Source organism: Alligator mississippiensis, chromosome 1 (genome assembly GCF_030867095.1).
Source record: "Alligator mississippiensis isolate rAllMis1 chromosome 1, rAllMis1, whole genome shotgun sequence".
In the NCBI taxonomy this organism is placed as follows: domain Eukaryota; kingdom Metazoa; phylum Chordata; order Crocodylia; family Alligatoridae; genus Alligator; species Alligator mississippiensis.
The window spans coordinates 17,913,434-17,985,522 of NC_081824.1; positions in this window are offsets into that span (position 1 = coordinate 17,913,434).

The following is a 72,089-nucleotide window of genomic DNA, read 5'->3' on the forward strand; positions in this document are numbered from 1 at the left end:
CTAGAAAGAGACCCTATTCTTAAAGAGATCTTCCCAGAATCACCTATCCTAGCCTGCAAACAAGCACCGAACCTCGCTAACCTCATCATCAAAAGCAAACTTCCTCAGGCCCAGAACACACCAAATGGATCCAGAACATGCCATGACAAGAAATGCAAAACCTGCCCACACATCTCCACCACCCACACAATTACCACACCCCACAGCAGAGCCATCAGCATCCCTGCATCTTACAGCTGCACTTCCAGAAATGAATGGAAAATACATAGGAGAGACCAAACAACAACTGCGCACCAGAATGAATGCGCACCGGAAATCTATTAAAGACAAGAACACCCAATTACTGGTGGGGGCACATTTCTCACAAGAAAACCACTCTGTATCCAATCTCTCAGTTCTAATCCTCAAAGGGAACTTACAAAATACTTCCCAGAGAAAAGCCTATGAACTTCACTTCATCAACCTCCTGGATACAAAAAAATATGGACTAAATATAGACATTGGATTTATAACACATTATAACCTGCCTGACATCTGACTCCCCAGGTGCCTCTCCACTATTTAACTGCTATATTTATCCCCCTTTTCTCTTCCCCCCTACCCAGCCTGTCTCTCTCCAATCACTCTTCAATTAACATCTTCAATGACTGCTTGTTTTGCATGCAGACCAGCCCAGCCTCTGGCTTCTTTACTATTCATTCCATCCAGGAAGAGCACACACCAACTGCAGAAACTTCCTTGGCCTGACAAAGGGTTTTTAAATCCGAAAGCTTGCTATAATTTTTTTTTCCAACTATTTAAATTGGTGTAATAAAAGATATCATATTCAAAGAACCTTGTCTGCCCTGTAAAATATGATATATTTATATAAAATGGACCGAATACTAAATGCTCACTTTATTGTTGAAGATGATTGATAATTATATTTTGTATAAAACCTCATCTGATGTATAATAAATTTGGGCCACAGAGGTTTGGCAAAAGCAGTATGCCCAGCTGTTGCTATCAATTAAGCTGAGCAGAGTAGGTAGTTCAGGGCAATGCTTTTGAAATGAACTAAATCTTTCTTTATTTGTGAAGGTTGCCTTTGTTTCTTACTGCAGTCAGGGGTACTTTTGGTAAAAAGTGCTAGTCAGTCCTAGTAAGGGAATCATAATAAAAATTTTGAAACATTTAAAACTAACTCATCAAAGCACAATAAAGACTTGACTGATTAGGGAATAGGACCAGATTTTGTGGGTCAGATATTTTTTGATGAAAGATATCATTTAAACATTTTTGCATGCATATCTACAAGTTTCAGTGATTCAAAGCAATGTTTACAATTTTTGTTACTTCTATTAGCAAAAAATCCTTTTTCTTCTTTTCTCCCATTTCCCAACTCCTTTTTCCACTGCAAGAAGGTGAAAAATGAGACAACATTCTTTTCTCATGACTGTTTCTACATTTTGACCTTTTTTCATTCAGAAAAAAATGGTGGAAACATATATTTATTTATTTATTCTCATAGAAATAAAATTCATTTTTCCATAAAAGATTTGTAAAAAAGTCACTTTGTTGCAAACAAGTTTAAAATGAAATGAACCAAATTATTTTCCCTCTTTGTCTCTTTCTCTTGCATCCACTCCTCTTCTTTACTAGCTCTAAAAGGCTTCTCGCAGCACCATTTGTACCCCTGTCTTCTGATTCTGGGGCTGATCAGTCTGGGTAAGGAACAGGACACTTGGAACTTCTGTGGTGCGTATACACAGTATCCTGGTACTCCCCTAGGGTTGTGCCCCTTTTAGCCCTGCTACCACCCCAAACCAAACAAAGTTTACTTGCTCTATGATGCTTCCTAATGGACTATGGGGAAACTTGGTTGTCCACCTAAGTGTAGGAAGAGACTTCTGGGAAGACGCTGGAGGACTTTGAACACTTGAGTGATTTAGCTTACACTCTCACTGTAAGGTGGTGGGTCACCAGCTGCTACTAAAACAAACCCAGATTCTTGCCCAAATCTCCAGCTAAACTAGGTATTTTAGGGTGAAGTTGCCACTTAAATTGGTTGAGACACCTTTGCCCAAGCACAGAAAAAAGGCATTGGTCTACACTCACGTAACAATCTAATGTCCAGAGATGCAAGGTATTTTCTTTTTTTCTGTAAACCTAAAAGAAGGCTACATCATGGGACTTTCCAAATTAGTCAGATAAAGTGTGATATACAAATGTAGATTATGCAGATTATCTGTGGGACAAGAATCCCTTCACTTCTAACAAGACGTGCTGAAGACTAATTGTTTGTGAAGCCTAATGTTGTCATGTGGTGGTCTCAGTCCTCTCCTACCACTGCCAAGGTGTACTAGTAAATGCTGTGGATGGAATACCCAGCAGGAACCTGAAGACCAACCAGGAAACATAAATTGGTAGGACTTGGAGTTACACAATGTGTTAGGGCTGATATGCTGGTGCCCTTGAAATCAATGCCAAAAACCACATTGGTGTCAACAAGCTCACCCAGACATCTGTTTAAACACTCTAACTATGCTTTATGTGAGCCTTCCTTCTTTCTTTCTCAAATTTTTAAATCTGTGTTTAATGGCTTTGTTTTAGTCCTTTATTGAATTCATTGAAATTTTCTAGTTAACATCTAATGTAACATCAGACATGTTGTACCAGTTGTTTTTTCTTCCCCTGTAGATTCTAGATCATGCAAAAATGGGTCTATGGTGGAAACTCAATGGTACCCTCAATGATGGAGCATCTGTCTCTGCTTCATGTTAGAATGGCGCAACATGATGCAAGATGACAACTGTAAGACATATGTATAGACATTTTATTTTGTTGCCTCAGGCCCGGCTCTGAAAATCTACAGTGTGTGCTGTCAGGCCTGGTGATTTAACAGTTCTGACATCTCTGCTCCAAAGGAAATGTATCATGTTAGCAGTGTTCGGCCAGGCCAGAGATTTGATTGGCTGAACACACCTTAGTGCTTTAGAATGCTTTTCATTTAAGTAAAAATGTGTATAATATGAGAAAGCACTGTGTGTGTGTGTGTGTGTGTGTGCGCGCGCGTGCATGCACGCACATGCATGAGAAAGAAAAAGAGAAAGAGAGAAAGTGTTGCTGTGGCAATTTATTGGATTAAGTAAAATGTATTGATTATATAGGTAGTGTGTGTGTATGGGCATGTGTGTGTGTGTGTGTATATATATATATATATATATATATATATATATATATAGCCTTTTATATATATTCCCTTTAAATTGAGAATCCTGAAATCAGGGATCTGTTTGGGATTAAGCTTGGAAACGAACAGATGGGGCTGTTGATATGACTGCCAGAGGCTTGAGCAGAAGGCAATGAAAAAATAATTCTATTTTTTCCCCTAAATTGAGAATGCTTAAACTGGAGATCAGTGGTGGATTTTGGGCAGATGGGGTGGCTTGGAGGAAATGGCTGACAGACTCGCTCACAAGATAATAACAGTACAATAAAGATTTTTTTTTGGGTGCACTGAGAATTCTTGAACTTCAATACATTCTGCTCTGTGCATGTTTACACAGAGAGCAGGACAGGAAAGGGGGCTCCATTGCAATATGTGAAGATTAGTTTGGTTATAATTATTAATATTAACATAGCAGATATGCTCTATGGGTACCACTCTTATCACGTCTTAGCCAAAGTGTTTGCATTGACCCACAGTACAATGGATTGCAAACCGACTATTTTGGAAGCAATGAATAGGAAAAAAAATACCTATTTTTGAAATAAGCATTATTTAATTTTTTTTAAAGACTACTCAAAGTCTGAAGATTGCACTAGATTCTTATTAAATATATTTTCATTGGGGCAGTGGGCTGGAGAGGGTTTTTTAGGGCAGGGGGGTGGCATTTCTTGTATTTATAAAAAGATTTTAAACTTGAAAACCTGAAAGAAGGGTTATGTCTCAAATAACCAGATTTCTTTTTTTCAGGGGGTCTGTTATATAGTGCAAAATGACATATGCCTGGCCAGTTAGCAACAACTGTGCTGGACCTACACTATTTCACCTGGTATAATTAGCCACACATGCTACTTGAATGTCACAACATTATCAGATATTCGCAGAGGGCTGTAGGTCAAAAAATTAAAGTGCAACCAAAAATTGAGAGGTTTTTTGTTTTATTTTTCACTTGTTCACTCGGAAATCACCAGGAATTACATTTGAAAGATCCAACTAGCATATAAATAGAGAGCTCAGATTCATTTTACAGCATTAAAAAGACAACTTGGCCTCTTTCACCCAATGGACAGTTTTCAAATAAATAATATACACAATTTAAAATATGTGCTCAGAAACAGGATGAGAAGCCTACTCAAAAGGGCCAGAGAGACAGTTAAATGTTGAAGCTCATCTTGAAGAGTTTGCAAAGCACCTTTCAAGATGATAAGGGTTTGCTAAATACTAAATTAAGAGAAAGTACATAGGGATTTAGTATTATCTCTTGCAGTACAAGAACAAGGGGTCACAAAATGATACTAGTAGGCAGTAAATTAAAAACTAACAAAAGGCAATTCTTTTTCATGGGGGGTTACTCATGCAATTAATGTGCCTGATTTTTTTGTGGAGAAAATTGAGGTACATTAAACTGTGCCTGGGTACACGTCTACATATGTGCTTAGGTCAGGAGCAAACTGAGCCCTACAGGAGCAGCTTACTCCAGGGCTGCTCCTGCCCTACTCTACCCCCCTGCAGCAGCTAGGGGGAGTTCTAGGCTCCCCTGGGTGCCAGCCCCAGGCTGGCAGGGGGCACAGGGTCTTAGCCCTGAGCTCCAGGTGGAGCTGCACACTAATTGTAGTGCACACGTAGATGGTAACACTTAGCTGCACATTAGATGAGTCTATTAGTCTAGTACGCATAGACATACCCACACAGCATGTATTTCACATGTGGAACTCATTGCCACTAGGTGTTGTGGAAGCTGACTTTTTGGGCAAATTCAAAAAAAGATTGGACAATTTTTTGGAAGAAAAGAGCATCAGTAGCTATTGAGCATAGGAGTTAGGGATACAGCCTCTGAATCAGAACTTCCTAGACCTTACATGCTGGAGGCTGCAAGTGAGAGAAGAACAGTGGGAAAAAACCGCTGGTCATACCCAGTTCACTCTCTCTTGCAGCATCCAAACTCTGCCACTGTGTGACACAGGATACTGGGTAAGGTGGGTGTGGGTCTGACCAGCAATGTTCTTATGGTCTTACTGTCCAACGGAGAGAGATCCAGGAGATCATGGAGAGGAAAGGAGGGATGTTCTCCCTGTACTGAAGAATAAGGAATATTCATGAAATGGCATCCTTGTTATACTGTTCTTCTGGTCTTAGCTAACAGCAGGACCCCTTTAAGAGTCATACAGTATACTAAACTGGAGTATAGATAGATGTAAGAATGATATCACTACCAAAGGATAAGGATATTAGCTGTTATGATGCAACCATTAAATCTGTGTAAGTCTGTGAAGACACAAGGTGGCAAAACTGCTGCAATTTTAACTCTGTTTCATTCAGGGTCAAGGAAGGGTGATTCATATAAGGTGCATTGCTATGAGACCATGCAGACAAAATGGCTGCACTTTAACAATGCATGTGAGATCCCAGGTGGCACCTCCCCTTCCCCTTTGAAAGCAGTTAAAAGGTACACATGTCAGTGGCCTTGGACTCCTCTTGTGGCTCCCAACAGCAGCTCTAAGGCATTCACTGTTGTAATTTTCTACATTTTATTGTGTAAATCTAGAGAAGTTGCAATAGGGGAAGTGCCACGCAGAGGTCACGTCTACATGAGATGCTACAGCAATGTAGCAATTGGACTGCGCAGTACTAGTGGGTGCTGAGAAGGCATTTAATGTTTCTTAAAGCAAGTACTAAATGACCGCGCAGTACCAAGTGCACAGTCAGGGGCACCTGTAGTTGTGCCCAGAGTGGATTAAACATGCATTTCCGCAGTTTCCTGCTGTTTTATTTCTTGTGACACAAAAAAGGGCTATTGCAGGGGGAGGGGGGGGAGGGGAGGATATCCTTATTTTAATCACTTTTGGTTTCTTTGTCAATTTAAGAATGATATAGCCATAAAGATACCATTGAGTGGTTCACTGAGGAATTATTTATTGTGTTCCCAGTACTGCACAAATGGTGTTTACCACTGAGAAGTTTGTAGGACTTGTTAACGCCACAAAATTGTTGGAGTTCAATGACAAAACTTTGTTAGTTGATGTGACAGTTTAATGAAGATAAAGAAGACTTTCAAAGCTAGCAGTAGAAAAACATCCTATTTGAGGGAAATAATGAATGGATACCTTGCTTGGCTAGCAAGCAAAGCAAAGATGGATCACTTTCACTGTTTCAGCATGTCAGGATGGCATTTTGGCCAAACTCTATTTGAAGGATACTCTCAAAGGAGCGGGGAAAAAAAACAAAACAACTCAGACAGAAAAAAAGTTTTATTCTACTGTATTGACTCCTAGCAACAGAATGTGTGTTGTTCCCATTCTGGGTGAACTTTTCAAAGTTCAGGCATAAAGAAAGGCAATATTATCCACATACGGGCACCTCAAATATGGGGGGGGGGGCATGGTGTTCTGAGGTTCTCATCAACAATGAATCTGAAAATGTATAGATTTTCCTTACTATTAGAAATTAATAGATTAAGGTGTAACCAAAAATTAAGGTGCAACTGGGGTGCCACATCACCCTGGTTGAAAATCACTGGTCTAGGAGAAACTACAGTAAGATGGGTTCAGAACTGGTTGGAAACCCTTACTCAAAAAGTATGGCTCAATACTTAGTGTCTCACTGGAAGGGTGCTTCAAGTGGCTTAATTAATGACTTAGATGATGGAATAGAGAGTATCTTAATTACATTGGCTGATGATACCAGACTGGGAGGGGTTGCAAGCACTTTGGAGGACAGAACTAGAATTCAAAATGATCTTGACAAATTGGAGACACGTTCTGAAATAAATTGGATGAGCTTCAATAAGAGTACATGTAATGTATTACCTTTAGTTAGGAATAATCAGCTTCTCAAATAAAAGATTAAGAAGAACTGGCTAGATGGCAGTTCTGCAGAGGGTGTCCAAGGGTTATGGTATATCACAAACTAAGCATAAATCAGCAATGTTATACCATCAAAAGAGAAAGCAACCTCATACTGGGTTGTAAAGCTAGGAGTGTGACACATGAGACAAATGAAGTAATCTTTCCCTTGTATTCAGCACTGACGTAGCCTCTGTTGGCCTACTATGTCTAGTTTTGGTTATTAAGAAAGATGTAGACTAACTAGAAAGTCTAGAAGAGACCAACAAAAGTGATCAGGTGTCTAGAAAACATGAGTTGAAACAAAAGATGGGAAGAATTAGGTTTGTTCTATTTGAGAGAAGGAAAGACTTAGGGGAAGATATGAAAACAGTTATGTGGAAGGTTACTGCAAATGAAATGGGGTCATATTTCATAATGGATAAGGCAACAAAAAAAACAAAACACAACAGGCTTAACTGCAAACCAGGTGAGTTAGGTTAGACATTAGGGGGAAAACCTCCAAACATTCCAGCCATAAGAATAGACAAGCAATGTAACGTATTACCAATGCTGATTGGGAAATCTTCACCTTTGGAGGTTTACAAGAGCAAGTTAGACAAGTATCTGTCAGGAATGATTTAGGTATAGTTAATCCTGCCTGAGGGATGGACCTCTTGAGTTGACCTCTTGAGGTTACTTCCAACCTGATTTTCTCTGATTCTATGGTATCTACTGTTACTGCAGTGAGACTTGCATTTTCCTTAATACATGTCAAATATATGGTTGCACATATTTTTACGTGTCATCCCATACATATGTGATCCAGAGCCCATTTTGCAGTTGCTCGTTTCAAGTCCTTATCCTTTTTTATGGAGTTGCAGCCGCTCTCTAAAGACGAAAACCTTTTATAGGCACAGGATTCATCCAGAAATTACTCATGGCTTTGTCCGCAACAAAAATGGCCAAATCTTTCTTTACAGCATCAGTCCCTCTGACATGGATCTGAACCTGGGATCTGGCTGATTCTTATGTGCAATGAAAATTCAGTGTGTTTGCACCACCTCTGACAGTGTGTAGGGAAAGCCATCATAAAAATAGCTTCCATCTATGCCAAGGAAATATAACATTGCTATTGGTTGGCATGTGCATGCGGTTTACCCAGTGTCACTCAGACTCTCTGTTCTTATTGATGCATGTCCAGTACTTCTCCAATAGAAGCTACATTACATTTTCTTGTTTTTTTCACACACAAGGAGTAGGACCAAGTATGTGGGCATGCTTTCATGGCTGTGCTTTTTTGTATAGTTGGCAGTGGTACAGTCATGTCCATGCTGCCCACACAGGCAGGCTGCTTCCTGGGTCTGTCCCTTAGTCCTTGAGCTCAAGCACTTGGCACACCATATCCCTTCAGTAGCAGCACCACGTGTCTTATCTGGCAGTTCATGAAATAGTTTTTTAAAGGACATCCTGTCCCTGTCAGTAGAGTAGGACACTGGAAAAATGGATAGCATTTCCTGCCAATCATGGCAGTGATGGACACAGGTCTGATCTGATCACGCTCTTGATATATGGAGGAGGGTCCCACAAATATACATTTTTTTTTTCTGGTTATATTTAATTATTATTATTTAACATAGTGCCCATGTAGCATAATGTGAGGTAATCCTAGTTCCTATAAAAAAAAGCTTGAGTAAAAAAGTCATTTATAGCTGAGTTTTCCTCCCTTTGTTCACTAATCAGAACATGGAGTTCCTATGCAGTGAGCAATGGCTGTTGCAATGACCTCGGAGGCACTGCTTTTTCCAGCACAGGCTATTAGATTTGTATATAGATACAATGTAGAAACCCATGCCCTTAGCTTTTCCAGGGTGGTTCTTCAGCCTCCCCATGCAAAATATTCACACAGAGAATAGATTGATGTCAGGACAACAGACTGGGGAGAGGAGAGGCAAAGCAGTGGCAGATAGGGCAGGAAGCAGAAAGAGCAGTAGATCAGGTCGGGGAAGAGGATTGGAGTGGCACTTGGGGAGGGTGAGAGGCTATTTTGTGGCACCCATGATGAAAAGGTTGGCCTCCATTGCTTCAGGAATAAAATTCAGAAGGATCTTGATTGATTGGGAAGCTGGAATACAGGCACCAGAATGAAGTTCAATGCAGACAAATGTAATATACTGTACTCAGAGAAGAATAACTACCAGTTACTACTGGTAAATGCAACAGTACAGGATGGGTAGCCGCACTGCTGAGAAGGATTTGCAGATTTTGATGGATCATAGATGTAACATGAGTCAGGAATATGGATCAGTCACAAAAAAAAGCAAATGCAATGTTGAGCTGTATCAACAGGAGTATTCAGTGTTTGGCATGTGTAGGGGTTGGACCACTCAGCAGTGGTCAGACCTCATCTAGACTATTATTTGCAGTTGTGGGCTCCACATATAAAGGTGTGGAAAACTTGAAGAGGGTCCAAAGGCAAGTGATACAAATGATTAAAGGATGGAAGGGAAAACCGTATGAGGAAAGGTAAAGAGACATTTAGCTTGGAGAAAAGGTGATTAAAATGGGACACAATAACAATTTCCAAATATCTTAAAGAACCATAAGGAACAGAGAGTATAACTGGTCTCCTTTTCTATAGAGAACAGGATGTGAAACAATGGTTTCTAATTGCAGAAAAGAAACTTTAGATTAGATCTCAGGGGACAAAAAGCAAACCAACAGCCCCCCCCCCCCCACCGCTTTCCTTATTGTTAGGACAGCAAAGCAGTGGAATGGAGAGACTAGGAAAGATGGGGAATCTTCTTTACTGGAGTTTTATTTTTTTCAAGAAGAGGCTGGATATGCTTTGATCAGTCATAATATAGGAATAGCATTCCTACAGTCATACAAAGGATTGGACCAGATCTTGAGGCCCCTTCTGACCCTATGATTCTACATAGCTTCTGTAGAGACATTAGGACATATCAGTACTCTCCCTCTACATAAATCAATTGTATCAGTACTTAATGTGGGTTGGATAACAGAGCAATTAAAATGTTTTGCTATGGCTCTAAAAGTGTCAATTTATGTCCTATTCTGGATTTGTGCTAAAGACTACCCCTTAGTTGACCAGAATTTAAATAGGTATTTGATTTTTCTGGCTGGGTAGTCAACAGCAAGCAGATATCATTCCCTTATGTTCTTTTAGATATACAAAATGGTGGTCCATAACCGTGTTACTCCTACAGGTCGTTAGGCTTTGGCAAACATTTGGCCTGACTTTAATTAATGTTTATTTATCAGACTTATGAAACAATAATAATTCTATATAATACTTAAGAACTGTGTGCATCCAAAGCTGCTCATAAAACAATACAATAAGATGCTCCATATGTCACCTCATTTTTTACTGTGGAATACTTTAATGGAAAACCTGTGCAACATATTGTTACTGTACTTCTGCTGTATTCTTATTATGCAAGTCTCAGAGAAATAAATAATTCAAGAGTCCCATTCATCATGAATGGACTTTGTGTAGGAAAAATAATACATAGTAAAAAGATGAATAGTGATAGATACTGCAAAAGCAGCTCACAAAACTAAGCTTTAATCACAAAGAAAACACTAGTAATCTCATTACTCTTCCTTTACAGTGTTGTTCTACACAATGTTGTAATTTCCAGACCAAAATGTAGTTGAGGCAGAGTGCAAGGGACACCATCAACATAAAGATCAGTTTTATATGAAATATATGATCTGCTATTAAAACAAAGCAACCCAGCCTGTAATGAATGTCATTTATATTATGATTTTATTGTGATGCAGAACTACAATTGAAAAAAAAAAAAAACGTTTTTATCATGTTTATGTATTCTGTTGCTTGCACATACTTGAGTTAGCACTGGAAAACTGAGCACATGCTTGCAAGGGATCATTTTAAAATGGGCCATAAGGCCTGATTATTGAAGTCACTTTCAATGGTTGTTCATCTTTAGTGGAGTTAATCATGATTTAAACTGGTACTAACCAAGAACAGGATCAGGTGTACAGTTTTCAATTTTCCTGTTATGTCCCATAAAGGCTAGGCACTCATATTTATAATTTTGATGAGTGGGATGAATATTAGCTTTAAGTGAATTGATTGTGATCTTTTCCTTCCTGCCATATTCCATGGAGAATAATTTTACTTTTCTCAGTATTTATTATTACTGCTGTTCAGATGATTTATATAAGTTGTTGGAGTGTTTGTGTCCCTAGGCATGGATCGGGGCCCTATTGTTCAAAGCCCAAAGTTATAAACATGCTAAGTTTATGAGAAAACAACAAAAAAGATGGACCTTACCCTCCTGGTCCAAGTGTTGGAGAGACAAACTAAAGGCTGTAGTCTTCTTGACCTGCTGCTCACAAACAGGGAAGAATTGGTGGGGAATGTAATTAGTGGATGGCGAATTGGGCAGCAGTGACCACAAGACTATTGAATTCAGGTTCCTGGCAAAAAGAAGAAAGGAGAGCAGCAGAGTATGGACCCTAGACTTCAGAAAAGCAGCTTTTGACTCCATCAGGGACCTGATGGACAGGATCCCCTGGTTGGCCAGTCTGATGGGGGAAAGGAGTCCAGGAGAGCTGGCTGTATTTTAAATAAACCTTACTGAAGGCTCAGGAACAAACAATCCCAATGTGCAGGAAAAATAGTAAATATGACAGGTGACCAGGTTGGCTTAGCAGAGAAGTCTTCAGTGAGCTTAGACAGAAGCTTATAAGAAGTGGAAACTTGAACAAACACCTAGGGAGAAGTATATGTATATTGCTTGGGCATGCAGGGATGAAATCAGGAAGGCCAAAGCCCAGTTGGAATTGCAGCTAGCAAGGGACATAAAGGGTAACAAAAACAGTTTATACAAGTATATTAAAGCAAAAAGAAGGTCAGGGAATGGGGGAGGCAACCTAGTGAGAGATGATGAGGAAAAGGCTGAAGTACTCAATGCTTTTTTACCTCGATCTTCACGGGCAAGCTCAGCTTCCAGACTTCTGCACCACACATCACAGTTTCAGCAGGAGAACAGACATTAGTGGTGAAAGGCCATGTTAGGGACTATTTAGAAAAGCTGCATGTGTGCAAGTCCATAAGGCTAGATGCAATGCATCCAAGGCTGCTGAGGGAGTTAGCTGATACGATTGCAGAGCCATTGGCCATCATCTTTGAAAACTCATGGCTTTCAGGAGAAGTCCTGGATGATTGGAAAAGGGCAAATATAGTGCCCACTTTTAAGAAAGGGAAGAAGGAAGATCCAGGGAACTACAAACCAGTCAGCCTTACCTCAGCCCCTGGAAAAATCATGGAACAGGTCTTCAAAAAATACATTTCTAAGCACTTGGAGGAGAAGAAGGTGACTAGAAACAGTCAGCATGTATTCAACAAGGCCAAGTCATGCCTGACCCACCTGATTGCCTTCTACAATGAGATGGATGAATGAAATGTAAGATGGATAGAAAGCTGGCTGGATTGTCAGGCTCAGAGGGTAGTAGCCAATGGCTTGATATTTAGTTGGTATCAAGTGGAGTGCTCCAGGGGTCAGTCCTGGGGCTGATTTTGTTGAATATCTTCATTAACTATCTGGAAGATGGGATGGATTGCACCCTCAGCAAGTTAATGAATGACACAAAGCTGGGGGGAGTAGTAGATATGCTGCAGGGTACAAGTAGGATGCAGAGTGACCTAGACAAATTGGAGGATTGGGCCAAAAGAAACCTCATGATGCTCAACAAGGACAAGTGTAATAAGAACAAGTGACAGAATAATCCCATGCACCAGTACAGGCTTGGGATCAATTGGCTAAACAGCAGCTCTTCAGAAAAGGAGCTGGGGGTTACAGTGGATAATAAGCTGAATATGAGTTAACAGTGTGCTAAGAAGGCTAACTGCATCAGTAGGAGCATTGCTCCTCTCTCCTTTACTAGTGAGGCCACATCTGCAGTAATGTGTTCAGTTTTGGGCCCCCCACTACAAAAAGGATATGGGTAAGTTGGAGAGAGTCCAGTGGAGGGCAACAAAAATGTTAAAGGGCCTGGGACACGTGACTTTTGAGGAGAGGCTAAGGGAACTGGGCTTGTTTAGTCTGCAGAAGAGAAGTCTGAAGGGGGAATTTGATAGCAGCCTTTAACTACCTGAATGCTGGTTCCAAAGAAGATGGAGCTGGACTGTACTCAATGGATGAAGATGACAGAGAACAAAGAGTGATGGTCTCAGGTTGCAGAAAGGGAGGTTTAGGTTAGATATTAGGAAAAACTTTCTCATGAGGAGGGTGGTGAAGCACTGGATCAGGTTACCCAGAGAGTTGGCAGAATCTCCATCCTTGGAGTTTTTTAAGGCCCAGCTTGACATAGCCTTGGTGGTATGATCTAGTTGGGGATGGTCCTGCTTTGAGCAGGGGGTTGGACTAGATGACCTCCTGAGGTCCCTTCCTACCCTCATTTTCTATGATTCTATGATGCTACAAAAGCTTACAGTGATTGTGGGCTAGATTGGTGCTGACCAACCTGCACTGTGGCATTAGTTCCACAAGTGTCATGGGCAGCCTCTATGTATGACACATGGCAGATTGTAGGGGAGCAGAGGGCACAGTAACAGGTAGGGCTAGCTGCAAAAAACAGTGTCTCAGATAAGGCAGGGACCACAGACAAGGAAGCAGGAAGCAGAGCATCAGATCAGCCAGAGAACACAGGTCTGGGAGAAGAAAATAGAGCAGTAGAAAGGCAGGGGAAGGGGATCAGAGAGCCAGGGCTGATTTGTGGTACACTGGCCGAGAAGGATGGCCCCCACAAAACTAGGTTATGCTGCCTTACTCCTGTGGACCAGTGCCTTATTCCATGAACTGCCCAATTGATTTCTTTGCAGGGAAAGAAGTATTGAAACTTCCTGAACCTTTCTCCTTTATCCTCCTACTTCGTCACAAAGACTCAGAACTATCAGTGGGACAATCTGTAGAATAAGGATGCTCCTGTACCTGAACAAGAATCACAGGCTCTATTTCTTTGGGGTCACAGAGTACAATCTGTATGTTTACTTATCAGATAATTGTTTTCTTGGTCCAACTTTTTCTGGAAAATATTATACACTGGTTTGTCTCTGTGTGATGTCACTTAGCATTTATTTAGCACTTAACAAATGTTAACTAATTACAGCAGGATATAATGGATTGCTCCAGAGAGGAGACATAACTGACACCAAGAGTCCTCACACCTGCTGGTTTTGGAGTCTGACCAGGAGAATCCCACTAGGTCCATGAAAAGACAAGCAAGGATAAAGTGGATAAAATGATAGTCCTGATAGAAAGAAACTTCACGCTGTCACACTTCAAGGACAAGTACATTAGTATAGGGAGGGGTAGTTCCCTAATTAATAATTTTGCATGAAAATCTCAACATTTGTCAGAATCTTTTAGAAACTCTGCTATTTCGATTTCAAACCTGAAGAAAAAATTAGGGGATACAGCAGATCCACATAGATCTCAGCTAAATAAAAAAAGTGTAAACCTCAGAAACATAATGCCAGATTTTACACTGGTACAAATTGACATTCTGACACCCATCAAGTCAGTAGCAGTTGTGAGGCTACACTTTTAGCATTTGTCTTCTCAAAAGATACGGATGTAACTGTATGATGAGATCAGCTGGGTTGATGGGAGCTAGTTGACCTGTTCAGGTTTCCCTGGCAGAAAGCCACATTTCATTTTCACTGAAATCTTCTATGGGGGAATATTTACTGATCAGCTTTACTATTCCCACCAGTGGAAGTGATCACACGTTTAAGGTAAAGCACACGTTTAATTAATTTCTATTATCCAGACATCTGAACTGAAAAGGGTCGATATGAAAGGAACGTTTCTGAAAATATAAGTATCGCTAATTCTATGAATTTTGGACACTTTAACTGTAACTGAGGTTGCATCAAATGCTGGAAACGACTTTTTTAAACAACACTGATAGGCAACATTAAGGAAATATGTTGGAAATAAATTTCACTGCCTAATAATTCTTCTGATCCAAACTATAATAATCTGAGCAGGTCTAATGAGACGATTGCTGATTTATACCCCCATCTCCTAAGTGTGTTAAAGTTGGATTGCCAAATAAACACTCAAATTAAATTGATTCATCCAGCTCTTCATGGACAGGTCTTATTAGATAATGAAGATGTAACTCATGCTATGTCTCGTGGCTCTGCATTACGCATATGAACATGTTGGTCATTGAGCAGCGATTAAGAATTAAAATGATCTCTAAACAGTGTTAATATACAAATGAAAAAATTGGCTCACAGAGAGTCTGCTTTGCCAGATTATACCCTTCACAGTGAAATGAATGAATACGTATGTTATTTCTTCCAAAATTATCCCTATTCGCTTTATCCTTGTTCCATGCTATTAATTTTCATTAAAAATCTGTGAGGGCAAAAGCAAGATCAAGGCCACACCAATAATACTCTGTCATTATCATCAAGTCCAAATATAGCCCCATTTGAACATGACTGTTGGCCAATAGAAATGATCAATATTTTTGGTCAGGTATGTTTTACTTGGAGAGAGAACTAATTTGAAATATAAACCTTGATAATGGAATACAGCTGGTCACAACCACCAAGACTATAAACACATTTATGGTAGAATAGATTTGTCAACGTCCACAGCGAATGACAGAAAAAAATTTGGATCCATACCCTCCATGCCAATCTGCACAGCATTTTTTTCAGTTAGGCTAGACAGTAGAGAACAACTGGGAATCATTAACTTGTTTTCTACTAACAAGCACCATACATTATTCTGCAGTTATGGTCATTTTCTAAATCTTCCCCTTTGGACCTAAACAGTACACAAAAACCTGGCATATTTTGGTGATCTCTTACCAAGAGAAGAGGAGATGTGTTATAAAGCCAAAAAAAGTACCAAGGAGACATTTATATTTTGCAGAGTGTGCCAGTTCCTCAATTGGAATATTATCAATATAGCAGCTTGGCAGTCAAAGAGCTATATTGATTTGTACCAAATGAACCTCCAGTTCAACCTCTCATTGGAAAGCAAAACAAAACTTCTGCAGATTGGCAGTGTGTTAGCAAATCAAAATGGCAAGCCAGCCTGGACTCCCTGAAAGTTGAATCAGCACAATTAGCAGGTTGGGCTAAGTCTAGGACAGTGGTCCTCAAACTTTTTAGACTCAAAGCACCCTTAGAAAGTGTCAGCTCTTAGTTTTCACTCATTTTTTGACTACAGAAAAATAATAAGGAAATTCTTATGTTCAAAGAATTCAGAAAGACCATAACAAGTCAGAATGTTTTTAATGCTATGGATAACTATTTGAACTCTCTGGGCAGTCCAGACGAGTTTGCATGTGTGGTTTGCAGTGCCACAAGCCCACCTGTGGCACCACACATGCATGTGTTCACAGTGTTGCAGTTTTACCCACAGCAGGCCCAGGAAACCCCCCCAGGACCCCAGGTCAGGCTACTAGGCCTAGTCTAGGTGCTGGCCCCAGCCTCCCCTACCCCACCCAGGGCAACTTGCTGTGTGCAAGAACGCATGTGTAAAGGCATTCCCTGGGGACAAGGAGCAGAGGCACAAATACGTGCCACTGCTATTTGGCCCCTGGGAAACGCATGTTCCTGCTTGTGGGGACATGCCTTGGGGTTTATCTTGTGAATCATGTTTGCACACCTAACAATGCTAATGTTGCTTGGCACCCTTGAAAGGACCTCAAAGAACCTCAGGGTGCCTGGGCACCCTGGTTGAGCATCACTGCTCTAGGAGGTAACGCTGTCATGGTGATAAGTGCCCCTTCACAAAGTGCATGGTATTGTATTAAAAATCTCTAAATTATTTTTATATTTTGCCTTTGCATTGGGAGAATCCCCTAAATCATGTGACTTACTTAGAAGCTCCTGCTGCCAAATGCACATGTAGCTATTTAAGCCTCGGTGCTGAGAATTGTGCAGGGCCAGCCCACAATTTTTTGGGGCCCCCTGCAAGGCATAGCTTTTGGGCCCCCTTATGCTAAGAAGGCATTGGCAGCGGGAAGATGGGGAGCATATAGGCAGATTAAGGTGTCCTTGGGTCCTGGGCAAGCACAAAATTGGAGGCCCCCTCCCACCTTGGGAGCTGGCATTGCGGAGGGAGGGGTCCCTTCTCCACCTAGTGCTGGCAGGGGACCCTACCGGACAGGGGGCACATGCCTGACATTTCTCCCTGCTTCCCACCCCGACTACGGCCAAATGTACACATACACATGACAGACAAGGTTCTTTGGGTAAACCTGATATCTTTTATTAGACCAACTAAATTGTTGGAAACATTTTTCTAGGAAGCTTTTGGGTTTAAAAACCGTTGATCATGCTGAGGAAGCATCTGCAGTTGGTGTGCGCTCTTCCTGGATGGAAAGAATAGTAAAGAAGCCAGGGGCTGGGCTGCATGCAAGTCAGTCAGTGAAAATGTAAATTGAGGAGTTGGTGGGTAAGAGAATCAGTGTGTGAAAGTCAGCGGATTTCATGGAATCAATCCTTGTTACAGAAAGAGCAAGTTTTGTCCAAGACGCTACAGACTTTCTACGAAAAATTAAAAACATAGACCATCTTCCCAGCAACACCCTCCCAGCCACCATGGATGCTACCAGGTTATATACCAACATCCCACACCAGAACAGCATCCAAACCTTCCTTACATACCTACAAGAGCAGGATGACAACTCTGAGTACAGACCCAAAGATATTACTGAAATTATATGCTTCATCCTCACACACAGCAATTTAACTTTTAATAACCCACTCTTCTACCAGACCATGGGCACAGCTACGGGCACCAAAATAGCCCCACAGTATGCCAACCTTTTTATAAGCCCCCTGTAAGAAGAATTCCTCAAAGACAGCACCATCAAACCCTTGCTATACTTAAGATATATCAATGACATTTTCGTCATTTGGACTGAAAACCTGCAATCTCTGATTGAGTTCCATCAGAAATTTAGCAATCATCACCCCTCCATCCGAGTATCTCTTGAGTACTCCAGCACCAACATCTCTTTTTTAGACACAATGATCAGCATCCAGAATGGTAAAATACAGACCACGTTATACAAGAAACCCGCAGACCAACATACATATCTACACAGAACCAGCAGTCACCCGAAACACACCGAGAAACCTGTGATAAACAGCCAAGCTCTCAGATCCTGCTGATTTTGCACTGAGAAGAACACCCAGGATTGCTACTTCACAAATCTTAAAAAAGGTTTTTATGCAACAAGGACACTCCTCCAGAAAGATAAATGCACATTTGAAAGAGCCACCTGGATAACACATGAAGAATTGCTGCAGTGCAAAAGAAAACACCCCGCAAATCGCACACAGCTCGTTATGAGATTTCAGCTCTCCCTCAAACCTATATGGAAAATCCTCAAACAGTTACACCCCATACTAGAAGGAGACCCAATTTTTAAAGAGATCTTCCCAGATCCACCCATCCTAGTCTTCAAGCAAGCACTGAACCTCGCTAACCTCATCACCAGACGCAAACCTCCCATGGCCCAAAACACACTGAAATGATCCAGGCTATGCCATGAAAAGAAATGCAAAACCTGCCAACATATATCCCCCACCCCCACAATTACTACACCACACAACAAAACCATCAGCATTGCTAGATCTTACACCTGTGCTTCCAGAAACGTCATCCAATGCACCAAATGCCCTGATGGAAAATACGTAGGAGAGACCAAACAACAACTGAGCACCAAAATGAATGCACACCAGAAATCTATTAAAGACAAGAACACCCAATTACCCGTGAAGGCACATTTCACACAAGGAAACCACTCGCTCCCCAATCTCTCAGTATTAATCCTCAAAGGGAATTCACAAAACTCTTTTCACAGACAAGCCTTTGAGCTTCACTTCATCAACCTCCTGGATACAAAAAATCATGGACTAAACATAGAAGAAATACAAAAATGTAGAACTTCGGGTTCCAAAATAATATTTTTTATTAGACCAACTGGAAAATCACAAGAAGACTGTCCTTTTTTGTAAGCTTTCAGCCTCAAAGGCCCTTCATCAGGCTCTGAGAAAAGTATAGAAGGTAAAAAGTCCCCATAGGTAGGAAATAAACTTCATTTTTGCACAGAGGGAGCTGGGGATGGAAAGCTGTCCCTCTGGGTCCAGCTTTTTCTTGTGATTTCCCAGCTGGTCTAAAAAAAGGTATCATTTTGGAACCAAGAGTTCTACATTTTTGTATTTCTTCTTGTCTCAGACTAATATGGCTACCGAGTACACCCCTGAGACATAGAAGATGCTGAATTTTAGCAGATTTTGGATTTTAAACTTCATTTCAGAACCTCCCCGCCTGCCATCTGACACAGGAATGTTACCTAATCTACATACTGAAGAGCAACTCAGCACAACTCTCAAAGACACAGCTACTAAGTACATCCCTGGATTGAACATAGACATTGGATTTATGACGCACTTGAAACTGTCTGACATGTGACTCCCCAGGTACCGCTCCACTTTTTCCTGCTACATTCATATGCCTTCCCTCCACCCCCCTAGCCTGTCTCTCACCCACTGGCTCTTTAATTGACATCTTTACCGACTGCCTGTCTTGCATGCAGCCCAGCCTCTGGCTTCTTTACTATTTGTTCCATCTAGGAAGAGCACACACCAAGTGCAGATGCTTCCCCAGCCTGACCAAGGGCTTTTAACCCCAAAAGTTTGCTAAGAAAAATGTTTCTAATTATTTTGTTTGTTTAATAAAAGATATCGCATACACAGCCTCACCCCCAGACTGCCCTCCACCCTCTCCCCCACCCCACCCCACATCTGCCTGTGGCTCAATCTTACCCCCTGTTACACTCACATGTTGGGAGCTGCTGCCCGGCCATCCCAAGCAGCCCTGCAGATCTAGAGGGCTGGGTGGGTTGGGCCTGGTGGGGAGCAGGTAAGGCAGGCCTCTCCCAGCCTGTCTCAGCCCCGTCCCCTGCAGGCATGGCGCCACCCGGCCGCAGGTGCGGCAAGGCTCTTCAAGCAAGACCCCAGCCCTGTCCCACTTCCCCCAGCCCCATTGGTGAAGGAGGGGCCCTGCTTTCAGCTGCTAGGAAAGCAAATGTGAAAGCCACAGTTTTAAACTTGGTGCTGAAAATGGGGAGCATGGCGGCTGCACAGGGCCCCTTGATTGTGGGGCCCCTTTAGCTGCAGGTTTCGCAGGCATAGATGGGCCGGCCCTGGAGTTGGGATTTCTTGGTGCTAATCTCAAATATAAAATGTATCTGGATCATAATCTCGAAGAGGTTAAAGATTTCAGTGAGGGAAAATAGTATTTTGTCATTCTGTCATTTGAAATTGTTTTATTTTACACGGCAAAGTAAAAAATATAAAGGGACCATCACCTAGGTGATAAACTGCCAGCTTCCAGACAAACATTTTAACTGATTTACACCTGTTTTTCCTCCAGGAAAGCTACATTTATTTGATGTATCTCTTCTCTAACTGATAAATGACAGCAGTGGGCAGATTTCTTTAGCTGGATGTGAACTGACCATGAATTGTAGGAGTCCAAACCTACAATAATCCAGTGTGAATTACCATGTGACAAAACCACCAGCAGAAATATAAATTTGCCCAATCCTGTTCATACTGAAATCCAGTTGCAGTACTATTGAGCATCACAATAAAAGTCCAGAACGATTAAGTAAATCTGTAGCAAGTTAAAACAAAGATACATAGCTCAGATCTTCAGACAGTATAAAATAGTTCTATGTCTTCAATGTTGCTGTTCAAATATATATCAACAGCAGAGATGGCCCATGAAGAAAAATATCTGTTCATAGTAATATCAGTCCTAGAGCCATCTAAAGGACAAAGGCTTCATGTGTGGAAGAATGTAAATGCTGGGAACAAGAGAAAGCACTCCTTTATGCAACATACAGCTAACTTACAGAATTCGTTGCCGCAGGAGGTGGTAGAGGGAGATAGCATAGCCAGGTTGAAAAAGGGACTAGATAAATGTGTGGATACTAGATATATTAACGTTTATTGAACACAATGGGTGGAGATGCTTCCTGTGGCATCTCTAACCAGAAATGCCAGGGAGGGTATCCCGAGATATCCAGGTCAGTGCTCTCCCTCTATAGCAGGGCTGGGCAAAATAGTCCCCGTGGGCCGGACCTGGTGTGCCAACAGATTCAACCCAACCTGTGGGTTGGTGGCTATCAACTCACTAGACCTGGCCACTCTATTGTGCCAGGTGGGCAGGCAGGACTGCCCAGCAGCATCAGGCATTAGCTGTGGACCTGGGTGGAGCTTTGCTGCAGTGGGCAGGCAATGGCTATAGATGCTGTGGGCATGTTCAGGAGCTCAGATGCAGAACCTGCCCATGGCATCCACAGTTTACCATGCCACCCTCCCACCAGGAGCCCTGGCCTGGAATCTGCCAGTGACGGTAGCCATGGACCCAGGCAGGAGCTGCTGCTGCATCAGGCAGGCATCAATATTTCTCTATGTCTCTTCTTTTCTCTCTGTCTCTCCCCCCCCCCCCCCTTTTCCCCTCCCTCCAGAACCCAGCCAAATCTGATGCTTTTGCTTTAAGCTGTAGCAACTCCTGTCTGAGTCCACAGCTGAGTACTGGGGCTCCTTGCAAACGACAGCTTCGGCTTACTTCTGGAGGGAGGGAAGGAGGGGGAGAGAGACAGAGAGAAATGAAGAGACAGAGACAGAGAGAGAAGGGAAGAGAGGCAGAAAAAGAAGAGAGAAAAAGAGAAAAGAAGGAGGTACCCACAGACAGACAGAAATGAGAAGAGAGAGAGGAGAGGGGAGGGGATGACAGGAGAGAGAGAGAATGACAGTGATGGATGTGACCCTCAACACGTCCCCAAAACTCATTAAGTGGCCTGAAATAATTGCCCACCCCTGCTCCATAGCCTCTCCTTCTACCACTATCAGAGACAGGATATGGAGCTAGGTGGACCATACTGGGGTAGATGGACCATACTGACCCAGTATGGCACTTATGTTCTTATGGGTTCGGTCCTTATGTAATGACTGCACCTTGTTTTCCCAAACGTACATAAAAAAGTCATATGGCTATGTGCAGACAGTCATTTATAACAGAAGATATTTTTTCTGGTACAAAAATAGTCCAGGAGCTGTCCTGTACAGATGTCCCTCCAGCCTTATGCCTGGAGAGTTTCACAGGCAAGCTGTCCAACCAGAGGGCAGTAGAGGACCCATGAATTGACAGCCTGACCTGGTTCCAAGTGATTGGCAGGAAGGGGAGCATTGTCCTGAGTGGGAACCCTCCTGGTTCTCCCTTTAAGGGAATAGCCCTTCTCCTTGTACCCTTTGGGACTGACATGGAGGAGTGCTGGAGGAGAGAATTGGGGAGCACTCAGCCACAGCAGGAAGGCCCTGGAAGGCTTCCTGCAGGGGCATAACTTCCTGCCTTGCTCCATGCTTCTCTGGGTTGACCCAGAGCAGTGTGGGGCAAGACAGGGACATTTCACTACAGCGATAAAGCTACCAAATCTTGCTGCTGCAGCACAGCACCTGCCTTGCCCTGCTCTGCTCTGGGTCAGCTGTGGCTGGGAGCTGGGCAAGTGGAGGCTTTCCCAAAGACAGACTCCTGGCCCCTTCATCTTTTAAGTTGCTGCTCCCACCTCTAAGAAGAGAAGGGGGAGGCAAAGGGAAGTCGGCATGGCCTTGAGCCAAGCTTTTAAGCCTACTGCTGAGCTTACCTCCCTGCCCCACATTCAGTTGAGGTTGGGTGAGGCAAGGGGAAACAGGCAAGTCACAGGGTTACCTATACTTGGCTCCTCATGCCTGGAAGCTAACCAGAAGGAGTGTCATGGCAAAACCCCTGCCTGCTTCTCGCACTAGGAACTCAGGTGTGAGAAAGAGCTCAGGAGCAGCTGGTGGCCTTATCCAGACTGCTGACCTCTATCTCAGGAAGGCACAGGAGACTAATTCCTAGTCCCCTGGAAGAGTTGAGGAGGCAAGTATGCAAATATTTAGTTCCCCTAAGAGAAACTCTCCCAGGATCAGTTTAGGCCTGCCTGTTCCTGTGTTATTTTATTATTATTATTATTATTATTATTATTTTATCATGGAGCTGCCATTTTTGCTCCAAGAGAAAAAGCTTGAACGTTTGCACACTTTTGGGTGAAAAGAAATTCTACCAGTAGAGACTGAACATCTGTACATAGCTTATACAAAGATAGATTTAAAGTTGCTAATATATAATCATATGAGGAAAACACATTGCAGAGAAGTTGTACTTAGCCCCAAAAGAAGAACCATATTTACTCAAATACAAGAAAACATATTTCCCCCAATCAGTATGGGGGAAAAATATTCCTTGTCTCATAATCACATAAAAGGCAAACTTATTTAATATATTGTCTATCATTAAACAGCTGCTAAAAGCAGTATGTACTCAGTAACGGAAACCAATAATTTCATAGATTTCATAGACATTAGGGCTGGAAGGGACCTTGGAAGATCATCGAATCCAGCCCCCTGCCCGAAGGCAGGAAGTCAGCTGGGGTCATAGGATCCCAGCAAGATAAGCATCCAATTTAACCTTGAAGGTGTTCAATGTGGGCGCTTGAACCACCTCCGATGGCAGGCTGTTCCAGACCTTGGGGGCTCGGACAGTAAAGAAATTCTTCCTTATGTCCAGTCTGAAATGGTCTTGCAGTAGTTTATAACCTTTCGACCTCGTCATCCCTCGTGGGGCTCTGCTGAACAAACATTCCCCTAGATACTGGTGGTCACTCCTGATAAACTTATAGGTGGCCATCAGATCACCCCTGACCCTGCGCTTTTCCAGGCTAAAGAGCCCCATTGCTCTCAGCCTGTCATCATAAGTTCTGTTTTCCTGACCTCTGATCATGCGCATGGCTCTTCTCTGGACTCTCAAGCTTCTCCACAGCCTTTTGAATTGTGGAGCCCAAAACTGGATGCAGTACTCCAGCTGTGGCCTCACCAAGGCCGAATACAATGGGAGAATGATGTCCCAGGATTTGCTTGAGAAGCATCTATGGATGCAAGCCAGCATTTTTCTTGTTTTACTAGTGGCAGCATTGCACTGCAGGCTCATGTTCATCTTGTGGTCAATGATGACCCCCAAGTCTCTTTCTTCCATAGTGCTAGCCAGCGTAGCACTGCTGAGTCTATAAGGATGCTGCAGGTTTCTCCTCTCAAGATGGAGAACCTTGCGTTTTTCAACGTTAAACACCATCAGGTTCTCGTCCTCACATTTGCTGAGCCTGTCTGGATTGCCCCCGTCTTCTGGTGTGGATGCTTTGCCTCAAAGTTTGGTGCCATTGGATAACTTGGCCAGTCCACTTCTGACTCCAATGTCCACATCATTAATGAAGAAGTTGAATGATACGGGTCCAAGAACAGAGCCTTGGGGGACCTCACTGGTCACAGGACACCATGATGATTGACTTCCGTCAATTACTACCCTATGGGTCTGACCACATAGCCAATTTTCCAGCCAGTGGATCATGGTGGACCCAAGGCCACAATTGGCCAGTTTCGCAAAGAGGTGATCATGGGATACCAGATCAAAGGCTTTTTTGAAGTCAAGATATATGACATCAATCTCTTTTCCCTTGTCCAGGTGATAGGTTACCTGGTCGTAGAAGGAAATGAGATTGGTCAAGCAAGACCTACCCACAACAAATACGTGCTGGCTATCCCTCAGGATGTTGGTGTTGGCCAGTCCATTAAGTTTGGCCTCTTTAATAAACTTTTCTAAGATCTTCCCCGGGATAGAAGTCAGGCTGATGGGCCTATAGTTTGCCGGATCCACTTTCCTCTCTTTCTTGAAGACAGGCACCACATTGGCCTTCCAGGCTTCGGGCACTACACCAGAGTGCCAGGAATTTTCAAAGATCCATGCCAGAGGCTGGCTATGATGCTCGCCAGCTCCTTGAGTACCCTGGGATGTAGATTGTCAGGGCCGGCTGACTTGAAGGTATCCAGCCTCTCAAGGTGTTCCTTCACGAGTCCAGCATTGATGGAGGGCAGGGGATCTGCCTCACCCGGACCTCCCTGTCCCCTAGTGGGCATGGGCATCCCATGGGACTGATGAAAGACTGACGTAAAGTACCCATTTGATAGGTTGGCTTTTTCCTGGGTGTCACTTGTCAGTTTTCCCATTGGTTCAGCAAGGGTCCAAGGTTGCCCTTGCTCTTCCTCCAGCTGCCCACATATTTGAAAAAGGACTTTTTTATTGTCCTTGATGCTTGAAGCTAGTTGGAGTTCAGTTGCAGCCTTGGCTTTCCTGGTTCAGTCCCTGCAGGACTGGACCAGTGCAGAATATTCCTCCTTGGAAGTGAATCCTATCCTCCATCCTTTGTAGGCCTTTCTTTTTAGCCTCAGGAGGTCTGCTAGGTCCCTGGAGAGCCGGGGGGGGGGGGGGGGGCTGCTGTGCCCTCTTGCTGCCTTTCCTTCGAGATAGAATAGAATTAGCTTGTGCATTGAGGATCGCTCCCTTAAGGAGCAACCACTCATCCTGAACTCCCCTCCCCCTGGAGTCATGGTCCCTTAGGGACTCACTGATGAGCCTCCTGAGTTTGCCAATGTTGGCTTTCCTGAAGTCAAGAACTTCAGTGTTGCTGACTGACTTGCCAGCTTTACAGTGGATGGTGAAGGTGAGCAGCTCATGGTCACTGTCACTCAGATTTCCATCGATCACTAGGTCACCAATTAGGTTATCCCCAGTAGTCAGTACCACGTCGAGCAGCGCTTTACCTCTTGTTGGCCCGTAGACTTTTGAGTCAGGTAGTTTGCGTTATTATTCCTCAAGCTCCTGGCATTTGTGCACAGATTGTACCAGGGCTGGGGCAGGGGTGGGCTCCCTTAAGTGCCTTGGCCTGCTGGCTTTGCAGGGGTTGCTCAGCAGGCCAGCAGTGGCAGTAGTCCCTCCGTCCCCCAGCGGGTTTAGTTTAAAGCCCGGTAGAGCAGATCAGCCAGTCTGGCTGAGAAGAGCCTCCTCCTCAGCGGAGAGAGGTGGAGGCCATCTCTTCCCAGCAGCTCACAGCCTCTCTCACTCAAGAGCAGGCTGTGGTCATGGAAGCCAAAGCCTTCCCAATGACACCAGCACCACAGTCTTTGGTTAAGTACCTGGATCCTCCTCTCCCTCCTCAGCCCATACCCTGAGACTGGGAGGATCAATGAGAACACCACTTGTGCCCCCAGACCCTTTAGCCCTTCTCCCAAATCCCTGTAGTGCCTCATGACACGGCTGGGAGCACTTTGAGCTGTGTCATTGGTGCCCACATGAATAAGGAGCATGGGATAGTGGTCTGTGGACTGGAGGAGCTTAGGGATCTTCTCCGCAATGTCTCAGATGCGAGTCCCCAGGAAGCAGCAGACTTCCCAGGCTAAGGGGTCAGGGCGGCAGATTGCCCCCTCAGTCCCCTTCAGGATGGAGTCTCCCACAACAAACACTTTACATTTTGTCTTGGGGAGAGCGGAGGTGGTAGCTGCAGTTGGGCCTGTGTTGCCTGTGGGAGCTGGCAACTCAGCAGGCTCTGCTGGGGCTGCAAGTGGTTCATACCTGTTGCTAAGCTCCAGCGGGGCAGGGGCCTTGGTGCTGTGGCCCTTGGGCCCTTGACCACCTTGGTCCATCCCCCTGACTGGACAGAATGGGAGGTTCCAGAGTCCTCCCTTGTCCTGGAGGGACACCTTGGTCTATCTTCTGGTTCCCGGGGGAGAAGGGCCTGGTAGTAGGAGTCTATCTCCTGCTCACAGTCCGTGATGGCATGCAGTCTCTGGACTGTGGCCTGGAGCTCCTCCAGCTGGTGCACCAGAGACCCCAAAAAGGAGCAGACCCCACAGGGGGAGGTAGCCGTACCCCTGAGCCCCAGAGCCTGAAAAAGGGACAGGCAGTCCCTACAGCCAAGAGCCAGGGGCTCTGTCTGTGTGGAGCCCAGAACCATGGGCTCTGTCTGGGTGGCAGCCTCTGAGGTTCCAGGGGCAGGGGCTGCAGACCCCTCGGGACCCTCGGGGTGCAGCGCGTGCCTATCCAGGTCATGCCACTGGTAGGCTGGCTACGGCTAGGACTGTCTACCCTGGGGAGCTCAAAGGCAGGGCCTCAGGCCATCCCACGCACCCTCCTGCATGAACTTTGCACTAACTCATGCACTGGCAGATAAGTGCACCTGTTTGCACAGCCTGTTTGCACAGCTCCAATCACATGGCTCCCTGGGGGGCTGGGCCAAGTAGGGGCCTGGACTGGGTGAGACCCAGCCCAGCTCCATTCAGCCGCCTCCTCCCACTCTCTAAGGGTTAACCCCCTCCCACGACAGGCCCTGCTTACCTCCGGCTGTGCTGGGGGTTGGCAGGGGGCTCCATGGCTGCTGGGGGGGTCTCTGGGGGGCTTCAGGGGAGCGGGGGTGCAGCGGGCTTTCACCCGCACGTCTCTCGCTGCTCCAGAGCCTAACTGAATGAAGTTGATTAAATGCAGCCAACAATAAGCATGACTATAAAACACATGATACGTGGTAAACATACTGATGGAAACTTACCACAAGAATAGATTTGAGCAGTTCATGTGCCCCCTTGCATGCAATCCCCCTATGTGTCAACACTTTTCATGTCATGGTGAGCCACTACACTGAAGACATTTTGACTTTGAGCTGTACCTGTCTTTCCCATTTCCAATGTTTCTTCACCAACCTTAAATATCTGGAAAACATCATCAAACAGGCCCCCAAGCAGTTTACCCCAAACCCCTGTTGTCCTCTTTCTCAGCCTCTCACATATGATTAGTGTGCCCTGCATGAGGGAGAGCTGACCAGGTTGCCCTGCACCTTAACTGTGTATAATATTTTGGAGGATCCCAGGACTTGTGACAAGAACACCTGGTTTCAGTCATGAGTAGGGGGTGGCTAATTATCACATGGATCCTTTTTGGGAGGTATCTGAAGTACACACACATACTGAACAGTGCTGAGGTGTGGGGTCACCAAGGTTTAAAACACTATCATCTTTATTGGAGAGCAGTGGGGCTACCTGATGCCCTTTGCATTATTTTCTCTGCTGTAAAAGTTGGAGGGGGTAAACACAAGGTAAATCTCCAATAATTAGATTTTATACCTGGAAAAAAAATAAAACATTCATAATTTTTCCATATATAGAATCTAATTATTGGGCCATCATTTTATATTCAGGGTCATCTTATATTCCAGTAAATATGGTATAAAAAAATGCTTTATGTAGAAGAAGTCTAAACCTGTTAAGGAAAGCAATGCATTTTTAAAGCACCCACACAATCATAATACTAGCCTTCAGTGACATTTTGTAACAAACTTCCGATAAAGATTTAAGGCCTTTAATGGTTGTAAATATAGGTTAGATATGACTGCACATGTCTCCACATGCAATTAATATGCCTGAATCTTCTGAGTAGAAAATTCAGATGCATTAAACTGCAGCCCCACATGCATCTGAACATGCACGCTCTGGGAAAAAAATTGCTCCTGATGGGATCAATTCAGTTCAGGGGCACTCCTGGCCTGTTCTTGTCCCCTGAAGCAGTCAGGGGGAGCTCTAGGGATGATCTGAAAAAGGAAGAGGAACTTGGTGCTTGGTATATTTCACTTTGGCTGGTGAAGAATCCCCCAGCATAGGTCCACTGAAGAGACACCGGCACATGCAGAACTGGATTTAGGGAGGCAGGTTTAGGTTTGCACCAACGTATTTGAGCAACTGGATAAAGTCTGACAGAAAACTTAAGAATTATTTTGAGTACCTGGCATACTTCGTTACCAAATCCCAAAGTGAATGTGATGGTACCATATTATAAATACACGTTCTTTACTCTTTTCCATCTCATGGATCTAGTAGAGATATGGAAGCTAAGATATTCAACTCTGTCTAAAGGATCTGGATGCTTAGTTTCTATTAGGTTCAGTGGGAACTGGGTATCCAAATCCTTTAGGAGCCTTGGAAGGTTTCAGACAGCCTATATGTATCCTTTTGAATTTCTACAGGCTCTTGAGCATGAGCTTCCTGTTTTCATAATGAGATGCAGTAAGGCAAAGTTTAAATGGTTGCTACTAGTTAAATATTCCTTAGGGATTGGAATTTGATAGCTGGGGGAGTAATGAACCTCTATTTAACTTTCAGTTTTTGTTAATAATAGTTTGACTTGTCCTGGTATGTAGTTAATTAGTAAGTGCAGGTCCTCTGTAATGAAAACGCACAAAATTGGGGTAAGCTTTGAAATGCTAAACATTTTGGCCTTTTTCTCTCTACCTTGTTACAAAAGAAAATAATTATATGAATTGGTCATGATCTTGATTATATTACCAAGAAATATGTTCTGTATATTCTGTCACTGCTGGAAGGAAAAATACTTAGAAGAGGTATTTTTTCAAGGGATTTTTCTCTGCACACAGCAATTGGTAGTTTTTTCATCTTTCCATCATATGCTTATGCTCTCTTAAAAACATTATATTAATGTAGAAAATGATGCAAAAGCATAGAAAGGACTTTTACAATCACATATGTGTTTTGCTGATTCCTGGCCTAACTTCTGTCACATACAGATGGATGACACATCTATTCTTCCATGTACACAAACAAGCAAGCATCTATACATTAAGCAAGCAAGTAAACTAATAATCTTTTTCTCCTATCCATCTAAAAAGGCAACATTTTTATTTTTAAATAAATGGAAAATAGTCATATAAATAGTAATTTGATATATAGATAAATAGAGGAGCTGATATGTCTAATGTTGAATTTCATTTGATAGATTCTTTTCAGATGAAGCCTCTGGCAACCTGAGGACACAATCTCATTGCCATTGAAGTAAATGGGATATTTGTCAGTGACTTCAGCAAGCTCTTCATTTCCTTCTATTTTTAATCCTTATGAATCAAATCTATGTTGTAACACTTTTTAAAGTTAATAGAGAAAGCTATTAGAATACATTAGAGATTCCATTCTCCTCTTTTTTTCTGATTATTTTTGACAGTGGCCAAAACTATAAAAGTTGGAATGTATTTTCTGCATTGTTGGCCTCTTTTCTACAAATAACTGCTGCTCCAGTATGTTTTAGAGAAAAAAAAGAGGGTCTGATTTTGCAAAAAACTTACATATATAAGTACAATTACTCTGCCATGTTAATGCTTGCAGGGTTAGACAACCAGAATTTCCTTCCTAAAGGGGAAATTTTCTTTCTTTGTCTAGCTAAGGAAAGGCTCCACAGATAATATGGATTGACAAAAGATATTATGCTACAAGTACATTTGGGTGAACTCTGTGAACGTACTGTACAAGTCCCATTTGCACATTTCATTTCCTTATGCGTGTTAGGAAGAGATGATTGAGAGTCATCTCATGCAGGGATAAACATTTTGCAAAAAAAGGAAAGGCACCTCTCAGCTATGTCTAAAGTCTATCTGAAACCTATCCTGAGGTGACTTACTATTTACTTCCTTTGGCAAAATAAAGGGATAGCTTACAAAAGAGAAATTAGCATTCTTGAATATTTCTGTTATTCCTGATGCATCTTTCCAAACACGAATGACTCATGCCTCCTGAGGCTGGGGGGGGCACGGCAATTGCCCACAGGTGGTGTCAGCAGTGTTAGCAGCGGGGGTATGGCAGTGGCGAGTAGGGATTCCCCACTGGCGGATGCAGTGATGGTGGTGGCAAAGGTGGGCCAAGCAGGGACTGCCTGCAGGCATCTGCAGCAGTTTGAACAGCAAGGTGGGGGGGTTGTGGCAAGCGGTGACCACCCATAGATGCCAGTAGCAGTGTCGACAGTGGCCAATCTAGGAGGGGCACATGCCCCCCCCCCCCCCCCATTCTCCCCCTATGCATTGCTTATGTTTCCTAACATTACTTTTATTTTGGCTTGAAGAGAAGAAACCTATTAATCAGCTATTTTGCTCTCTTTTATTTGTAGGTAAAAAATGCAGCACCAAAATTCAAAAGACAGGAAGAAACTTCCCAGATCCCCTCATTCACAGGGAACCACTTATCCAAAAAGAGTGACCATTCTGGCCCTCTTGCACACATCCTGCTCCATTCCCCATCCCCTGGAAAGTATGTTACAAGAAGAGAGCAGGAGACAGAGTGGTGCCATGAATGCTTTCGCTACATCTATGACTAGGATTCTTATTTGTTTTCTAGCATGAGGAAAAATATTTCAAATCCAACATCTACCTCATATGGGATGCATATTTGCAACACTTGAAAGGGCAGCTCTGGGAGCTGATATGCCAAGGGTGTTTGAGCTGCTGGTTAGTATTCAAGAAACTAATAAGGGAGAGATCACCCCATAAGACATCCTGTTGGTAGCAGCAGGAAGAGAGTCACAACGTCATTCCTTCATTGCAATAGTGGAACTCCAGCTCAGTCTGGCACAGTGACTACCCTACACCGGCATTTACTAGCCCTCATGGCTTTATACCCCACCATGGTAAGGTCAGGCCCTCTCATGGCCCCTGTTTCAGCTGCTGCAACTGCTTCTCTCAACACCATGTTCCCTCTGCTGGCAACAATTGGTGGTGAGAGGGACTGGCAGGAGAGGAAATGGCAGTGACAGCTGAAGTTGGCAGGCACAAGAGTAGCTTAAGTAAAGGTGTCCTGCAGATTGTCTCCATGATTCTCATGTACCCTCCCCTGCTGCCCCCCTGGGAAACTTATGCACCAGCCACTATGAAGGGCGCACCCCACAGTTTAGGAAAGATGGCAGTAAACTTCTGGGCCAGTTTCTTACCTGCTGGAGGAGGAGGAAGAGGGCCCTGCCACCTTTTAACCCAGTTAAAGGACATCCAGGTTTGTGGCATCCTTTACCCAGAGGGAACATAAACCTGCATCTCTTGCTTTCCAAAAAAGTGCTCTAAATGCCAGGCCATGGGCTGGGCAGTCAGAGTCATCTCCAGTCATCATCTTAAAGCTGGCCAAATGCACCTTGCGTTTACCATTCACAGAATAAAATTGATAAACAGAAGCAGGATACCTTCTGCCCCATTGCATACAGGGGCCAAGACTAGAACGGCCCCCCTCTCTCCAATACAGAAGTCACGTTACTGAACCACACCCCCCATGATTTAGCTTTATCCTCCTGGCTACCCAGTGGGACAACTTCATGAGTGGATCCAGAGGCTCTTATGTGGAATGCCAAGCCTGTGGGCTTGTGGTTTGAGCACGTCACTAGGAAGTAGGAGGTACTGGTTCAAATGACTGGTAGGGTAGGGTTTCTTAAAGCCAGCTATTTTATTTACAGCTTTCTTGAAATTTGGCTATCCTATTTGGTAGCAGATGAAGTGTGTAATCATCTTGGGCATTTATTAAGTCACAATAAGAAACCTGCCTTCTGTCACTTTTTTTCCCTTGTAATTTACAGGATCTATTTAAGAATTAATATACGAGGCCATCTTTTTCAGTCTATACTAATTCAACTTCTTTTTTAACTTGCTTTAATTATCTTGTTTTAATAGTAGAGAATGAACAAAGGGCACTGTGATTTAATTGCTAGTGTTGCTACCGTATGGACATGGAACTTGCTGTCGGTAACAAATAAAGACAGCACTGGCTCTCTGTTATAGATTGGCACTAATATATATGGTAAATTAATAAGAAGAACTCAAGAATATCATTTATCTTTTTTCAAGCAGCACATTTATTGTCAACTAATAATACACACATTAAAAAGAAATGAATTAATCAAATGTTACATACTTCAGCTCTTGCAAAAAAACTTGTGGAGCAGCAACTTTGATTAGAACTGGTTTGATTTATAAAACACATCAAACATTTACCAATAAAAATGGTAGATTTACTATTGCCAATTATACAGCTAATAGTTTCTCCTTTACTCTTATTAATCTTGCTGTACATGTCCCCACACAGGTAATCATGCATTTCCCTTGCATTTTTAAGGAACTTGGGAAAATGTTGAACTAACATTTTAATTGTAAGATTTTAATTGTGTGCTAAAACTAAATCTGGACACATTTCGAACCACTGATACCCTGATACCTTAAATCAGGAAGGTGCTGAAACAGTTTATAACAGCAGATTGAAGTTAAATCAGCTATTGAAGTGGAGTTAAAATGCTGTCAAAGGGAAGCAAATATTTTTTGCTGACATCTACTGTACTTATAGAAGAAATGATTATTTTCTGCCATCTCAAACCTTGAAATTATACATCTGACTTCTCCATTAAATCAACTTCTTGGTTCATGCATTAATGGAACACCAGATTTAAGTCCTCCCAACAGAATTTGAGGAAATGAAATATGTTTCCAATAGAGATGTACATGTAGGAGCAGTACGTGCCACCCATAAACATTCATTCCAATCATGCAGTGACCTCATTACATGATTGGACCCATTCAGTAATATTCTGCAAATGGTCCTTTAGAGCTAGATTGTGCCAATATCCACCTTAAAGGTTAGTTGCTGCATTGCCCCCAGGACCATCACGGGGAAAGAGTCATGGTTCAGAAAGCCACAATTCACTGCCTACTCCTGGGCCATAGTAATTTGTTGTGGGACTATAGCAACATCAGCAAATTGCTTGTGGTGCTATGCTGATTTAGTTCTGCTGGCTGGTTTAATATGGGTGTGGGGGAAGAGTGTGAGAAACTAAAGCTGTGCTTATCCTTGCCACTTTCTACCCACTGGCTCTCAAATTAACAGGGACGCCAGATAAAATGCCACAACAACTGAATTGGAAAATCTGGGTGGTACAGGCCAAAATGGGTCTGATTCTCATCCAGGGCATGTCTACACTGTAAATGGAGGTGAGATAACAGCAAGCAAAGACATAGCAGAGCTAATGTTGGTCTAGTTAGTACAGCAGTGAAGATGTAGTAACATTATTTGCAAAGGCTAGTGTCTGAGGAAGTAGCCAGGGTTCTGGGCAAGCTTATACCACCCACATTAAATCCATTAAATGTCAGTCCAACTACCTTGCTCATAATACCCAAGACACCTGGTTCAAACATGATGCAACCACATCTTTAATGTCATTGAAGATGTACCCTTCAGTGAAGGCTCCTTCATGGCACTCTATGAGGAGTGTAAAGGGCCCTTGAAGTGGGAATACACACAGTGGATTTATTCAAATACCGCACATATCTTCCCGCGTCCCCTTCCAAGTCAGCCCCCACAAACTGGGGTTCATATCCTAAGTGGGGGAACTGATTGTCTGCCTGGAACAGAAACACCTAGTTTTGATTTCTTCTCCACCCAGCAGCACATTTGGCATTTTTATCTAGGCACCTAAGACAGTCAATTGACTTAGCTCATTGTTCTTCACTCCCAAGGTGGTAACAACTGTCTCTCCTTCTGAATAGTTTTTTCTATTCTACTAATTAAGCTAAGCTTTCTTCTGACAATTTTTTTCTGTTTGCTAGCTACTTTGGGTTTCTCTTTTGTTATTACACAGCCTTTCAGATTTTTTTTAGCTGTTTTCAAAATCATACATCCACCCATGGAGACCAGTTTTCAGTAGCAGCTAGGGTTTCAGCTTATGATTAAAGAGGAATGGGAGGATGAGTGAAATGAAAATTAGGTTTTGTTCCTCTGTCTTTCTATGCAACTATAACCCTGGGAATGTTTTTTCTTCTTTCTGCCTTCCCGGAAATAAGACATGTGTGCTATACAAGAAAATACAGTATCCATCCAGTTTAAGTTCCCTATATAAGCTCAGAAGTATAAATTATAACATTCTCACTCAGCACATCTAAGCCACATGTTTAACTTTGCATAGGTATAGTTTACTGTGAAGTAAACATGTGTGTCTACACATGCATGTGCTTACTACTCAGTAAACCTCCCTGACCCCAAGTAAATTTGCTCCCTGCAAATGCAATAGCAAATTTACTCGAGATTAGTAATGGTGCAGTAGTCCTTGTGTAGACTCCTGGCTAGGAGCAAAATCTGCTCCCAGTCAGCCATCCACCAAGGGGTGAGAGATACCTCCCTGCCTCCAGGAGCTGCCTGCTGCCTTGGTAGGCTCCACCACAGGAGCCCTGGCAGGGACTATGTCCCACTGCTCCAGCAGCGGGGAGCTTCAAGCCCCCTGCTCTGAGATAACAAGTGGGGAGTGGGGGATACGAGATCCTTAACTCCCAACCTGCACTCTGCCATCATGATCGGGGCTGCAAAACCCTTATTTCCCAGCCTGAGCTCCATCGTCATGGGGCTTGGGCTGGGAAACCCTTATCTCCTAGCTTGAGTCCCGTGACTGTGGAGCTCAAACTGGGTGATAAGGGTCTCCCAGCCCAAGCTCCACAGCTGTGGAGTTCATTTTGCAAGACAAGTGTCTCCCAGCCCGAGCCCCGTGACCATGGAGCTTAGGCTGGGTAATAAGGGTCTCTCAACCCGAGCCACATGACTGCAGTTAGTTCAGGCTGGAGAATAAATGTCTCCCAGCCTCCTGCTCCCCAAGCATGATGGCGGAGTGGGGCTGGGAGATAAGGATCTCTCAGCCCCCACTCCCTGATCATGATTTCAGAACAGGGGGCTTGAGCTCTCTGTTGCTAGGGCAGGGTGACATAGTCCTTTCCCAGGCTTCTGTTGTGGAGCTTGGACCAGGGGGCTTGGAGCTCCCTGCTGGCGGGGTCAGGGGAGCCTGTTCCCATTCTAGGTCCATGAGCATGGAGCTGGGGGTGGGGGGGGAAGGGGGGAACAGGCTTGGAAGCTTGTTCCCTGCTCAGCTTTACACTCATGGACCTGGGTAGGGAACAAGCCCCCTAGGCTCCTCCCCAAGCTCCATGTTCACAGAGCTCAGTGGAGAACAAGCTCCCCATCCTGTTCCCCCCAGGTCTGCACTCATGGAGCTGAGCGGGAACAAGACCCCCAGCCTGTTCTCCTTCCAGCTCCAGGATCTCAGAGCTGAGTGGAGAATAAGCTGCCCAGGCTCTGCCCAGTGTGCAGAATGGGGGCTGGGAATTGTCCTGGTCAGGGACAGGTCCCAGCCCTATGCCAAATTGGGTGATCAAGGCACAGGACTTGGAAAGAGCTGCAGGGGTGGGGTTGGTTTCCTTTTTGGGGCAGCTAGCAGTGAGCGAGCTGCTAGCTGTCCCACTGGAGGATCAGGGCAGGGGCCTGGAACCTACCCCTCTCGTGAAGCTGTTTCCAAGTTCCCTGTCCCTGATTAGGAAGCCAGGGCCAGGAGCTACCTGCTGCTAGGGAAGGAGGACATTCTCCACTCCCCAGCAACCTGCAGCCACCCCACACCCTCCAGGCTGGGAGAGAGCCTTCTTCTGGCTCAGTGCTCTCTGCCAGCCCCTGAGCTAGCACCCCGGGGGAGCCTGGAGCTCCCTCTGGTGGCAGCAGGGGCCCATTTGGGGAAACCTGGTGCAAAGAGCAGCAAATCTGCTCTGTAATCCCCGCATGTATAAACGTCCACCCGAAAGCGCTTACTCCAGAGTAGCTTATGTTAGCAGTGGATTTATGATCCAAGATACCTTGTTCCAGGTGGACCCAACTCTCAGACAAACCATGACCTCTGTAATAATAGGCCAATTTTACTGATACACAGTGACAGCAGATAAGAATAATGAAAACAATTCTTTATCTACCTGTCCCAGGCTTGTCATCAGAGTCAAGGTACATCTGGCAAGGACACGAGCTTCACTCTGAGGTTCTCTCTTGAATGTCAGATATCAGAAGCCTGGAGGATGGAGACCAAGTCCCTGCCTGCCCCACCCCCGCTGTGGAGTGGTGAGATGGGCTGGTTGTATTCTCTCTGTCCATGGTAGTCTCGGGTTCCCCTTTCAGGGACTCTTTGCTGCTCTGAAATCCCTTCTTTTGTATCTTTTCCCCTCTGATGACTCTTGATGTTTGGGGATTGCTGATAGGTCTTTCTGTGGTGATCATTATGTCCACGTTCTGTCCTGTCAGCATATTATTTTGTTTCACAAAACTATTACATGTACACATCCTAATTGGGGCTTTTTCCAGTCTTCTCCTAATTTGGTCAGTTCTCCAAAACCGGAAATCCCCAGGGCTCTACTCTTGGACACTGTTAGCTGATGCCACCATATCTCATGTTATGGAACAGTGTGGTATATGTCTTTAATTTCCCACCATGTGTGTCTGCTTGCTGCTTGCCTATCAGACAGTGGACCTTAAAGAAACTTTCACAAACAGTATTCTTTTAGAAATCAATTAAACACTTGCCATTGTCCTGGACCATTGTTGTAAAACATATCTACATTACCTACAAGCCAATTCCCAAAAGCAAACCTCTAAATACCATTTTCTAGCCATAAGCTTACACCAGAGTAAACTTAGGCCAGATCAAATGCATATGTATTGGGGGAATCCACATGAGAGGAGTTACTACATATTAGCAAAGTTTACCTTGCAGTAAGCTTGTGCGTCCACAAATGCAAGTAGCAAATTTAAGCGGGATTAGTTTATGAGCAATAACAAACTTGTAGATGTGACCCAGGAGCAAGTTTGCTTCCAGGTCTGCCTAGCCACCAGGGCATCAGCCTGAGACCAGCATCAGGGCTGCAGGCTAGGAGCTTCTCCTGGCTCCTAGCCTCTCCTGCAGGCTAGGAGCCTCTCAGAGCTGCAGGCAGGGACATTTTATCCTGGCTATAAAAGCCTGCAGACATTTTGTGCCCTGAGACACACAACACTGGCAGCCTGTCGCAGGCCCTGGCCTGCCTGCCAGCACCCTAGCACTTCTACCTGGCAGTGCCATTGGGGCCACCTAGGTGCTGAAGCAGTGCTGCAGCCCCTGCCCAGGTCTGCCAGTCCCCTTCTGGGCAGCAGAGCCAGTACCGCTTATCTGCTGCCCACCCCCAGCAGCCTGCCACACACCTGCAGCTGCTACAGGGCATAGCTTCTGCCATGGGGCATAGCTTCTGGCTACCAGCCCCTTGCTGTGCCCCTGTGCTGGGTGCTGCTGGTAGGTTCCCAGGACTGTGCAGAGGCCCAGACAGGTGACATGGGACCCAGAAGCATGGCTTCCTCCTCCCCACCCAGGACCAGCACCACCCACATGCGCACACCTGTACCCTCCACCTGGGGCCCCAAGTGGAACTAGGAGGATGTTGGTGACCCCAGGGTACTCTGGGGTGATGCAGAGGTGCTGCACCAATTTGAGAGAAATGGGTGCTCCAACATCCACATTTATGAGGCTGTAACAAAACACACAGTTTTTCTTTTTTTCTTTTAAAATGCATTCCCTCTCCTTCCCCAACCATTTCTGACTTTTTCTCTCCCTCTCTATTCCCTATAGATAAGTATACGTGAGCTAAGACATAGGATAAGCTCCAGCATTTTATTTTGGTAGCAAGTTGTATTTGTTTTGTTTTTTCTCCGTCTTTATAGTGTATAATTATTATGTTTGTATTAATTTTTACTTTTCTATATTACTGTTTTACTGATACTATATGATTTAGATCTACATATATAAGTTGGCATAAGTCATGTCAAGTTTCCATTTTGTTTGTCAAGTCTCCATCTTGTCCCCAGGCCCTGTTGTGTAACCTATGGCACATACCTACACCTCCTATGTATCTTGGTTCCTGAATGAATGGGGATGAATGCGGGTGCTTGAGAGACAATGGTAGTAGGTCTAAAAATAGCTCCCTCTGAATGACTGAACCATCAAAACCAATACCTGGACCAATGACCCAGCCATTGGAGCCACACTCAGCATTCAAGAAACAAAAGATGAGGCAACCCACCATTGTACCAGGCTGCACATGCTCAGTAAGATCACCTGGAATCCTCTGGAACAGGACTGACATTGCCTGGACAGGCCCTCCCCATAGGAGATCAGAGGTTGTCTGCCCCATAAAAAGGGGTAGTGAAGACTGACTCCTTGGGACACCCTCTCCATCTGGACCAGCACCATGCAACACCACCTATCCACCCAGAGGCCCTGCCGGTAACCCTCCTCTGGAAACACCTGCTGGACAAAGACCCCTTTCCAGCCTTGATAGGTAGCTATCACACCCTACCCACTCTTCAACCAAGAACTTGGACTCTGTTTCTCTTCCCTACCTGGATTCCAACCCCTCCACTGAGTCTCTTTCTCCTGCTACCATTGTGAGTGCTTGTGTGTGTGTGCATGTGTGAACCAATAACTTCATGGGGCAGTGTAGCATGTTGTCTTTTTAATAAACCTGTTATTTTGAAACCCCAAGTTGGGTTTTTGTTTGTTTTTGACTGTTTCCTCCTTGCCACCACTTATCTACCCCCCAAGTTCCCCAGCTGTTTGCCTCAATTTCCATCCCCAACCTCCCAGGTTTGTGCCTCAGTTTCTTTCCTGGTTGTCTCCTCCTTGCCACCGGGCTTTTTCCCTTGCACTAGTGACCTTGAGTAACCCCAAGCCTTAGTTCCTCAGTCTAGTTTCTCTTTAGTCTGGTTCTAATCCTGGTTCCATCAGCTTTCACTGCTTTCACTTTCTCTCTCACCTTAACCTTCCCTCAGGTATCCCAAGTACCCCCCACACACACATACATACTGTACCATCCAAGTTAGGAACTCACCTGTGTGTATGTGTAGGTGTGTGGTATGTGTGTGAACTGGTGAATATGCACACACACACACACACACACACACACACACATATATATGTGTATATATATGTCATTGTGTGTGGGATATGTGAATTAGTGATCCTTGTATGTGTACGGAGTGTGTGGGTATTGACAACTGATCGTTGTCTAATTTTTCGTGTGTATGTGCTTGAATTGGTGATAGGTATGCATGTACCTAGGTTGGTTTGGATGTATATGTGCCTGAGTTGGTAGTGTGTGTGTATGTACTTAATTGATTTGTGTGTTTGTATATGTACGATTGTGTCACACCCTCTGGTGTAACAGTGTAATATTGAGATCCAGAGAGTTGGCCTGACCCCACAGGGCAACAAGGCCTTGTCAGGCCAGATGGGAGAGTAAGGGCATGACTGGTCTGCACAGCAGTGCCACATAATGGTTAAGGCCTTGTGGGTACTTTGGGTCATTGTGACAGACCACAGTCATTGGTCTGGCCATGCCCACAAGACCATGCCCTTTATGAGGCAGCTGACTAAAATTCTGGTGCCCTAGGACTGAGGCCACACCCATGCAGTTTACAAAAGGATGGGCAGCCTGCCTGAACCCAGCCCCAGCCTGGCACCTCTGGTGAGACATCACCAGAGGAGGGACCCTCAGGCATGCAGTGCTCCATCCAGCCCAGGTCCCCAGCTACAGTTTACACCAGGAGCTCAGGGAGCCCTGGCCAGTTCCTGCCTTGCCAGCTGTTCATTCCCAGGGCCAGCCATGAGCCATGACACCTCTGGCTGCCAGCAGTGCCAGCTCCTCCTGGGGCAGGGTGGGGCCCAGGGAGGTGTCTGCATGGGCTGAGGACACCGGGTACAGCTGGATGCCATTGCCACCTGGGAGGACCATGCCTAACTATCAGTCACATTAGGTAAGCCTTGCACTGGTAAGCCCAGACACATGGTAAGCCTTGCACTGGTCCCCACCCTGGTATCTGCCCCTGCACCCAGTCCCTGCCCCTGCCCCTACCTCCCCTCCCTGTCCAGCCTGCCCACACTCCCCTAGCCCCACAGACACCCTGGAAGCCACCTGCCACACCATAGCAGGCTCCTGCCTATGCCTGAAAGGAGGTTCTAAGGCACCTCCAGCCAGCAGGGGTCACTGGCACAGCCCCTGCCCTGGGTCTGGTGCCGCCCAGCCCTCCTGCTTGGGTCCAGGCCCACTGCTCACTGCAGCTCCATGCAAGTGCAGAGCCATAGCAACCAGCATTGGGAACAGGACCACATGCTGCCCCTGATGGCCACAGATATCACCTGGAAGAGGGAAAACTGCTCATTCTGGAGGATCAGTGGGTGCCTTCTCTCCTGGGTGAGCCCCCTGCCCATAATACTTGCCACAGTGTGCACACTCACAGGGGAATGGCCAGATGCTGGCATGCTGGCCACCTGCTCCAGGCTCCCACAGCCCCCACATTCTGGGATACCACAAAAATGACTTTATAAATAGTTTTAATGGGGAAAAAGGTGTTTTACTTCTGATGGGTAGGGTGGATGGTGAAGGAACTCTGGTGGTTAGGAAGGGAGGGGGGAGGGGTTACTTTTTGATGGGGGAGATGTGGGGATATGATGTGAGGGGAATAGAGACTTGTTCTTCAGACATATGTTTACAATGAGAGTGATGCTAGGGGTGGGGGTCTCTGGGCAGTGGATCAGGTGGGAGTGCTGGAGGAGGTGCTCAGCTACAGCCTCTTACACCTGGTGCTCTGGCCCCCACTGGCATGTACATTGCTCTCCTGGTCCTCTGGTGGGTGTGGGGGGGAGGATCCACCATTGTCACTGTTGCTGTAGGTAGTGCTCCCGCTGCCAGGTGTCCTCTGCCTGCTGTGCTTCCTCTGCCCAGAACTTGTGGAACAAGTCCCCCCAGGCCTCACAGATGTTATGCAGAATGCAGGCTGCAACAATGACCCAGGGGAGGTTTTTCTTGGCCACCTCAAGATGGGTGGTGAGGGAGCACCAGCAGTCCTTGAGGCCACCGAAGGTGCACTCCACCAGAACATGGATCTGGCCCAGGCAGTGGTTAAAGTGGCCCTGGTGGGAGTCCAGGTGGCCGATGTAGGGCCACATCAGCCAGGGTATGAGTGGGTAGGCAGGGGCCCTGATGAGTGGGGTGGGAACATGACAGTGCCCAGCAGAAGATCTGGCACTCCTGGTGCAAAGCATTCACTCTCCACCAGTCCTATCAGGCCGGAGTTCTGAAATACATGGGCATCATGTGTGCTACCCACCCAGCCAGCACTCACACAGGTGAATATGCCACTGTTGTCTACTGAGTGAAATCCTCCATGGCTGTAATAGGGGCAGTCTCCATGTGGTGGGAAGGTGGCAGGGATGTGGGTCCCATGCAGGGCCCTGATGCACTGGGGGATTCCCAGTGCATGGAACCCCACCACCACTGCCAGGGGTCATGGACATAGAGCACGGTGTGAGCCAGAATGTCCTGGAGGGCCCCCCACACCTCCAAAAAGGATTCCCCAGCACTGGTCTTGCCCACACTGAACAGCTGTCTGACATACCAGAGGCTTATGGGTGTGGAGAACTTCAGCAGGGTGAGGGCCAGCCGGGTGTCTCCAGGGAGGGCTGGGTGCATGCTGGTGTCCTGCTGCTCCAGGTAGGGCCAGAGCTGCTGGAGTAAGCCCCAGAAGACGGCCTGGGTAATGCAGAAGCCATCCAGCCACTGCTTATTGTCTCAGGTTTGCTGGACAACATGCAGCCACCACTGTTGGCTGGTGCAGCAAGCCCAGAGGCAGTGGAGCTGGAGGCCCAGGAGCATGATAGTGACCTAGGTGGTGGTATTGTGGAGCCACTCATCAACATACCTGGTGGTGGCACCTGTGCAGTGGTAGCAGCGGCTCTGGGGTGGTATGTTGTGGGTAGGCATGTGGTTGCTGGGCATGGGGAAGCTGAGTGGGGCAAGATGGCCCTGGGCCAGGTGGCAGACAGTGTAGAGGGCCAGCAGGGTGATCATAATGGCCAACAGGAACATTAGTTGATGCTTCCAGGGCCAGGGGCTGGAGCAGCCATAGTGTGGGGAGTCAGAGTGGCCAAAGAAAGAGGTTCCATGTGCTGTCTCTGTGCTTAGCGCACTGGTCCTGGTAAAGGAAGAGGCTGGCCAGACAGTAGAGAGTGGGACAAGCTTTTAAACAGGGCTGCCAGGTGCTGGCAGCTGCAGCCAAAGCCTAGAGCTTCCCCTGTGGCTGCAAGAGCCCACTGCAGGGCTGCAGGGAACAAAGTGCAATTTTTCTCCCTAATATCTGCATGTGTAGACTCCTGCCCAAAAACCCTTATTCCAGAGTATTTTACAACACAGTAAATTTGGGCTGGAGTAAATGCATGTGTAGGCATACCCATTATGTATCAAATTCTTAAAGGAGAATTTAATCTAGATTAGATCAATCATCTTGGACACTTCTTGGGTGAACTTAAAGCTAGGACTTATGAATAGGTCTGCCTGTGTGTGCGGAGAAGGCAGCCTGCATCAGGACAGGAATAAGCAGGCATGGAAAATGAAAAGAAAGAAACTATACTCTCACTGTGAAATTGACAACTCAAAAGACAAATTAGTCTTACCCCTTGAGGCAATTAATAAGGCTTTTTTTCCTCCTTCTGATTATTATCTCCCTATCTTCAGAAGGCAAATTAGTAGAACTGAATATTAGGCTGTCCAATAACTGATGAATATGGAAACTCTGGAGAAGACAGATTTAAACACTTTGAGAGCAGAGTATTCCTTGAACAGAAATAATTCAGCATGGTATTAATTTGCTGCAGTGTTTTAAAAAGGGTTTGACTATGTATGCTTCATGTGTAGTTTTTTTTTTTTTATTATTATTATTAACTTGATTACTGGTACGTGTTTATACATTATATTTAGATATGAAAGATATTTAGCATAATATAAAATTGGTCAGTGCATCCACTGAGTTTTTGACATAGTTACAGTGTCTCTCTGTCTTCACGTTGTAATAGCCACAGCTACATATAAATTACTGGTGAGTCCTATAAATGTAGATTGTCATTATGGCTTTTCTTCCCTGTATTCTGTGTATTCTCATCATCGTTTTCTGTCCTCATATTTTCTCCCTTTCTTTATAGATGTATATTATGCTTCCTCTATTTGCCTTATTTACTTATCACCCACATTTCTGACTCTGTCTTAATGGCAGTATCTTAGGGTGCCTATAGATGCATTCTAATTAGAACATGTCTAAACAGACTTGATCAATCAAGTCTACTGAAGCGTTTTCATTAGAATTCTCCAGTGTGCCTCACCGTAACATATATGAGCTCCCATGAATTTCAAAATGGCCATGGGATGTTTTAGCCAAAACTCATTTGACTAGCTATAGGCAAAGTGCCTCCACATCCATTTTGAAATGCAGAGGGGCTTCTACATGTGACGGTGAGCTGTTTTAATTAGAGCAGTTTTCCAGGATCTACTCTAATTAAATTGCCCCACCCCTTCCACCTCCGAGCATGTGTATAAGCACCCTTGGTGGTTTGTTTGACTTCAGATATCTCATCTTGTGAAAGAAGTGTTCTCAGTATTGTTGGAGGCAGCTCATCCACAAAGGCTGCATCAGTTAAAAAAGACTTAAGGCTAGTTTGTGAGGCCTTTACCAATTTCCTGCTTTTTCTTCAATTTTTTCCACTGTAGGCTAACATGCCCAACCTGCTTCATTTCCCAATTACACTAGGGTGAAATTTAGAGCAATATTGTGCCTCTTTAATCAACATGTTCTGAACCTGTAGTGACAAATTCAGGCAGTTGCTTGGATTGTAGTCTGGTAATCCAAAGACGAAAGGAAATATAGAGAATGTCATCTTCTAACTCAAGTCTTGTGCTAAAATATGTATTAATAGAAAACAGAATTCTGGAAACATTCATAATTTATAAGAACAGATAGATCAGAACTTGCATGCTGTATAGCCTGAGAGAAGGAGACATCTAATATGAGTCTCCTTTTGCTTACGCCATTATAGCTTCATTGAGCTCTGTGGAGTTATGTCTGATTAACACCAGTCTAAGGGCGATGCAAATAGAGCTCCCTATGCTTTGAGGGAAGAAATCTTGTGCTACAAAATGGATCTTAGATAAAACATTCTACTTTTAAAGATTAATATGAGGGCCTGATTCTTTACTGTGCTAAGAATTTTATGCTAGTGTAACTACACCACAGTCAGTGAGGTAGTAATAGTATAAAACTGGCATAAGGAACTGGAGAATTAGGTCCTGCACTTTCAGGTATGGCAATGTTTCTGAAGCGTGAATGACTGGTACCTCCTGAGACTGGGGGGGCACAATTTGTGGGCAGCAGTGGTGGCGAGTGGTGATCGGCAACTTCCCACAGAAGCTGGTGTCAGTGGGGGGAGGACTTTGAGATCAGCAACTGCTCGCAAAAGCTAGCAGCAGTGGCAAGCGGCAACCACCTGCCAAAGCCAATGCTGGTGGTGGTAAGCGGCAATCAGTGACTGCCTGCAGAAGCCAATGCTGGTGTTGGCATTGGCGAGTGGCAACCACCTGTAGAAGCCGGGGAGGGGGGTGGTGGCAAGCGGCAACTACCTGCAGAAGGTGACAGCAGTGGGCAATGTCAGAGAGGGTACACTTGACCCCCATGCCCCCTCTACATGTTCCCTATATTCTGAAGTGAAGTTGCTCAAGAAATCTGTAAGTTCTGGAAATTCATGTACTTATATTCAATAATATTTATCTCCTCAATATGTATATTGCACTTTTATCTTTAAAAAGTCCCCCCAAAATTAAATATTCATCCTACCTCACCATAAAAAAAAAGAGAAGTAAGCATGCACTGAAATGGTATGGCAAGGCTAAACTGAGAAGAGCAGAGATGGCACATGACACCTCCCTGCCATAAAATTTATGATGAGGCCTCTTAAGGGGTGCGTGTAGGTGTGCCAGGAGGTTGCTCGAATGCTCTTTAATTACAGGTGTGTAATTAGCTGGAGTGAGCTAACTAAGATGCTTCAGCCACCTTTGGCATCTCATGTATCAGCATCCCTGTGCTTCAAAATGGTGGTGTGGGTGCTTTAATTAAAGATTGTTTGACTCTTGGAGTTGCTCTCATTAAAGTGTCCCCCTTCCCATCTCCCAGAGCACATGTAAAAATGCCCAACAGGCCCATCTATTTTAGGTGCTGAAGGAAATCAGGTTCAGAATAATCTTAGGGAGAGGAACAGACATGTGGGACCACTTACTTAATGTCTGAACCAAAAAATGATGCTGAATGTTTTAAAGGGCATCACCCTTTTAGGGGAGTTCAGATTAATTCTCCCTAAGAACTTTACCAGTCCAGGAAGGACTTAAGGGGCTGCCAATGGCACAGCTTTACCCAAGGCCTGGCTGAAAGCTTATTGAAAACAGAAGATATCTTTGCATTGACCTCAAGAAGTTTGGTTCAGGCCCATGTTGCAGAGGATCCTGGAAGAACATTGAAAGAACATTCCTTCCGTTGGGCTGGTTAGGAATCCCTGTAGTCTGTACAAGTCTGCACATTTACTGTAAATACAAGCAAAATTCCCTTGCATGAGGTTGTTTCCCCCTCCCATCCCCTACTTAGGGAAGCTGGAGATAAAGGTAAGGGATGAGGTGGAAATGAAACCTGCAAAGCTCTTGGTTTTCTACATAAACATAATGGGCACCTATACACGTGCATCAAAGCTGCTCCAACACGCTGTAATTCCAGCTGTAATCGAGTCTGCTGGAGCATTATAATTATCACACTCCAGCAAACCTCAGCGGCATGTGTATCAGAGTCCCCAGGCTGAAAAAATGGTAGCAGGGGTGCTTTAACTAAAGATCATTCAATAAGCTTTAGTTAAAGCACCCCCACCACCATTTTTCAGTGTGGGGATGCTGATAGATGGGATACTCCAGGTGCTTTAATCACAGTGGCTCTTGAAGCCACTCTAATTAAAGCATCCCCCTCCCACCACCCTCTAACATTGTGGTTCTCAATCTTTTTAGACACAAGGCCCCCCTTGTTAGATTCAAGGTATTCCTTGGAAAATGCCAGCTCTGCATTTACACTTGTTGTTTGACTACAGAAAAATAATGGAGCAACTCCTCTGTTGCAAAGAGCTCAGAAAGACCACAACAGGCCATTTCCTATTTGAAATCTCTGGGTTTATCTTGTGTGTCATTTGTGCACACATAACAGTGCCAACATTGCTTGGTACGCTGCGGCACCCTTGAAAGGATTTCAAGACATCACAGGGTGCCTTGACACCCAGGTTCAGTATCACTGCTCTAACCCCAGTAATGTACCACATGTGTAAGGAAAGAATCAGAACATTGGCTTTAGGTAAAACACCATAATTTCCTAAATATTTATTCAGAGCAGACAGGACATTAAAATTTAAGGTGCCTTTTGAAAGATACCTTCATTGTAAACTGGCTGAAAAAGAAATAACATGATGAGATAGGATTTGAACTTGTGATTCCAGGTAATAAAGTCAGAGGAGCAAATATAACATTTCTACAATTACTGCTGCTACAAAATTACCACTGCTTTGTATTATCACAAATTGTTTCACTGAATGTTATCACATACTTTTTAATTTAAACTTAAATTGCTACAATGTTTTCTGAAGATATAACTATTCTGTGTGTTGCCATTACTAGAGAGGTATAAGAATTAAAAATAATAATAATAATGAAGCTGCATAAAGCAGCATTTGAACAAGGTGTCATTAGAATGAGCTGTGGGAATAGATGACTCTTAGTTTCACTCTTCTGGCCTGACAAATGCACCGGCTGTCTATCTGGCATTAATGAATGACAGTTTTTCACCATTTGGTGGAGGCATGTGTCATCATTTGTCTAGATGACATCTTGATTTATAGACACCATTGAAAAACATTAAAAAATCTTTCAACAAGTTTGATGAGAATTCTGAATATGTGAAGGGAAGGACTAGGGCCTCTATAAGTTCACTCAGATGTGCTATTTTAGGCAAACAGAAGGAAGGTATGACTCCTTGGATATGGTGCTTTCCTGGGATATGATTTGCCGAAGACTTTCTTGGTGACTTTGGGTAAATCATTTACACTTTTGATGCTTCTTATGTCCAGCTGTAAAATGAAGATAATTTCACTCTCCTTCCAAACAGCAGCATTATGATTTTAAATATACTGTAGACTGTGTATTGCTCAGTTCCCATAAGCATAGGGGTATTTAAGCACCTAAAATAATCAGTTACCAATTTATATAAATTGATAAAGCAGTTTTTTTTTTCACAATAGGGAGAAATTTATGACACATATGGCATCAGATCTCAAATGATCACAAATTTGAATTTAATGAATTTAACAATAACAGATTATATAAAATCCTTTGAATTGTCTTTATAGTTGTATTTAAAAAAATAAATTTCAGGTCTGCAAGTATCTGACTTAAATTGAAAGCAATATTGTTAAAAATCATATCTTGAGAAGGTGTAGAAAGTGCCTGCTTCTGCCCAGCCTGTCACCAGGACTTTGGGAATGCCATGAGATCACTACTCCTTTTTCTGACTTCACAGCTCTGTTTTGACATCTGTGTCACCCTCCAACATACATCTGAAATTTTTCAGGTCAACTTCCCCTTGTGCAATTTGATCACACTGAATCTGAATTAACTTGTATCATTTATAAACTCAAAGAAGTTTTGGAACAGAAGTGCCAACACAGCATTTGGTGCAACCCATTGTGTTGGGAATCACAGCCAACCCCTGTGCCTGCTTCCTGTGGAGATGTGCTTTCTTCAGGATCAATTCGAGTCAGAAACCACTGTGGAGGGGAAAAAAATCCTCCTGCTGCTTACACAACTTCACATATCCAGAACCTCCTTATGTGCTGGAACTTCCATAGCTAAATCTAGGAAGACCGGATATTTCCCCAAAATTAAATGTATGCACACAGATGCAGAAAGAACAAGGGGGCAGAATCAGCTTCATATCTGGTATAGCTCACCTATGACAAGAGTGACCTCTATATGCTTACAGTGCCTGCCATAAAGGAGTGCTCTCATAACCGGTATTCTGTCTGGAATATATTGTTATAATGTTTCAATATAATGTACTGGCAAATTTCCACTCACAGTTGTTCTGTCTATCTAGACAACATATAGCTGACAGGAAGCAAAATACCTTCCGAATTCATCTGCAGAGTAGATACTGGCTGGTCTTAATGAAGCCACAAATCAGCTAGGTGAATGTACCCTTATGTGGCTGTATAAGGGCCATCAAATGCAATTTAGAGAAAGTCCTTGTGCTCTTTGGATGCCACAGCTTATCTCAAAGAAAGCTGGGAATGGTGAGGAACAGGTAGTTCTGGCCATGCTGTACCCATTGTCATGACAATTTGCTGCTCCCAGAGTTATATGCACAGAATAGGCATAATCTGGCCTCCAGTTGTGACATTCAGGAGAAGGTTTGTTGTTTAAATAAAAAATCTTTATTAAATATGGCCTCAAGGGAGTTGGGTGGCCAACACATTTATTTGGAAAAGTTGCAACTGTGTACGATCTAGTAAGATTGAGGAAGTGTCTATATTTTTACAGGAGTGACCAGACTGGACCCCATTTAACTAGTGAGATCAATTTTGATCACAGAGTAAAGTTGGCAGCTGTACACTGCTCTTGAATATCTTTTTTTTTTAAAAAGAACAGACTGAAGTGGTTACCCTTTATTCTCCATGTCTCAGATCATCCCTCACCTTTTTTTGTGCCAGAGAAAGATGAAAGAGCACTTTGAAGCGACTGATGATGTTGCTGCACTTCTTTTGGTGGACAGTGTATTTCCTGTGATGAGAGACAATAATCCCATGTAATACATTAAGGGAAAAGGTTAGCACATCCTCATTTGCAGTGTTAGCCCCTTGTATCAAAGACACCGTTGTATAATTTTTCTCTTGTGAGGTTCGGTTGACCTAGAACACTATAGAAGGACTCGCGTAGATATGAATACAAATTGCATGTCACAGATGATTAGCAGTTGATGATTAAGTACTATAGACTAGTTTAACTGGCATTAAAAGATTTAAGAGACTGCAAAACAAGCTGCACATTTTCTTCCCTTCTTTTAGGAAGAGCAAATCCCTCTCTCGACAGAAACTGCTGGTAGAAAAAAAGGTTTTGCCATCACAGGGGAGCACTGAATGTGGATGTATTCGCAGTTGCACTCAAGTAAAGCAGGACTTGAATTCCATGTTGTATACAGCTGCACAGACCAGGTGTAGCCAAACATAATGATTGTATCACAATCAAAGAAGCTTGATTGTATCACAATCACTGATACAAGCTTCTAGGATGAAGTATTCTGTAGCTAGCCCAGCAAAACTGTTCCTACTTTAACCCCGATCCATTCAGGGTGAGAATTAGGGTAATTTAGCTAGCTTGTATCACTACTTTTACATCATAATAGCTGATGCAGGCTCTCAAGGCAGCACCTCCATCTGCCCATTCAAAGCAGCTGAAATGGTCATTTGTCTATGCCCACACCACAGGTGACTGGTACTGAAGGGGCACTGGGGGGCACATCCCCCCCCCCCCCCCCGAGATTGGCCCCTAACTCGGCACCACTTAGGACAGGGCAGTATTTTTGCTGTGCAGGCCGGTGGCATGTTGGGGCAGGGGTACTAAGTTGCAGCACAGAAGTATAGGAGTGGATATGGGGCTTTTGGCCCACCCCTGGGCCCGTCCATAAATTGTGCTGCCCCCATACTCAGGAGGCACCAGTCACCCCTGACCCACACTTTGCTATTTCCTATCACCAGAAACATTCTTTGTAGATTTATAAGGTCAAAAGGGACCATTTCAATCATCTAGCCTGACCTCCTGCATAATACAGGCTAAAGAGTATCACCCACATCCAGCCCAGTAAACTGAGGCTCAACTAGAGCACATTTCTTAGAAATACTTCTGGGGCTAGCTCTCAGATAAAGATCTGTTGAATGCATCAGAAATGGGTACAATGTCAAAGCAAATAACCATTCCCGTAACTCACAACTCAGGAGGACAACTATGGTTCCTCTTATGAAATGATCAACTTCTACTGAGCAGATATGCCTCAAGTTATGCATTGTTACTACTGTGTGGGTAACAGCCCTGGTCACTGCTTTCCTGTATTTTGTGCAGTCATTTCCACCAGTGAAAAGTGGGTGAAAAAGGCTAATAAATGAGAATAATTTTCCACTGATACTCTATACTGGCAGTTACGACCCTCAAGGTATAATGCAATGAATATTGATTAGTTTTCCACTTAGTTTTTAATGCAAGTGAAGGTCTAGTTCCATAAAGTCAATTGACACTGATAAAAGGATTTGTTAGAGGCTGAGAAAGCTAAGGTCTTATAGCACTGAAGTGAAAGAGGAGAATTTCATTCTGGGTTTGACATTTCCACAGCACCCTCCTACAACAGGTCAAAACTATATTAATAATCAGGACACGACAAAATAGGAAACTGAGATTGGTAAGGAAATGGGGAATTAGATGTGTGGCAATAATGGGGCAAATTTTCAGCTGGTGTAAATTAGTGTATCTTTACTGATTTCTGAGATCGTGTGAGCCAGATTGTCAACCAGACCTTTCTGTTTCCCATCTTTTAATTCCACGCCCCCCGCTGCCTTCTCCTACCTTCCCCATGACAGACACTGTGATTTCTAAACATCTGGGAGCCGGGGATTCCTGAGTTCCAGTCAAGGAAACATCTGTTCAACAAATAGGTCTTTACATGTAATCATTACCTTGGAAAGTCCCAATTCAGCATGATATGGAACTACATGTCCAACTCTAAGATGTGAGTTATTTCATGGACTTCCCACTGCCCAGCCACTTGTGGTCATAATGTGCTTTTCAAATCAGTCACACACACATGCACAATCTCGTTAATTAGTTTCATCGTCCTTCTTCCAACAAATTAAATAAAAGAATGTGCAGAAGTCTCAAATCAAGGCTAAAAAGTACTGATTTAATAGTTGGCTGGTTAACGTAATACTATGATTAGTATTGGCTATTCTGCCAAAAGCGAAGGCTGTTTAATAAGTACAATTTTTCCTCTTATTCATTTCAGGAAAAGTTAGAGCAGCTTTCTTAAAGTAGGATTAAAATGGATAAGAGGAAGAATTCAGCAACAGTGGCTTATAATATATATATACTTTAAAGATAATAAAATATTTTTTTACAAATATATTTCCTGAATATTGTATTTTTATCTAAAACTGCTGGTAGAACTTAAAAAAATTGTGAGGTCCCTCTCATGTGCAATATAGAGACATAAATATCACTACATATATCCAATTAAAGCACATCATATAAACCAGACATTCATACAGTGAAAATAGTTTCTGAATTAAAATGGTTTGAGTTAAAACACCTAATGCTAGTAGCCTGCAAACCTTTGGAGGTCTGATATACAGGCTATTTGCATTGCCTTCTCACTGACTTCAATAGCATTTTCAGTTATGGAGGCTAAGAGTATTGTGGTTTGCATATTCAATAGCACAGCCAAAAATTCATATACCCTTCCTTTGAAGTAAGGAGAGGTGAATAACAGCTGACATTTATACACAGAAACACAACATCCCAAAGCTCTTTGCATGAAAAGGCCCTGGGGCAGGGCCACAGGTGGTGTAAGTTGTCATTGCCCATTGAAGTCAATGGAGCTTTGATGATTTAACACTTGATAAGCATCTGCCCCAGTTTCCACCCTTGGATCCTGAGCTATAACCAAGCAATCCAAAAGGGTAATAAAAGGAGACTGATATTTGAAATGGCTGCAATCTTTTTTGGTGGAAGGAAAAATGTGTCATTGTATAGGAGGGAGTTGGAGGAGTGAGAACTGAAACAAAATCATAGATTCATTACCAGCAAAGATGTGTTTTTCATTTAGCTGGTTGAAATGTTTTCTGTGTTAAAATGTTGAGACACAAATATCCACTGTTTTCCAGCCAGTTTGGGTTTTAAGTTAATTTGGTTGTAGAAATGCTGTGAAGATAGTCTGAAATATCTTCCTAGGCACAGGAAGGTTTCCCTTGGTACCTGGTAGATCTAGTATTGACTAGACTAAGGCTTATCCTCTGTCTCTTCACTTCTGCTTTATTTTATCCAATCCATTAGACATATTGATGGGACAATATAAATTATAAGGTTAGTATGCTATTGTATTGTGAAATAGCACAGACTACCATAAGTGGAAGTGATGTCATCAAAATGAGTGAGAGACTTAGTTTCAAGATGATAGCATTACTAGACTCCCTGTAGGTAAAACAGATTTCACTATTCTCCAATCAGAATACTGAGTAGTGTCTACCCTGGTTTAATGTCACCATTAAAAAAACCACATACATGGTTTTTATAGTCTTTTTAAAACAATTTTACGATTTAGATTGTATTTTTTTATTATCGAGTGGCATTGTATATATTTCCAGTACTATAAATGTATGCATTAGCATGTTTATCTTTTCTGCATTACTAATGTCTTCTAGAACATAATTAAAGCTAATAAAACTAACACAAGTACGTTGATTGTATTCTAATTAAACTTACCTCTTTGTCTGTGCTCCTCTTCTTAAGCCACAGCTCAGACCTGCAGGACATTAAGACCCAGCTATTAGGTGTTCCTATAATCACTGCTATTTCTAAAAATGGCTCATAATCCTTTGCAGATATACATATTATCCCATAATCTTTTCAGACAGGGAATATGATTCTCATGTGCTGCTGTCTGCAATTTGTGGATCTATATTCCAATCAATTCAAGGCAATCTCTCATTAATGCAATGAGAACTTTCATGAATAAATCCTTTGTTGATCAATGATAGTATAGATTCTTCATTACTAAACTGTATCTCCTCAAGTGTGTTCTAACTGCAGCAAAAGAAAGAAATCTGTTTTGTTTTTTTTAATAATGAATAGCCTAGTCTATTTCCAAACACAGAAGAAATTCTGAAGAACTCCAAACTTCATGAATATCTCAGATAAGCACTGGTATATTTTGTGACCTCTTAGTTAAGGAAAAAAATCATGAAGAATATCATATGTATTGATCAGAAATTATTGCATTTTTTTTTCAAAAGACTTCACAAAGTAAATGATAACAGTTGAAGCAAACTAAGTAGAGAACAGGGCTATATCACTGTGTTGTACTTGGGCATGAAGCCCAAATCTGAAGGTTACCAGGGTCATGATAAACAAACTGACAAGGAGGAATCTATGAATGTTTGGTATGTTGTTTAATCAGCTGTGGTAAATGCAAATGGGTGATGCTGAAGTTTCCTTTCTTACTTTGAAATCATCTAGGAGGTGTGCATAATTTACAAAAGGAGTGTGATGAAAAGTACAAATATAAAACTAATATGGTGGCTACACTATATGTAATATCATGCACTAAATTAAATATTACCATATTATTTACAATAGTCAGTACTCTTTAAAAATATTCTGAACAGAGGAGATTGCATTTACACTTATTGATGACTTTGTGAATTTCTTAGTGCTTGGTGCTTTGATTACAGCATAAAATAAACATGGATTATTTTAAAGGCCCTTTCCATTAATACAGTTTATGCTTAAGGTTCCTGCAAAGGTGAAATAAATGCACCATTTTACTGTAAACTAGTGAAGTTGCTTCTCAGTATTGGGATTCAGGTGTCCTGAGATGCATCTTGGTCTCTGCTAATCACTTCCTGTATGACCTTCATCTAATAATTCTGTATCTCATTCTCTCTGTGGTGCAATGAGCATAGTAACTATTTAAATGAGAGTGTTCTGAGCCCTCATTGGACTAGGCTATCTGTGGAAGTTGGAGATTGCCACTATTGGAAGTTTTATGGAAAGGTCTAGACCAGTGGTTTTCAACCGGTGGTCTGTGAAGCCCTGGAGGTCAATGGACTATGTCTAAGGGGTATGCGAAAGATGGCTATAGTCAATCAAAAGTATGTGAATACCCACGTTTACAATTCAAATGGGGTCTGCACTTCCATTCAAAATTTCCAAAGGGGTCTGCAAATGAAAAAAGGTTGAAAAACACTGGTCTAGGCAAGCACCTGTTTTCAGTAGTGTAACCTGGGTGGGACAAGCAGAGCACCTGCCCTGGGTACCCACTTAGAAGGGCACCAAAATCATGCCTGCACCCAAGCTGCTTTTGCTACAGCAGGTACAGCAGAGCACTGCCCAGCTATAGAAGCCCTGTATGCTGTAGTATATGAGGATGCTGCACCTGAAAGACAGGGTCATCACATGCTGGTTGCACCAGCTCCATGCCATGGATTCCCCAGGGACTGTGTCAGGTGTCCTGTTCACTATACTGGGTGCAGAGCTGCACCTCTCATTGCAAAATTCCTGGTGGAGAGGACCATTCGGCTCATGCTTTCCCTTTCATACACTATGAATCACAGGACTGCTGGCTTCTGTGGCTGGGAGGTGTGGGCAGCTTCTGCTATAGCAAAAGCTCCTGAAGTGGGGCAGTATGAGCCAGAGTGTTGAGCGAGCCAGGGAAAGTAAGACTTTTTGCCTGCCTTGGCCTCCCTGACAGTGGTTGGCATTCTGCCTAAGGTGCTGCAGGACCTCACTACATCTTTGCCTGTTAGAGTTAGTTTAAGTATGTCAGGTCCTGCCACAGTGAAGGGTGGAAGATCAGATGACTTCTTTAGGTCCTTTCTAGCCCTGCTTTTCTATGATTCCACTGATGTTTGAGAAGCTTCTTGACAGGCTCAGATCTCCTCCACTTCTTTGTTTAGAGTTGCTGTTACTGCATGTAGGAATGTGCAGGGCAAGAACCGAGGGCATTCTCCATTCTGGATGGCAGAGCTCTGATCTGAAAGGTGCTGTGGTGTGAGGTTCCTGTTGTGTCAATGCTAATATTTATTTTAAAATGGTACCTGAGAGAGAAGGACACATTATGTAGGTCAGTGGCATTGGAGGAGGTTCAGGTCCACCCAGGATAAGGTCCTGAAAGCTGAAAGCACTATTATTATTATTAATATAGATGTCTGTAGTGGTATAGCACAGAGGGGAATATTATTATACCAACTTAGATGCAAAGTGTGAAACCAACTCAGAATTGCTTCTTCCTGTGTAGCAAAAATAGGGCTAGGAGGAAATTCCCTTGCATGAGTCCAAGCCTGAGCTATTGCAGCTACATGTCTTTCATGAGTAGATCAAGCTCAAACTTGAACTGCAGACATTTTAAAAATACACAATGCAGTTATCCCAAAAAAACTGATAGGCCTCTTCCTTTTTAAGTTGCAAAATGAGTAATGTTCTTTACCAAATCTGATTGGAAATACTTTCCTTTTGGTAGATGATGAGTGTAATGGGGAGGATAATCCATTCACTTCTTGCCTACTAGCTTCCTAGTGAGGGCCCCTGCATAGCAAATGGGAGACCTGCATTCTTGGCATTCCAGGCAGAAGCATGGGCAACTGCTGCCACCTTATGGAGGGGGGAGGGGGGCACGTGCCCCACCAGCAACCAGTCAGTGACCAGGGATGGGGAGGGGAGTCCCCGTGTGGCTGACCTTGCTTATCAGCTTCCAGAAGTGGCTGTGGTGCTTCTTGGCCGGTGCTTGCAGGGGGTACACAGGCATTCCCACTGGCCCTCCCTGCCCATCGCCTAAGCGGGGAGTGCAGTCTGTCAGGGGGTGCACCAGAGTTCCTAGGGGGTGCAAGTGCACCCCTACACATCGCCAGAAGAGATTTGAACTCAGAACTATCATTTCCAAGAAAAGTGTCTCCCAACCCAATAGGCAGACAAGGTTCCTTGGGTGAATTTGATGTCTTTTATTAGACCAACCAACCCAAATAGTTGGAGAAACGTTATTAAGCAAGCTTTTGGGTTCAAAAACCCTTCGTCAGGCTAAGGAAGTTTCAGCAGTTGGTGTGTGCTCTTCCTGGATGGAATGAAAAGTAAAGAAGCCAGGGGCTGGGCTGGGGAGTCAGTTGCCAGGCAGATTATAATGTGCCATGACAAGAAATGCAAAACCTGCCAACACATCTCCACCACCCCCACTATTACTACACCCCACAACAGAGCCATCAGCATGCCAGGATCTTACAGTTGCACCTCCAGAAATATAATATACCTCATCCAATGCACCAAATGCCCTGATGGAAGATATGTAGGAGAGACCAGACAACAACTGCGCACCAGAAGGAACGCACACCGGAAATCCATCAAAGACAGAAACACTCAATTACCGGTGGGGGCACATTTCTCACAGGAGGGCCACTCTCTCTCCAATCTCTCAGCCCTGATCCTCAAGGGAAACTTACACAACACTGCCCAGAGACGAGCCTATAAGCTCCATTTCATCAACCTGCTGGATACTAGAGATCAGGGACTAAACATAGACATTGGATTTTTGATACATTACAATCTGCCTGGCAACTGACTCCCCAGCCCAGCCCAGCCCAGCCCCTGGCTTCTTCACTTTTCATTCCATCCAGGAAGAGCACGCAGCAACTGCTGATACTTCCTTAGCCTGACGAAGGGTTTTTGAATCTGAAAGCTTGCTTAATAACTATTCTCCAACCATTTGGGTTGGTCTAATAAAAGATATCAAATTCACCCAAGGAACTTTGTCTGCCTATGTCCTTAGACCAACACGGCTACAACCTACACCCCTCCCAACCCAATAGGAAGACCAGAGCCTGTTGTCAGCCCTGGCAAGCCCAGAGCCTGATTGTTCAGACACTTTTCCTAAGAAGTAGGAATAGTGGGTTCAAACCTTTTTTAGCTGAGGTATGTCTAAAGCCCAGGTCTCTTATTTCCTGGCCAAGTGCCCTTAACCAGTGCAGGGATAATCTTAGATTTAAATAATTTCTTGGTGTCTTTCTAAGGAATAGGTGAGTTATGCAGAAGTTCTATATTTCTCAGATGTAGGGAGTTAGACACCTGTGTGTCCCTTCTGGATTTTTTCTGAGCATGTATAGTTGCCCAAGTCTATTTGCTTATGGATCTTTTCAGGCCAAAATGGATGTTCAGAGTGAATCTAAACATCTTAGTGGTTTTGCAGGTGGTGAACAAGGTGGAAAAGGATCATGCTTAGTGACTTAGATGCCTAAACACTATGAATGTACCACTTAGTAGACAACTTAGTGCACATCTATACCATTTTTGTAGTGCTATAGAGAGCACTGCTGAGAAGCACATGTCTATCCATATGCTTCTGCTCTGTGTGTGCCAGAACCAGTAATTCAACTGTGAAGCTGTCCCAGGGTAACCCCTACCGCTGCTCTTGAGAAATGTATCTCCATCATGGAAACAACACACAGGGCATGACTACATGTTTAATAATGCACCTTAGATACTGACCATTTAGTTTAGTACTTAATAAAGTACCAACTAAATGCACAGTAACTAGAGTTACTGTGCAGTAGTGCCAGCACATGGTTATTTAGTGATGCTTATTGCGCATTAGCCTAATAACACCGCACAGTAGGCTATTAGCATGCTTTTTGCCATGACACGCTATTGAACAGTGTTATTAAGCTAATGCACAACAAGTGTCTCATGTAAATGAGCTCAGACAGATGTGCCTTTAGGAGCAGAAGAGGATCTGGCCTTATATCATCATAGTCATCATTTTTCATAATACAGTAGTCTAACTTAAAAATGGGTACATGGACTGCCATATCAGGCCAGTAAAAACAAGAAGGCTTGTGAACATGCTGAGAAGAAAGCTTACACACTTAACATATTTGCCTCCCAGGTGATTTCTCAGACCACTTAGGATCTGGTAGATAACATTCAGGAGGAAAGCTGTGCCCACATACTGTTCCATTAACTTCAGTGAGCTTCCTTGATGGAGAAGCTTGACCATCAGTTGTGGGATCAAGGCTTTATACTGTAATATCTTAAGGTTTAAAATGTTTAGTTTCTGCCCATGGCACACTGAAATTGATAGCTTGGTTCAGTGGCTTACAGTGCTCAATATTTTTGTAATGTCCCTCATGGCATTTCTTTTTTGAGTGTAGTGGACTCTAGGTCTAGGTCAATTCCAGGAGTCTATTTGGCAATTACCTTTCAGCATTGATTGCCCTGGTCTGCCTAAGAGTCGCTCATTTGCTCTTCCTACCACAATTGGAATGATGGAGCTTTTCATTCCAGAAGCAGAGAAGAAATGAGACCAACTGCCTGGGACCTACAATTTTCATATTACAAATAACAACTGTGCCACCAATTTACAGATGAGTTGCACGGCAGGATACATCCTGAACAAAAGGCATGCTGTTTTTTCTGTGTTTCGTGAGACTGCCTCTCTTTTTCAGCTGATGATTTTTGGATCGCTTCCAGTACATTGGATACTCTACTCATTTCCTCTTTTTTTTTTTCGTTTTCTTTTTAGCCAATTAATTTTCTATGTCACTGATAATTCCTGCTCCTTAAAACAATGATTTCCATTAAGCTTACAATATTATTCTATGGTGGTTTCTATCCCCCAGTAGCCAGCTTACATGAAGGTTTATCTAGAGAGGATATAAAAGAACAGAAATGGAAATAACTGCAGTTGGTCCAATAAAAAATATCACCCTAAGAAATCCTTATCTCTTGCAGAGGGAGAAGGACCCTGTGTAGCTAGACCTCTGGATATATTAAAGTATGCTTGGTTTTTGAAGACATATGGTCTTACCTTCCTTCAGATACCTCATATAGGTTTAAAAATGATCAAGAATAAAACACTTTTAGGGTCAACATTCACACAAGGTATTCTTTATGCTATATCTACCTTAAGTAGAAGACAGATGGTGCCAGATGTGCCTATTAGGGGTCTATGCTGATTTAGGCACTTATGCGCGATTCTGTTCCATCCTGTTCAAGTGTATGAAAATAGAGTAATTCATCTACTTATCTAACACACCATCATCTTATTCTTACAATTGAGTTGCAAAAAAAAAAACAAAAAACGAGAAGAAACCACCCACTTTTGATATTAGTTACTTTTCAAGGGCCCAATCAGGGTCACACTGCAGTGCATATGTCCACTGAGGCACCTAAAGGTATAACAGAAACTGTCCTATTTTGTTTACATTTTATGATGCAGTCCTCAAGATGTCTGCATTTATGACATACATTTTCTTACAAAGCTATGCATGAGCAGAATAAAGAAGTTAAAAAAAAATAAATTCTGCCAAGAACAATGTGTGTAGGGAAGTTTTCCCCTAGCAAAGTCAAGGACACCTCGTTCTATTCTGCAAAGTTCAGCAGTAATATTATTATTCGCACAAGTTGTCTCAGTAGTGAAGTCAGTACATTTGTTCTGGATGTCTCTTTATTATTAATGGCCCTTTCACCTGGTGTTCCACATTTGTTTGAGCTATCATTACATCTACCTGTTGGCCAGCTAAGTTATACTGTACATTCATCCCACATTGCCTTAAAGGTGAAGCTTTGTTCAAATAAATTAGATCAGTTTTAACTGGTATATTGACATTTAAGTGAAACAGAAGATAGGTAAGAAATGGATACAATTGATGAAACAGAGGTCCTCCTATTTCTCTCCAGGTATCATGCTGTTGCATAGCAGTGGTTATTTGTAAGTATTACATAGCAGCACAGAATAAAATTTCCCATTGTGCAGGTGCAAATATAGTGCAAAGCTTATATATAAATGAAGTCCTTTTAAACCTTACCCTGTAGCTACCTTAAACAGAAGCAAACATGTAATTAAGAATTCAGTAGTACATAGTCTTCGCTATTCCTCTTTGTGTATTTCAACCATAGAGAATAAGAAAGAAAATGGATTAATGGAGTAAAAAGAGTGAAAAAGTCAGGAAACAGGTTAATCTGTATAATTTGACTTCCATTTTGAAGATATATATATTTAATATATATCTCATATGAATGATATTTCATATATATCATTCATATTATATACACACACACTTATCTTCAAAATGGAAGATATTTATTTATTTATTTATGAAAAGTATCATATTATATTTAAATAAGAGTCAGGATATGAGGTTCATCTAGATGTACTACAGCTACCAGACTGATATATTCTACTAGGTGAATAGATTCAAAGAATTGGTTTTGCCTGGTATAAAAGGTCATTTGCAATCATTTAATTTAAGCCTGGTTTAAGCTTTTTAAAAGGTTGGGAATCAGAGATTGTGAATGAAACCCATTTCCAATATCATTTTCACCATGACTCTTAAAAGCTTTGTAAATATTCGTCATGGAAAAGTATGCATGCAACAGAGAGAGTTTATATAAAACATAAGTGATGTTGCAGAATAATTAATACAATGTCAAGGTATGGAGGTCACTGGAATGTGAAGCAGTGCCCTGCTTTAACTTCAGAATCAAGAGCTAAGCAAAATGAGCTATTGGTGTAACTTGAGTAGATCATGTTACAGAAAACTCTGTATCACACTGCTACAATTTCATTTGGTTGTCTATCCTTATTTATAGAGGACCCGTAGTGAGTTATTCCAGTCCCTCATGAGAATTTCTGGGTGAATCATGACTCAAGTAACATATATCATGATCAGAGTAAAATAATATATAACAGAAAGAGGTTTTTTAACTTAATACAAACTAAAGTTCAGATGATTTTGTGTGTATACGTATGTGTTAGAAGAGAACAGAAATGCACAGTACCAAGGCGATGATATACCACATTAGGACAATTCATTTTATATATCTTAAAATAGAAGTGTCTTAGGAATGAGAGATGGAGGTCAGAAAAAATTCATGAATTCCTCCACCTTATTTTCATAAATCAATGCCTTAGGCCCCACTGAGGCTGCTAAAAATACATTTCTCTTTCAGATGAAGGAGATTAGATGGTAAGAGGGAGGGAATGTTGCCTTGCAAACACAGAGGATGTCAGCATTGTCATGAAAATTATGAGCCTATTGTGTGGCTGCTTCTGTATGGGGGATGCAGTTTCCTTTTTAGTGGCATACACAATAATAATCTTTTATAATATGCTGTATGCATTGAAATTTGACCTTTTAGTCATATTCTGTTTGCCGCATAAACTATAAAAGTAATAATGGGAGGGAAGAGGTGAAGTTGAATGAACAGACTGAATGAGTTCTGCTTACCACTGTGCAAAATAGGTGAATTTCAGACAGCAACTTGGTGGGTCAGATGGTACGTTAGGAACAAAATATTTTCCACCTCAAGAAAGACTACTGTTGACTTCAATATGCATTGAAAAATCAGCATGCATTGTGTTCTAGTACTCCTCATGGGTGAACTAGGAATAACATGGTAGACTTCAGGATATGTGCTTTCTTTCTTGATGTGATGAAGGCCTCTTGACCTTGTCTCTTACCTGTCCAAATTACCTAGATTGAGCCAATAAATATATGACCTCACCTGACTCACCTTACTTCCATCCTGGATAATAGGCATGCTGATAACAGTTGTGAAGATGGAAAAGCTGGATGAAGGTGTCAGGGGAATACAGCACAAAGGGCGGTTCTGAATGTCCAGGCAGTCATCAGTTTCTTGGACTTGCTAAAACCCAGTAACTGCCCTTGAGAGGTGAGAGCCTGTGTATATTTCTTGTTGAGAAGCAAAACCTGAACTCTGATGACTTTGTGTAACAAAAATTAAAAAGACAAACAATTCAGTGGATGCTTGTTAATTGGAACTTCCCAGTGGGTAGCCAGCTAAGTGGCTGTCCTGATTAGGAGGAGAGGATTTTTCAAAAATAGGTCTGAAAATAATTAAATTGACATAAATAACATGCTAGGTACAGATGTAAGGACAAACATTTTCTGTGCCGTTTTCCCCGTGAGTTTGAGGCCCACCTCAGACTGAAAGGATTGAAACATGCAGTGCTGACTTCCCACTGTAATGTCTTAGCTACTAGGATACGGACTAGTCCAGGACTTGTCAACCGGGTGTATGCATACCCCCAAGGGTACTTGAGAAGGCCATAGGGGGAGCGTCGTCATGCAACATCCCACATTGCTGTGCAGGCACCACCTACCTGGCCAGATGTGTGTGTGGGGGGGGGGGGGGCAGGGTAAGCTCGCATGTGGCGGCCACTGCCACTCCACATTCAGCCTCACGCCACCCCACTCCACGTCTGGCTGTGTGTCACCTCCCCATCCTGCTCTGCATTCAACTACCACGAGTACACTGATCCAATAGAGGTTAAAAACCCCTGGATTGATCTATCGCTAGACTGAGATGGGAAATTAGAATTCTCCAGCCTCCTGTTGAAGCTGGAGTACTAAATAATAATAAGAAAAAGGTTCAGAGAGCGACATGAACAGTAAGCAAGAAGGAGTCTGATTGCTTAGCTCAGTGGTGAGGATGGAGGTGTCCTAGACAAATTCTCTAACCAAAACGTTATAAGAAGAGACTACTACTGCCATTACAAAAAAGGGTGCCTCTACCCAAAATCATGAGCCCAGAAAGCGGTTTTGGCCTGTGAGTCCCAATATCACCTACTTGCCAATATCAAGACAACAGGGAGGTACTTAAGCTTGGGAAACAGAATTCCCTTTCATGGTTCCCTATTGGCTGGTGTAAGAGTCCTTCAGCTAGTATGCTGGCTGCTATGAATCTCATTCTGAGGCTACTAGCTGTTCTTATCCATGGATTTGGGAACTCAGGCCCATAATGTGGGTGAGTGCATTCCATACCTGAAGCTAGTGGATAAAGTTTAGCAAAACTTAGCTTCACAGCTCCTCCATCCCTTTGTGTCATGGTATTCTACATCCCCTAATGATACTACACAACCATGCAGGATGGATCAATATTTGGGAGTATGGCCAAATGACCAAATTAAAGCATTTTAACGGGCAGCAAGGTTGTACCATGGAACAGCTGATGCTCAGTAATTATGCAACTACAATGGCACCCCAGTAAGTTAAAAAGAAACTCAGGCAGGTTATTTTGGAATAAAACAGGATTAAGCTGCCCCAGTTTAGCTTTCACCCCCCGAGTGGTAATTACTAACACAGAAACAATTACTGCCACCAGCTGTTTAATCATTTAATCATTTGTTCATATCCGAATTGAACATAATTAAGGCCACTAATAAAAGTAGGACACACCTTTTTAAAAGAGCTCCAGTTTTAATGTAAGGACTCATGTTGACAACATATTTACCATTTCCCTTGCTGAGATGTCCCATTCTGCTTTGGAAGAAAAAAATAGTATATCAGTCATGGCAATATTTTGTATTTTCCACAAATTTTGTGAAGGGGAAATATTAAGCATTTTATGAAGAACATACAAGGTTTGGCATTTCTTAGTTTTGGAACGAACCCTGCTTTAATTGATTTTCACATTTTGTGGCACCGATATATAAAATGATCTTTGAGTAATGCAGACATTAGCACCAAAATAGATGTGTCTGCTGAGTTGACTCTCCTCTGTGAATGCAAATATTTCGAGGCCCTCAGCATCAAGCTGCCATAAGACCAAGAGGGGGGGAAACCATTTATTTAAAAGGTCCAATACATGTATAGGTTAATTATGTTTTTTTAAACTAATATACTTTGGTTTTGGAAACCAGAAATACTGATGAATTCAAATGTTAATTAATTAGTATTGCATTACAAATGCTATTTAGTAGTGTGGCAAAGTGGGGCTCCCCGACTAGCCACAGTGCTACTTTCCCCACTTGCCTTTGAGCATGCCACCCACCTGACTCTCCTGCCATGCTTTGTTCTTAATTATTTACGATGTTAATTAAGGCAGGATGCTGCCATTCTTGCCCCAATGCCAGGGAGCACTATCTGAGGCTCTGATCCTCCACTACACTGCAGCCAAAGCCCGATGACACAGTGCTCCTGGCTTACAGCTGGACCAAGCTTAGGCCTTATCATCAGGCCTCAGTCACACACACATTCATAGTGCCTTCCTTTCACTAGGGCCTCTCACACTCCACCCTCCCTCATGGGTCTCTTTCATGCATCGACAACTTATTCTGCCATACTCCCTCTTGGAGCGGGCCACTTAGGCCATAGGCTTTATCTAGTTTGTAGCTTGGGTGGCAGACATACTGTCTTTTGGGCCTCTCCTATGACCTTCACTGGGGAACTGGCCAGCCAATTACCCGACCAGGTCTAAGCTTGCTCTGGCCACTTCCAGGGGCAACTCTCTCTATATAAACATACAGGGCTCTCATCTCTCTGGTTTCCCCCCCCCCCCTTCACAGGGGCTCATCTCTGCCCCCTCACTGGGGCTCCACACATTCCCGACTGAGGCTACCCCCTCATTGGGGCTCTACGTCTCCAATTGCCCCCTTTCACTGGAGCTACACATCTCCTCCCCATCACTGGGTAGGGTCCTCATTTCTGCCCCCCTCACTGGGGCTCCACACTGCCCCCTCACTGGGGCTACTCATCTCTGCCTCCCTCACTTGGGGCTGCACACCACCCCCTCACTTGGGGCCATAGGGCTTCCCTTCCTGGTGGGATCAGGTGGCCACATCCATGCATGACCCCCACTCTCCCTCCTCGGGGTCTTATACCCCACAGGGCTCAGTTGGCCACAGCCGTGCTTGGTCTCCACTACCTCTGATGTTACCAGACCCACCTGAAAGTGAGGGCTAAGGTTAAGGTGCCCCTACCTGCTTTTCACTGGGATGATAACAGGCCTGGCATTTCCTGAGGGCTCCCATGACACTGAGAGCCCCACCAGGCCACCCACTTCTAGCAGGGTGCAGTTTTAGGTCATGCCCAGGACCAGGAGCCTCCAAACCATCCCCTACGGCTCCTGATCTTACCTCCAGGCTGTTATAGATCCCTACAGCCAGGCAATGTTACTGCCTGTCTTATCAGCAGTGAACTGCTCTGTTTATATGGGTGGCCAGAGATCTTAAATGGCCACTGCAATCAAGCATCTGCTGGCTTCTTGGCTCCAGGCTTAAAGTGGCAGGCACCAACAGTGCCCTGCCACAAGTAGGAGGTCTTTGTCAAAGGTTTATAATGGTAGGGTCTCTACAGTGAGAATATGTGAAGTACCACTGGAAAATACAAGGATAACTCAGTTACTTGCTTCCTGAAAAGTGCTGGCTTGTTTGATCTGCTTTAAAATTGACAGGATTGTAAAAGGCAACACATGGAATAAGATGCTGTAATGAAGAAGGCTGGTCTGTGCTGGCCTGTGACTAGGATCCAACTACTTTGTTTGTCAAAGATGTCTATATAAGCTGGAGCAAGTTACTTAGAAATTGAAAGCTATTTAATCTTCTCAGCCCTTTTGATTTCAACAGCTGTATAGTGCCTGAAGTCCTTTGAAAATTGGGCCCTTTGTGTGTCTTTGCCTCATTTCTCCATCTACAAAATGAGGATAACAATATTTCTGAAAGGGTTCCTGGTAGAGTAAATATATTAAAGGACTCTAGGCATTATGTGAGTACCTTATATAGCAAATAAAACCTTCTTTTCAATAGAGGTCAAGAATAGCATCCTAAGCAACAGAAAAATGGTTTTCCATGCTGCTCTTCAGTGTGTCCCCAAATTAATTGGGAGAGCACAAAGCATGCAGCAAAAGGGCAGGTTAATCGGTATCCTGTTAAAGTGTGGCTGGCACTGCTAACACAGCTTATGGACATTTCTCATATTAGTTCCTTGGTTTTGTCCTTAAGCCTTCAGTGACTGGCAAACAAACATACGGTGTGCTAATCACCTTCCATCCTAAAAAGTAGTCCCGTTACATACCTCCCTTAGGTCTGTAAGCAGAACAGCACCTTAAAAACTAACTGGTTCGGAGAAGTATAAGCTTTCATACTTGAGCACTTGAAGGTGTTAACCTGTCCTGCCTTTGACCTGACTTCAGACTAATGGGGCTAATTACATCTCTCAATGATGGGTGATTTCAGTTAAGAATCTACTGATTGAAGTTGGGTTTGAGTGATGAAGAGGAAGTAACATGTACACCTGCATGCATGTGGAGTCATGAGGTAAGAACCTTTCCTGTAGATCAGCGATTCTCAACTTGGGTACTGTAGCACTCCCGGGTGCCTTGAGATCCTTTAAAGGGTACCAGGGGATGTTGCAGAATGTCAGCACTGTTCAGTGTGCACACATGATTCACAAGATAACCTGAAATTTCAGATAGAAATCCCTAATTTTAAAAGTGTTCTGACTTAGTGTGGTCTGTTTGAGTTCCTTGCAATGGAAGAATTATTCCATTCTTTTTCTTTCATCAAAATCTAGTGAATACTAAGAGCTGACAGTTTTCCCAGGGGTGCCTTGAGTCTATCAAGGGGTACCTTGAGTCAAAAAAAAATTTGAGAGCCACTGCTTGAGATGATTCAGTGCATTATGTGCCAATAGAAAACGAGATTTCAAGTGAAAATGCTTGCATTTTTTGGTTTGTATGCTCTGGTTTTCACAATCCCCAATCTCTGTTCTGTCACATGTGCAGAGACATAAATATTGTACAGATTAAATCAAAATGTAAAGTGTGTACCTCATGGATAGGTCCTAAGGCCAGTTACAAAACAAGGAAAAGATGTGAACATGAATTTGCTGTAGGCATCTATGTCAGTTCCAATTTAAAATAAAGTGCCTGGATGTCAAGGATCTGGGGATACATTCAGGGCCATGAGGAGGTGGGAAAGCAAAGGTTAGGCTTTTGTGAAGTCCAGATGCTGATGAACCAGTGCTGCCCCCAACCTAACCTGCAGTAGCCTTAGGGGTTGTTCCAATTTCCACCAGTCTTTATGTAACCTGGACTAACCCAAATACTTACGTAGAGAGTCTCCCTGTTTCGGGGGGCTGTGGTATCTGGACCTACACAGCTCTTGTGCAGAAGAAATGCTCCCCTGGCTACTTGTGACATGTTTACACACCCCTAAATTGTTAAAGTAGAGGCCAATGTCAGCCCTCTAGATTGCAAATACCCCTGCATTTGGAGCATTCCTATGTGGGACTGGAGTTCCTGCATGATACAGAGAGATGCTATTGGCAACAACTTAAATATAGATTGTGGTTTGAATCTAAGCTTCTTATCCCCAGAATAGTCTTAGGGCACTTGGACAATCTGTTAAACAGAAGCAAGAAATTATTCCTTTCCTACTAATCACCACCTGTTACCTCTACACTTCCTTTTCTATTACTGCTGAATAGGAAGAGGGTGTAACTCACCTGATGAAGTAAAATGGGGTTGTAAGTAATTATGTATATAATAAAAGATTTTCAGGGAAAACATGAATGGCAACAGTGTCTTTCAAAAAGAAATGCTAAACACAAGTGTTGTGTCTGAACTCCTGCCCCCCTCCACAGTGTAGGTACTCTGGGCTACACATAACATACTTCCATTCACACAAGATTCATAGATTCATAGATGTAGGGTCAGAAGGGACCTAAGTAGATCATCAAATCTGACCCCCTGCCCTGGGCAGGAGAGAATACTGGGCTCATATGACCCCAGCTAGGTAATTGTCAAGCCTTCTCTTAAAGACCCACAAGGTAGGAGCCTTAGAAGTTGGTTCCAGATCCTGGCTGCCCTAACTGTGAAGTAGTACCTTCTAATGCCCAGCCTGAACGTACTCTCAAACAACTTATAGCCATTATTCCTTGTTACTCCAGGAGGTGCTCAGGGGACCAGGGTCTCTCCCATTCCCCCCTGGTAAGTTTATAGATGGCCACCAGGTCCCCCCTCAGCCTTCTCTTGTGAAGGCTGAACAGGTTCAGGTCCTATAGCTTCTCCTTGTAGGGTCTGCCCTGGTGCCCCTGGATCATGAGAGTGGCCCTCCTATGGACCCTCTTGATGCTGGCCCCATTCCTCCTAAAGTGTGGCACCCAGAACTGGACACAGTACTCCAGCTGTGGTCTGACCAGTGTTGCATAGAGGGGGAGGATCACCTCCTTGGCTCTGCTCGTGATGCATCTCTGGATGCATGACAAGGTTCGGTTAGCCTTACTGACCGTGTCCTCATTGGTGGCCCATGTTCATTTTGGAATCAGTAATGACTCCAAGATCTCTTTCTATCACTGTGCTTTTGAGAAGGGAGTTCCCCAGCCTATAGGTATGATGCTGGCTCTTACTGCCCAAGTACCCTGCACTTGTCAGTATTGAATATCATCCTATTCTCATTCACCCACCCCTGTAACCTGTCCAGGTCCAGTTATATCCTGTCTCTCCCTTGTAAGGCAGAAACTCAACTCAGTCTAGCCATTGGAATCAAGGACAATAAAAAGTCCTTCTTCAGATATGTGGGAAGTTGAAAAAAGAACAAAGGCAACATTGGGCCTCTGCAAGATAAAATGGGGCAGCTGACATCTGATGCCCAAGAAAAGGCCAATCTCCTAAACAAATACTTTGCATCAGTTTTCTACCTGTCCAAGGGGGTCACACTGACAGACAGAACACAAAACTTCCAGGGAGTGGGAGATGGGCCCATAATTGACGTTGATCAGGTGCGGGAACAACTTGAAACACTAGACTTCCATAAGTCTGCAGGCCCAGATGGAATGCACCCGAGAGTCTTGAAGGAGCCCTATATAGCATGCCCTATAGCAAAGATATTTGAGAACTTGTCGTGCTTGGGTGAGGTTCCAGAAGACTGTAGACCTCCTGGGTTAGGTAGAGGTCATCAAAGCAGGAGAGAAAGCTACACAACTGGTCAGATTTGGCCATGTGCTGTTCCCAGATGATGTCAGGGAAGTTGAAGTCCCCCAGTCATGCATCGGGAGCGTGTGACCTCAGCCAATTCCGTATTGAATTCTCAATCCAGTTCTTCTTCTTGGTTGGGAGGTCTGTAATAGACCCCTTACAGTTATATCCCTTTCCCCATGATCTTCCTGTATTTTAACCCAGAGGGTCTAGAGGTGCCCTTCTTGGTTAGTGAGCAAGATTTGTAGGGAGCTGTATTGCTCCTTGGTGTAGAGCTACACCCCCACCCGTCTTCTCAACATGGTCTCTCCTGTACAGGGTGCCTTCTATTACACCTCTCATTCAGGAAGTAGAAGTCCTGGGGACAGATCTATCTCAGGCTGAGGGGATTCAAATTCACATCTCCCGCCACATGCCTAACCATTATGTTACAGCAAGGGTGGGCAGTTATCTAGGCTGGAGGGACAATTATCTAGGCTGAAGGTTAGCACTGCCTTTCTGCCTGCAACAGCGCTCAGCTAGGTGGATGGGATGGGTCTACAGGTGGGCAGGAAGTGGTATCTGGGAGTGGGATGGGCAGATAGGACTGGGGCCAGGATTATGGGGGGCCAGGATTGTGGGGCAATGACAGCATGGGGCTCAGGGTAGAGCCAGGATCTGCTCCTCGAATGCCTCTGCCTGTGGAACTGGCACCTCCAGTTGCACCGTTGCAGTAATGTGCAGGCAGTGGCTCATGGCTCTGACCTTGCCTCTGGTTTTGTTCTGTCTCTGCCCTGCAATCCTGGCCCCAGCCCTGACCCTGTCTGCCTGTCCCTATCCTGGACACTGCTCCATGCCCACCCAGAGCCCCATCCCATCCACCCAGCCAACTGTGCTCTGTATTTCAGTTCTTGGGCCAATCTCCATGGAGAGCCTGTTAGCTTGCTCCATCTGGCATCCCTGGTGGTAGGTGTAGGGCAGACAGGCCAGAATGCCCAGGTAGTGGGGAGTGGCGGGGGAGGGGGGGGGTGCAAAGCAGCAGCAGCCACACTGGCAGTGGAAGCCAGAAGGAGCTGCTGCTACTAGAAAGATGACTCTGTTTGCCATACCACTCCAACCCTGCTGTGCACTCACGGGTCGTGGGACCAGCCGCATGTGCAATGGCCTAGGCTGCCCCTTTGCTTGAGCCTGGCAGGCCCGAGGGACCCACTGCAGGCCAGATAAAATCCCTTGGCCAGTTGGATCTGGTCTGCAGGCTGTTTTTTGCTCATCCTTGTGCTACAGAATAGCTTCAAGGTGGAAAGGAAACCTGTCATCCTTCCTATAAGGGCTGTGCCATGGTGCAGCTAGGAATGTAAGAGTCAGGGCCAGCAAGAAGGAAGGAGGGTGACTTCAAAACCTAGCTGTTACAGCACTCAGCTATAGGATCTGGGTTCTCAGCCCTTCACCCCCAAGTGTTTCACATGTTGCACACTAGACAGCCATAGGACACAACCAGAAATAATCTTCAGAGCCAGGACTAGAATTTAACATTCTACCTCCCTCCCCTTTCCAAGGAGGATTTAGAAAGAAATCTGGAAGTATCATCTTAGGAAAAGAGGATGGAAACTGATGGGCCAATTACTCTGTTTTGGTCACAAGCTCTCTGAGAGCAACAGCAAATCAGGGCCAGACATAGGTAGAAGGCAAGCACAGTGCTCCTGTGAGTGGGTGAAGAACATTCAGCACAACAATAACTAGAGGTATACCTGTTTTAGCTTAATAATACATGTCTTGACCTAACAGAGCTCCACAAATGATAAATATTAATTTTTAATAAGCCTTGCAATGTAGCAGAAGGCCCAGAGGGCTGGATTAAAATCAATGTTGTGCCAATATTTTAAAATTATAAATACGCTGAATTATGTCATTACACTGTGGTCAGCTTGAAACTGAACCTGGGCAAAAAAGTGGAGTAGTTGGTACAAGAATCAAAAAGTGAATAATTAAAGATTAGAAATATAATGAATGATAATCATAGAATCATAGAAAATTAGGGTTGGAAGGGACCTCAGGTGGTCATCTAGTCCAATCCCCTGTCAAACCAAGACCATCCCTAACTAGATGTCTCAGCCAAAGCTTTGTCTAGCTGGATCTTAAAAACCTTTAATGATGGAGAGTCTAAAACATCTCTGGGTAACCTGTTCCAGTGTTTTACTACCCTCCTAATGAGAACATTATTCCTAGTATTTAACATAAACTTCCTTTGCTGCAACTTCAAACTGTTGCTCCTTGTTTTGTCATCTGCCATCACTGAGAACAGTCCAGCTCCATCCTCTTTCAAACCTCCCTTCAAGTAGTTGAAGACTTCTAGTAAATCTCCTTTCAGTCTTCTCTTCTGTAGACTAAATAAGTCCAGTTCTCTCAGCCTGTCCTCAGAAGTCATGTCCCTCAGCCCCCTAATCACCTTGTTGCCCTATGCTGAACTCTCTCCAATTTGTCCATATCTTTTCTGCACTGTGTCATAAACCAATGATTTTTAGCGCCTCGGCACAGTGGAATTTTTCCGCCACATTGGAGCTTCTTTGCACGGTGGAATTTTCTGCTGCAGAGAGAAAACCCTGGTGCAGAAAAGTTCCTGCCATTTGTATGTAAATTCGTACCTCATTATTGGCTGATTCTAAATTATTCCTACTTAACGACTAGTAATTGGCTTGCTAGCTGTATAAAAATCCGTGCGACTTCCGCCCAAGTCGGAGAACTTTGAGCACGCTGCAGAGTGACTTTAAAGAATTCCTGACTCGTGGCAGAGCGAATCGGTAGCCTGATCAACTACCGATTTTTCCTCCCTGTCGCCGAGAGCTTATCCCCGACGTACCCTTTCCCTGCATGCCCGGTTCGTCTGTGGACTCACTGGCTCGGTTTCTTGCTAGTTGAAGCAACTCATTGCAACTACGCAAGCAGCCTTTACAGCCTGAGTCGCAGCCACCAGCGGCGTA